Source organism: Diuraphis noxia, unplaced genomic scaffold, assembly GCF_037042655.1.
Source record: "Diuraphis noxia isolate RWA-SAM2 unplaced genomic scaffold, SU_Dnox_SAM2 contig0002, whole genome shotgun sequence".
Lineage (NCBI taxonomy): Eukaryota > Metazoa > Arthropoda > Insecta > Hemiptera > Aphididae > Diuraphis > Diuraphis noxia.
Window position 1 is genome coordinate 39,770,987 of NW_028301712.1, and position 52,337 is coordinate 39,823,323.

The 52,337-nt window shown below is 28.7% G+C and overlaps 1 protein-coding gene across 2 annotated transcripts; it reads left to right on the forward strand.

The window, feature by feature from the left end:
• The first annotated feature begins 9,573 nt into the window (after window positions 1-9,573).
• LOC107164789 (short stature homeobox protein 2-like) lies at window positions 9,574-28,545 on the forward strand. Of its 2 annotated transcripts, none has more exons than XM_089220745.1 (5): window positions 9,574-10,117; window positions 20,850-21,088; window positions 21,381-21,438; window positions 25,686-25,852; window positions 26,040-28,545. In XM_089220745.1, exons 1-5 carry the CDS (start codon window positions 9,793-9,795, stop codon window positions 26,229-26,231), a joined length of 981 nt encoding a protein of 326 aa, XP_089076871.1. In that variant the 5' UTR covers window positions 9,574-9,792; the 3' UTR covers window positions 26,232-28,545. The 2 variants fall into 2 exon arrangements, with proteins under 2 accessions (XP_089076871.1, XP_015368227.1); XM_015512741.2 differs by having other exon boundaries at window positions 9,579-10,117; window positions 25,686-25,846.
• Window positions 28,546-52,337: the final 23,792 nt, after the last annotated feature.

The following is a 52,337-nucleotide window of genomic DNA, read 5'->3' on the forward strand; positions in this document are numbered from 1 at the left end:
TACTCGTCTTCTAAAATTATTTTGGATATTAATTTCACCGACAGCTTAGTTATTTAACTGCAGTTAATTAAATTTAATCTCAGTTTAAAGCCTTATAAATAATAGCCAAACATCCTTGTATATTTAAGCAAACATAATAATAAATATTAAAATCAAAATATTTAAACACATATTTATCATAAGTGTTAATACAATATTACACAACTATGTTTAAATTAAATAAAACTAGTAGGTACTTACTTTTTTTCTTGAAAGATATTAATATTTTTTTTATAATGTGAACATTAAATACATAATTATGTAATGCATGTTTTTTTTAAATGTTAAAAAAATGTCAAAATGGTTAACAGTTAACACGCAGATTTTTGCAGTAAAATTATTAGGTACTCGATAAAGTTATTATATAAATGACATGAAAAACCTTACCAAGCCATCACGAATCTCATTTAATTATTTAATCGATATTATATATTTTATATTAATTATATTATTATATAGGTATGTGATTATATTTTATCAGTTGTTTGAGATATAAAAAGGTATATAAATTGTGATTTGTATTATTGAACCAGATAGACACTTTTATACCAACCACCAACATTTTCTATTTATTTATTATAATTATATATTTATTAAATAATTAGGCCATTCTTGCAATTCCTTCGTATTGTAAGGTTAAATTTTGAATTTAATTAGATAACCTACATGTATGCTGGACAATAGGTATAAATATAGTATAGTATTGTAGCAGATTAACCGCAACCCCAACTCTTTTAGAAAAGGGATTGCAATAATAAATCACCTATGTAATCGAATTATTTCACTTACAGTTCACTGGGCGCACCATAAACATGGTCACTTTCGTACAGATTTATAAATGAAGATAAAATAAAACGATTTTGACCTTTGGGTCATAATTTAAAATTAACCTCTCACATTTTTGACTTTGTTGAAATAAACATCATTTACGTTTATTATCGTAAGTCTAAATCTAGCATTTTAACTTATTAACTGTTTATTTAGGCATCTATGATTATTAATTATTACTATCATTCACGGTTGTTATCTATTAATTCTTACTAATATAAAAAATATGCAAAGAAAAATGTTATTATTTTCAAATTTATTTCTGATTACACAATCCGTAGAATTTAATTTAGATAATACTATAATTCTATAGTATATTGCAGATGTATAAATACAACTTATACGTACCTAATTATTAAGTATGTTAATAATAACTAGTAGTTTTGATCCTATTTAAACAGTAGAACTTGAACGAAAAACATAAAAAAGGGGAACGCTATCAAATCCGATAATTTCATAATACGATATTACGACAAAAATCAGTTTGATTAGAAATATGTTCGATACGAATATGTATATTATAAATCTGCTGATCTCCCAAGATCATCAAATAAAACAAATAAATTATCACACTTATTTTATGGCTGAAATGCTAAATTAGTCATCAGAAAATGACATAATACCATAATATAATTATGGTTACTAATTATTAGTAACTATTTCTGTTGTAAGTTGTTGTAAGTTTTATATTTTTATCATGAAGTCTTAACTTGATGTCTTGAAGATCATATGTGATATGTTAATATCACGAGAGAGTTTTGACACATTACGTATATGTTAAAACTTATTAAATACTGGACAAGGAATGATCCCAGAAAAAAGATATCGAAGTAGAGGTTTCTGATGAATTTAAAAACCTTATGAATTTTAATCAATAAACAAACCCTTTATTTCACTAAGTAATAGGTAAGTATGATATTATAACAACGACATAGACTGTGTTTTTAAAATATTATTTTCTTTTTAAATGTACATTAAAAAAAACTGCATACGTAAAATATAACACATAGAGGAAATTAGGAAAGGGCTCAATCAATATTTTTTGTATCGCATAACCTATACGATTATAATATAGTCATGTCTCCACACGCTTTTATATAATACGCTGCAGTTATAATATATATGAATTTTAACTATATAAGTGATATTGTTTTCAACAGATTTAACGACGTACCCTTCGGGGATCATAACTACCGTCCCGTCGTAACGTCATGCTTAAACGTACATGGAGTATATAGGTATACAATATAATATTATTATATAGAACGGCAAGCTCATGGCCGGGGCGCCAAATGAGCCGTAAAATCTGCTCGTACTTACACATCGTATTATATTATACCGTGTTTGGTGAAGAATAAAGACCAATAGAAATACTTAGGAGTGGAAATTTGTGCGTACCTATTCAATTTACCGGATGATCCATTTAATGAAAGACACTCATTATTTCAAAAACTGTTGATGTATTTGAAAATATATTTATTTTTTATATATATATAATCTACCTACTTATGTGGCTATATATTGTTGAAAAAAATGTTTTCTGAAAAAATATATATTTATCAATTTTTCTATCGCAATAGTTTTTATGATTCTTTCTATTTTTTAATAACAACTTGTATTTATAATAACCTACGCTACAGAAGAATATTTATTTTTTTTACTTTGATACATAAAAATCGAATTTTGGACGGGTAGTTTATGAATTGTAACTGCTAAGTATTTAAAGTTTGCTGAACGAAGTATAAAGGCACAAGCGTACTCCGCAAAATGCCGACCCACTAGTCCACTAGTCATCTAAACATTAAATACTTAATACAAATAATTTGATTATTCAGGGAGTAGTAATGGACTATACTTGTCCGTAATTTGGTAATTAGAAATCGAAATACTCCAAATAATACTCTGCTTCAGAATATGAAATTAAAAATGGTATCCAAAAGTGTAAAAAATGATAAGTAACACTAAAAAAAGTAAAAATAATTTTTTCTAGAAATGTTGCTTTGTAACGACTTAATATTACGTAAAAGAAACATTTTCAAAAACGTTAGTGCTTTCTGAAATAATGAGTGTCTTAGGTTAAATGGATCACCCAGTATATGTATATACAATACAATATATAATTTATATTATACTCACTTAAAACTCCACTGGTACTGTGTAATTCATTAGTTAATTGCCGGCCGCGCGCCCTGTTTAATTAAAATTAACGCTGGTGCTGGTTTATATATACCTACGTTAATATATATATATTATGTATAATAATAATGATAATAATAATATATGCATGCGGGACGATAAAAGACGAAAAAGACGCATCGGAGGAATGGGTAGTAAGAGGGAGTTGGTGAAGAAGTCTTATCTTGGGGTGTCGTATAATTAAAACCGAGCGCAAAAGGGCTACATATCCGCTTTGTGTGAGTGTATGTGTCGGTGTGTGTGTGTGTGTGTGTGTGTGAGAGAGAGAGAGAGAGAGGTAGTGCTCCTGTTGCAGTTTAAGTACAAATCCACACCAACGGGGTACGTGAAGGTACTGTATACACAAACACACACACACACACACACACACACACACACACACACACACACACACACACACACACACACACACACATAATGTATATACTTATATAATGTATACATAACAGTATATTCTCTCTCTTGGCCGCCGCCATCTTTGGCGCGTGCATTGATTAATCAACCCTCGAACGCAAACTGCCGACGGTTTAATTAATTTAATTTTACAGGTACCTATATAATATACATATAAACCTATGGAATAAACCTTTCTTCATCAAAGCATAAACACCTAAATGCGTGTGCGCTGTGCGTACGCGTTATAATATGTGGGAATGTGTGGCAGAGTATTATATTATTGTATACCCTTTATATTATATATTCAGAATTATAGAAGTATCGGTGGTATATACCTAAATACCATATAAATATATTTTGCGGTAAACACACGGGTATGTTATACTTTTGTACGTATCATATATGCATACATTACCTACATTGCGGAGAGTGAAACCAAACAAAAAGTAAAATACTTTTTTGATCATTTATCCGATGATTTTAATGATTTTTTTTTTAACATTATGCAATTTAGTGTACATGGGTATTGAGTATACATTTATTGGTTTCTTTTGGTCTTAATAAATGTAATTTATTGGAAAAAAACTTTTTTGCTCATATTTGGGTATTTCATAATATCATATTATGATTGAGCATCGATTGATATTAATGTTAAATTGCAATTAAAATTTACTACACAAACTGATAACGAAATATAGACATATATAATATATATACCTACCACACATTAAATAAAAGTAAAAACATTAAATAATAATATTTAACATCAATACAATTTTTATAAAATTTGAAAATGACGTTACATACGATAATATCGAAATGGTTATGACTTAATATATTTTTTGGTTTTTAGAAATTAGAACTAGGACTTTTAAAACTATTGAGGTTTTTTCGATGAGCTATTTATAGAAACCATACGACATTTTGATTGAAATCAGTGCCTATATACTACTTAGTATGAACTCTCCGTAATCTATGAACCTCGACGACCACGAAGGTAACCCCAGACGGCATGTCCGGCATGACCACATCAGTGCATCACGATTCATGCACAGGACTGGTTCAAGCGAAAAAAGTGTACTAGAATAATAACAAGACATATATTACAAATATAACTAGATAAAATCACATTTCTCCATCCCTAAAATAACGTTATTATTACTGTTTTGAAAATTCCACCCTCGGCGTGGGCTTATGTTAACTACCCCTTGATCCAAGCCGGGGTATGCAGTAGGCATTTTATTGTTTTAATGAAACTGAAATGAAATTAGGTTTATATATAATTTTAAATTATAATTTATTAGTAGCATGTCAATAGACAAATACGATGAAGATGACGAATTTGTTTGATCATTTTAAACGTTGAAATAATAATAAAATTGCGATATATCTTATAGGCTGTAGTCTATTTGCACCCCAGAGTAGCCCATTTACGCCCCTAGGGTTATAGACATTTGCGCCCAAAATAAAAAACTTAACACCCTGATTTATAGCCCAAATGCGCCCATTTAGCATGCAACGTTGCCGTCAGTTATCGTTTAAAATCAGTTATTGATAATATTTAATATAATATAAATATAATATAATTTAAAATCAGTTATTGATCATTTAAAATAGGTAAATCAGAAAAAAGTTATCATTTTCAAAATAATATAAATCAAAATTAATGATACACATTAGTCAATAATAAGAATGTTAATAATACAAAAATTAATTACCTATAATAATAAATAAATTTTATAATAATAAAACAGTTTTTAATCGAATCACCGAAATTTATAAGAAATTTTTTTAAGTGTTCTACTCTATTTAAATGCTTTCGTTTGTACTCATTACACGTTTCATAAGTAAATTGTATTTGTTCTTTTTCGTTTTTACGTCTCAGTTTTATTTTACCCTTCTTGATTTCATTTATTTTTAAATATGATTCCACTTGTATTAATATTAAATTTTCAATAGCACTAATGGAGGATGAGGTGAATAAAATTGAGAGTTAAAGTGTTTGTGAAATGATTCAGCGCCATTTTGTAGTTCGAGGTGCGTCAGTTGGAGGTTCAGCCCAAATTGATGGTAGAAATGGACATCCTTCAATGATGATATAATTATTCAATATATAATCAAAAAATTCGGATAGATACGCCAAATTAAAATCTGGAGTTAAATTTTGTAAATCAAAAAGCATCTTCCACTCCATTTGACGGTAAAAATGGTAACCCAAAAAATAATGTTAACTATTTAGCGATATTACATGACTGATTCTTGTGAAATTTTTTAAGATCTAATATCTAACAAAGAATTTATCTTTCGGTTCCAAGACTGACCTAAATGGAATCTACAGGCTTTTATTTTGCTGTATGGAAATACATTTATAAATGCTTTATGTGCTGCGATTTCAAAATCTAAACGATTTGATAATGGTGTAAAATTGTTTTGTATTTTATCTGTACATAATTGGAAAATTAAGTTCCACATAGCTCGATAACATTCAAATGATTCAAGTGGTATATAAAATCCATTTGCATATATATGAATGCCATACATTTGATAAAAAAGTGAACGTCTATAAGTAAAAGTACCAACATCAAAAATTTCAAAATTGTTGAACTCACATAAAAATTTCTAAGTCGTTTTGTATGTAATCAAAATAATATTAATCAATAATATATTATTATTATTATTATTATTATTATTATTATTATTTAAACAATAAGTGTTCATTTCGGATTACTCTGAAAGGGTTTCGAAGGTCAAATTTTTGAAACCACTGACTTAGATAATATAAAACTTCAATTTAAAAATAGAATTAAGGCTCAGCCCATCCAAATGAGTTTATCAAATTCCATTTATGTACTCAAAACTTGTTCGTATTTTCATATTTATCATAAATGGGGTATAACTGTTTTAAGGGGGAGTGTTTTTCTCATAAATGGATTAGGTATTTAGATTAGATACCTACTATAGTTTATTAGAGTTAACATTTTTATTTTTAAAATGTGTATTGAACAATAGGTATTTAATAAATAGGTATCGACGAACCTATGTATAGGTAATGTAATACCAAATAATATGTGAACTATGTACGTATTAATGTATTATGTTATACATAATAATAATATAATAATATCATTCTTATAAATATACTTAAGAGTCAATTAAAACTGTTTAAAATTAATTTTCTGTTAATTAACATTTAATATTCATAAATATATCCTTTTACAATTTATTTCATAAACAATGTACTCCACGCATTACAGATGCGTATTAGTGTATAATGTAAGCATACATTATATACATACGTTATATTATGTTACATTACTAATTGAACTAAAATACTTTTTTTTACAAAATTGTGTTGTGAAAATAGGGAAGACCAAACAATTGACAAATTTATCGATAAACCGTTACTTATTCATTAGTGCGTGATATTTTTCGAAGCACGTAAATGCCTTTTTGAAATTACGAACACGCAATTAGCCTATGTGCGGTATGTATATAAATTTAATTATACAAATTTAGCCGTATTTGCAAGTAAATTTAGTTGGCACAGCGTGTCAACAGCTACGCAGTTAATTGGGTCGCAGTTTCGGATGATTCGGCGTTCAAACTGTTTTGTTTATCTTATGATCGTTATCCAAACGAATTCCACTTTTGTATAATATTATTATAATGTCGAAGTTAAAATAATTTAATGAACCTGCTAAATGAATTATGAAAATATAGAAATCAATATAGGTTAACACGATTACACGAAGTATATATTTTGTATTATATACTTACCACCTACCAAATACTTCGTAGTTTGTATATATTAAAATAAAATGTATTAAACAATATACAATATTTAGCTATTACTTATTTAGTAAAACCATTGATTGTAAATACTAGAATAATATATTATACAGTATAAATCAACGGTGTACCATTTCTGTCGTTAAAATCTTAAAATGCAAAGTATTCAAGTCTCAAAACAAACAGTATTATATTACATTACGCATGCTAGCTATTTTCTGCAATACCTATAATATTATTATATATTTATATGTATATTTTTTTTATTCTTATCCAAACATTTTATTATTTTCAATATAATCTGTGAAATAAAAGTATTATAAACTGATAAATTTATATTCATTATACGTATTTCATAATATTTTCAGAAGTCTTATTGGAAATTCTTGGAAAAATAAATGAGTAGTAACATTTTCTTAAGGCTGGAAGAAGAAGAAAAATCCTATTTATTTAAATTACCTAGAAAATTATAAAAAAAAAAAATCGAGATTTATAAAGGTTGATACGTCAGATGCGTGATTTACTTAAAGTATCAATATAAAATAATTTTTATAATAATTGAAGTTTCTATTTATTGTCTTTTATATAATTTATTTCCAAAAGATCTATCTACAGTTATAGGTCTTTATCCAAATTACCATAAATCAGTTGAAAGTCAAATTGAATGAAATAAAAAAAAAAAAACAAGAAAGCCAATCACAGATATAGCCTGGATTTTCGTAAAAAGAACAATTTTCCTAAAGCGATAACTGCATGCAAGTATATACCTAATATAGTTTAAGAAGTATACTTGTAAATTACAATATGAAATACCTAATGCATTTATTTACTTAAAAGATTTATCTAGTCTAGATTAGATATTGATCACTACAGGATTCTTAGGTATAATTATGTAGGTAGTTTTTTTAAGTACTAATATATATATATATATGAATTATCTACCTCGTCCAATGAGTCACTGAAAGTTAAAAAATTTATCTATTGAGTATCCAGTGAAACTAGAGTAAAACTAAATAGCGATGCTTTGTCTAAAAATTCGCTAGCTCAAACTGCAGGTCAATACACACAGGAATGTTTGCACCATACACCTATATTATTGAGAACTTATTATAGTTCATTATCCCGGCGGTGCGAGAAAACAAATCGCGATGATGGTTTGAAAAATGTGAATATTACATTAAAATAATAATAATATGTAAAATACGTTATCTCGTGAAAGAGTATAGTAGGACATGGGTGTGTGTGTGTGAGGGAGAAGGTTATTTGTCGCACAAATTTATTTCAGTCGCAATCGTCGAAATGGCCGTATCGAAATCGAACAATGTTATTTGGTGGACGTACATCAATCACCGCCGCCGTGCTGTACATATCGCACAGCGCTGGCGCGTGAACCTCGCGGGACCTTCCGGATGCGGTCGGTTGCTCGGAAGAGGTCTTGTCGCGCGCACACACCGGATATAAAATAATATATACATATCGTTAGGCCGACGACTTTACGTCTTGTCCGCATCTTGCACTCGCCGGCAAAGCGCATAGTAATATATCGTTGTAAATGTGCGTGTAAGTTACGCATATGTGTGTATATTATATGTGTGTAGGTACGTACAATAAAGCTGTGTAATCGGCGGCGGTGTAAAAGCGTGCGTGTGCGGTGATGTGCATGTGGTGCGCGGTGTAAAAAGAGCGAGAGTGACAAATTCGTTTGGTCCCGACACGGTCGGGCCGGCGCGGCGTCGGTGGTGGCGTTACCGGTATATATACAGTGTGGGCTGAGGCGGCGGCGGTGGGCCCGCGATCATTTGTCGATAATGAATTGGGCCCCTCCGATCCGCATCGCACTTAATAAATAAACCGCCGGAGCGAGCGCCGCCCATACGCCCAATGGCAGTCCGTTAAATCGTACGGCCCCCCGACGGGGGAAAATATCCCGACCACCCCCTGCGCGATCGTCACCCCGGCAACCACGAGTGGTTAGGGGACGGACGTTTGGCGCGTCGCACGCACATTATACAACATATAATATGTATATATACATATATATACACATTAAGCGAACATTTGTATATACTTACAATATACATATATATATATATATATATATATATATATATTTAAATAGGGAATCTCTGTCTCTGTATATGTATTTTCTATTTTATACATATAAATCTATATTATATATATATATATATATATATGTATAGAGGTACATGCCGCGGTGGGAGCGCGCGCGCGCACATACACATTCATGCACACATAAACATTATATTCCGATTGAGTGTCGATAACGGTGATGAGGGTGCACGGGGTGGAAATGGTGCGCGCAATCGCCGTGTAATCGAGTGATAACGCGTTACCACCGCCGCCGTCGTATGGACCAGTTGAAGAGATTCGCGTTGTCGTCGCCCGCTCTATGCTGCTGCACGCCGCGGCCGCGCCGTTACTTGGCTCAGCACAGACCGTATAACATTATAGACCGTTGTCGCCGTCGCGCACTGCATCACAACGCACCGTAGTCGCGGTATCTGTTGCCCGGGGCCACCGCCGATGGACTCGCGAGCGTCTTCGCTGTCGCCGGTGATCGACCCGGACGACTCGAGATCGCCTCCTGGATCGCCTGCACCGATGACGCTCCTGCAGCCGCGCCAAACCGCCGTTGGACTTCACGTTCGTAGCAACCACAACAATAATAACAACAACAACGACGACGACGACATTGAAGACGAAGAAATTGACGACGACGACGACCGCCGATCGTCGGGCGCGACACCGAAATCGCCACATGCACGCACACCGCCCTCGCCGTCGGACCATCACCGGGCGCTGATCGCCGGAATAACTGCCGCCGCAGCTGCAGCTGCAGCCGTTGCAGGTACATCGCGATCGCATTTAATTACAATATGTCAAGCAAAGTATCGGTAATGTTATCGAAATAACAATTGATACGTTTATTGACCTAATTTATCGTTGTGGATTGTGGTGTATTAAAGTTATAATATTTAATTTTTCCACGAAAACTTATTGTGTTATTACTAAGCATTTAGGTACGTGATTTTTGCTCAAAATCTGTCCGCAAGAATTTGATATCTTGTATCATATTATTAGATAATATAGTTGCGATATAATGCTATATATCGTACCAATAGCGATTTAGGTCGTATTGGTAGATTTTCCATTTGATTCCAACTGATAATCGATAACTTACATTGTGAGATAGAATGGGGGGGAGTGAAGTTCGGGAACCAACATTGTTAAAAACCTAAAGAATAGGTACAACTCAAGATCATGTATATAGTCTTTAATATTGAGAAAAAAAAGTAAAGAAAAGATGATAATATTCTTAGAAAAATATGGCTTTAATTTAGGTCTCATGATTACATCCTGTGTAGTGTGTATTCTGAGTATAAACTTTTTATTTTTAACGATGATGAAAGCTCTTGGTGACGCACACCAAGGTATGGGAAACGCGCAGTCTACATATTTTTATAAATCCATGGACATTTTGGTAACTATAAATATATTACTGCAGAACTTAATGTTTGTTTAGGCAAACGGTTTAATACAGTTCCATGTGTTACCTGCTGTAACATACACAAGGCAAATTCTTGTGAACAATAGTTGTTTCCGATCTGTATAAAATATTAACGGATTTGTATTTCGACATACTATGTAGGTACTAAGGTACGTATAGGCATTGTTATTATATATTGATTCAGATACAAAATAAGACGATATAAAAATTTTTAATTTCCTTATGAAGAATGTAGGTACTGATAGCCCAAGTCCCTACGATATATGTATATACATTATATGCTGCATTGCGTATTATACGCGTACAACTTAAATTAAATGAATATCTTATAATGTTTGGAATACCGTTATATATATAAGCTGGTAAATTACTGTTATCATGGCACTGTAAGTTTAATGATGGTTATAACGATTTTCATTATGTGCACTTTACGATGTCATGTCCATAATTCATATTATTATGTCTTAATATATTACCTGGGGAAAATGTTCAAAAGTTTAAACAGGTACGTTTAGTTTGTTTTAAATTAATAATATACTTATATACGTGGAACATCGTGAAAGATATAACAATAAACTAGGTGAAATTTAATAATCCAAAAAGGACCCTATTCTATCTCTTTTTAAGGGATATCAAAATAGGAAATTATATGCAATTCCTGAAAATTATTTGAATACATTTAAATACCTGTGCAGTTAATTATTTACAAGAGGTCCAAAATTAGTAACAGTTTCGGTTGTTACATACATATAATTACCAAATCATAATGATAGTTAATGGCGAAAACAATTTTACGTGGAAATAAAAGAACTGAAAAGGTTGTTACAGCAATAATATTAAGAAATCAAATTTCCATCATAAAAATAACAGAGCGTCTTTTTTCATACATATAGTTTTTCTTTTTTTAATAACACTCTTGTGGGAAAGTTTTTTTTAAATTTGGATTTTTTTTTGTGAAGGTAATATGGAAAAATAGACAAAGTTTTATTATTTTTATCGTTTTTTATCGTTTTTTATCTAGAAATATTGCCCAGGTGATTTTTTCCCGATCAAAACGGGTTTTAAGTCTTAAGAAATAAATTGAATAGAAAAGGACGCCTGGCGTCCTTTTAAGAGATTAAGTTATTTAAATATTTAAATCGTCAGAACTTAATTATTAATACTTATTATATGAGTTTAATGGTAGCTATATTAAATTATTTAATTTCATGGATGGATACCAAATAATTGCAACCCATTTATGATTTATAATAACTAATTTACTAGTCATATCTACATAGTATGAGTTAAGATTTAATACTTTGTAATATACTGATATTATATTTAGGTAGATAAAAATGATACTTACATTAATGTAAATATCGTTGTATTATCGTAAAAATGTATAGCTTATAATGTTCTATAATAAACAGTATAAATGTATTTTAAAGTCGTACAGCAAAAACAAAAATCAAAATTTAAAAGAATAATTTTCTATTGCACTTTATTCAGCTATTCAAATAAACTTTTTTTATACTTTCTGTTAAATATTTCTATTATACACGTATTCAATAGAATGATTGGTTAGAAAAATATGAAAAATTATGTTGTAGACTATACATTTGTACATTTTATGATAACATAATACTGGTATAGTATAATATAAATAATATAATATAGGTACGTATTCAACCCTTGTGATGTCCTGTAAAAGCTATAATAGCAGCCAGAGAGTCATAAAATCTTACGATTTAGGTTCTTAACTGTAAATTATTCAATACTAAGATTAAATAGGTATGATGAACATGATTTATTTTTAATATTCACATTATAATCTTACATTTGACTATTTATACACACAGAATAAATATGTGATGCAATGTTAGTATTTAAATATCTATTCATTTATCATATCATATACCTATATGATATGATAATAATTAATAATGTGATAAATTGTCAATATATTATATTATTGTACAATGATAATATAATGTATATTTGATGTTTCACACCGTATAATTTATAAACGCCTGTCATGGCATAAATAATATAAAATTGGAAATTTGAGTTAACAATTTACATAAATATATGTAATAGGATCTTAATTTATAGTATTATAGAATTTTACTTATTATGCTTTATTCTAATATTTATTATCATTCTATAATCTTATGTATAATATAGGTACCTAAATAATTAATTAAATTGTATTTTATTTTATAAGATGTGTTTTCGTACATCTTTTAACTGTTGTGTATACAATAACATTATTTTTTGTTGCCCTCAGATTTAACCAGGTCATGTTATCTATTTATACTCAATTTTATAACTTATTACAATACATTTTCATTACCTGAAATCATCTACGCGTGGCGTTGAGAAAAATAAGTCTATAGACTATGATAAGGAATAAGGATAATCAATTATTAACATTAATTAAGGATTACATCTACTATAATCATTAATATATTCCAATGAATACTATTTATTCAATTGATTAATACGAAAGGAATGATTTGAATAGTTGATGTTGAAATAAATAATAAATATTTGACTGTACAAAAACTTGGTAGTGGCAGTCTCAGCCTATATTATACTAATAGTATATTTTATGAAATAAGTATATTTTATACCATAATCATAGTAATTTATTTTACTTTTAGTGATAAGGTAGGTTGAATTTATTTTTGCCAAAAACATTGCATTTATTTTATTGATAATCCATAATTATTATAATAATATATATCATTGTTATTAACTTTTTGCTTAATATCGCCTTGCTAAAGAACGGTGTGAATTTTTTCATTGCATTAATATTGTCAATAGCATAAAATAAATCTTTATGCTAGGTATAAAAATTAAAAATGTCATTGCGTGAATAATTACATACGTACAAACATAAAACCATGATAAAATACGTAACTTAAATCATGATTCTTCGTTTGGATATCTAATATTCTTATTGTATCCAGATTTGAGATTAAAATATCTGTAAAAATTTTTTCAATACTGTCGAAACTAGAAAGTTCTGAAATACTTCAAGCAGTGCTGAACAGCTATTTTTTGAGGCAACTGCCTCAGGGAAAATACGGGTGGGTGGGTGGATGGGTTACTATAGGTGCGCAACTGGCCAACTGGGCACTAGTTTGATCATACATTCTAAATATCATATAAAATAATGTATACAATTTTTTATTAAGAGGACGCCACACCCGCATGTGTTTTCTCCGTCATACAAGTGCGTAGCATAGCAAATTTTACGCTCAGCAGATCATGTTTATCTCCGTTAATTTAAAATTTAGAGTGAATTGACCTATTATAAAAATTAAAGGCAAGATTATTACCGAGGGCATCTCATAGGCTTTTTATTATATTTTAATTTTAAACCGAGTTATGAGTATTTTTAGATATCAAAATAATTTTAAATTTTAAAATACTCATTATTCGCTTTAAAATTAAAATATAATAAAAAACCTATGAGATGCCCTCGGTAATAATCTTGCCTTTAATTTTTATAATAGGTCAATTCACTCTAAATTTTAAATTGAAGGAGATAAACGAGATTTGCTAAGCGTAAAATTTGTTAAATACCTACATTTTATTTTTTTAATACCTACATAGGAACTGGCCAGCTGAAGCTTCCTAAATTAATTTAGCCCCATATGGCCTATTACCCCTTCAGCTACTTCAAAGACAATACGTAAATACGTTTCTGAGTACGAATTATTAAAAATGAATAAAATCTATAACCTACAGTCATTAAACATAAAAAGTTAGCAACTTAAAAACACCTTTTAATCTTATAATTATTTATGCGATAGATATTGTATTATAGTTACATTATAATTGTATTACAGAAAATACTGTAATAATTGTGTGTAACATAAATTATATATATATAATATTATGATTAATATTACATAGTTTATATGAACGAATAATGTAGAAGTATAACAACTTTACGTAGATGGTATTAGGTTTATAACGCAAATTATATTATATAACTGCTAAGCTGCAATATCCTGTAAGATCCGTTTGTTCGGTTTTATCTACAGATAATCTGACCAGAATAAATGTGCTATTATTATTTTTATTCCTTAGCGGTAAATATCAACCAAAATGTTGTGTTGGTTCGGTAATAATAATAATAATAATAATAATAAAAAATTTAATAATGGGAATGTATTTTTTATTTTTATACTTTTTTTTTTTTTAAAGGGGGGAGTCGAGTTCAGTCGTACCTATATATAAATAAAAGTTGTTTTGGTCGGTGAGGGTGATTGAGTGCGCTGCGTCCACCGAATTTCATTAGAATTGTATATATATAGTTTACCAGTGAGCGGCAAAAATACCAAATTGGATTTTTTTCCACCCCCTCATCACCGCTGTTGCGTCTTCGCACCGTTTTTATTCGTTTTATTAATCCGAGGTCGGTTACACGGGTGAATTTATTGTTGTTTTTTTCGGCATCACATAATAATACACGCCCAGTAAAACAAACGTGTGCATTGCTGTATATTATATTATATTGTATATACACGGTGGCTCGAAATCATTATTATCGTCCCCGACTCGGGTTAATCGTATTACACAATTTTTATCGTACACAACGTATGTATACATATATATATATATATATATATATATTATATAGTAGTGTAGTGTAATATTTGGCGAGATTAAATTATACTTGACTGCGTACATTAATGAATGTAACTGCTATACGGTGTAGTGAATGTATATATACTAGTATATAAATATATACACAGCGCTCCACTTCACCGTATACTGCACACACAGACCTAACTAAACTTGGAGAATTACTGTTACCAATTATTATTATATCGAACGTCTCTTGGGGGATTGATAATAACATACCTAATGATAACATGATAATACACCAAACACTGCAATAGAAATTATTATTATTATTATTATACAGTGGTGTTGCGGCATTCGTTGACATTAACGATTATTATAATTTATGCACAGCCATCGTATTTTCGTGGATATTTTCACTTCACAATATTTTTATTTTATCGTATTACCATCATGACCGGGCGAGTTAAATATTTCTTTTTCAGCTACTAAATTTAGTTAATACAAAAAAATGGTATTACAGTATGAATAATATAGGTATATGCGTATATAAAGCACAACATTTAAAATCCGAAATTGCTCCACTTTTGGTTTAAACACGCCGAATAGATGAGATGTCGAGTTTTAGACTATAAGTTTAATGATAAATTGATAATAATACTATGATTAAGTACGAGTATATCTACCTAATCCATCCACACGTTTTATTATTTTTTAAAGGTATTAATGACACTGTGATATGTGGAGATATAATTATTAAAAAAACAATTTAAAAAATATTATTAATTATTTACTTTAAGGAGATTCGATGCCGTTATTTTCTGTTCAACACTACTGTAACATACGATTTTAGACGTATTCTTAACCAAAATTACCGATTAATGTAATGAAGTGATAACAATTTTGAAAACATATTTAAATGTACAGTCAAGGCTCAAGACTATTTGAGATCAATGGTACGTTTCTAATATTATTCCCCAAATTCTTAAACATTTTATATTAAAAAAGAGTAATAAAAAAATTGTTATGTTTCAATTTTTGGAGAAGTTAATATCAATAATTATAAATGTGGGGGAGTCGATCTCAAGTAGATCTGATTACAAAATTCAATTATTTTCAGGATACTCTTACTGATTCAATATATCAATTAGCACGTTTGGAAAAAACATGGTTAAAATCCTATGTCACGCTTGTGTTAGACATATTGTCGAAGTGAATGTCATCACATATTCTCATTTAACATACAAACATCTGCATATGAATAAAAACTGCATTGGTGAACACACAAAACTACCATAATTTGTACTTCATACATCTGTACTCTTATTGTAACACAAAATTTCGAGCTCAATGTGTACACGGTAGAGAACAAAATACCTTGCTGGTATATGTCTATATAATTCACTTGCGTAAGAACTACAGAAATTTGAAACACTTAAAACACTCATGGCAAGTGGCAAGAACAGAGAGCAATAGCGAGAAATTCCTGTTTACTCAGGGACTATATCGATCAAACAAATATTAGTTATTTATATTATGCGGCATCCTCCAGTTGTTTAGCGCAACACCAGCAGCTATAAAATCTTAAGACAAAACCAATGCTTTTGCTAACTGAATTTCTGATACGTTTCAATCACAGAATACTATTCTCCTACAGAAAAATATCTACTTAGTAAATAAATTCCTGGATTTACCATAACAAATGCCTATATTATCTTTCAAAGCAATACCTAATCAAACCTATCTACAAATTTATAAGAGTAGAAATACTCATTTAACTTGCAAAATATTAATCATCTTTCTAACATGCATAATTAACTCAATTCTCAGACCATTTTACTTTGTATACTCCAAAAGGATAATTGTACTGTCATATTAATACTTAAACCAACAAAATACACTCATTCGTGATTAATTTGTTAGCCACGAACATAACACTCATAACTCATAAATATAGTAACAGATTATGAAATAAAAATGTAACCTTCTATTTCATTATAAAATCACCGTGTTTCAAACAAATATAGAATATATTTCAGGGAGTTTCTTCTAATTGTAGATGGATCGGATAACTGATATATATTATTATTATTATAGGTGTGAACGATTGGTGCGAGGTGTAAAAAGATAAATATAGTTTATTTATATATATAGGTACCTATATTATACACCTAAGAATGGAGGGTGATTTTTCCTTTTCTCTTCCTTTCTCTTAATTAAAGTAATGAGATTAGACTAATCCGAGACATAACAGTGGCACACTTGCAGGGTGGTGAGCCGGACGATGCTGCGGGGGGAATAAAATGTCTTAAGGCCTCCTCAAGGGCGGGACTTCGTAACTACACCCTAGAGTACTTCACGGCTACAGACTTAAATTAATTGCCTCGTAACTCCAACAAAGCGTCTCATCGTCGTAATTTTATTTCATAATAAAAATCGTAGACTTGTACAAAGGGTTTACTCTGTATATATATATATATATATATAGCAATATAGCTACTTTTCGAACACTTACTTTTTTTAAATTTTTTTTTTTATCTTACTATTTTTTATTTTTATTTATTTCGTCCCAACGATTAACAATAACTATACTTCTCATTTCAATAATGTATGCATATAATTACGACAGTAAATTAAATTTTTTATTTGTGGTTTAATAACCACATAAATTTCAAAATGAAATATGGAATAGTATACTTTTGGTAACTGCAATACATTTTCATTATTTACGTCACGTGCCAATGTGTCACATAATATTTTAAACAAAAATTGAATATTATTGTCGGTAAATAAATATTTATATCATAAACTTTAATATTGTATTTATTCGCTCTACCTTTTAGCACTATATCTTTATCTAGTCATTTTTAAATCAACATCATTAACTTATTATTTTTTTTTTTTTTAAACAACACTTAAATACCTATATTCATTCAAATTTAAGTTGATTATATTAATATTTTTTCTAAACAGTTTTTCCCTAATTATACATACATTACGCGTTAATCTGAATAGAAAAACATTTTTTTTTTTTTTTTGGTAATATCTAAGTTGGTGTAACACTATTGCAAACGTTTTTTGTTCTTGGTACCACGATTGGGAATGATTGCCGTCAGATCAAAGAAATAATATTTTACATCACGGTTTTTTGAGTGACGTTATCGTTAATTTTAATTTTTCATATCGTTGTTTTTTTTTTGAAATAACCTATTAATCATAGGCGTGCGCACGGATCGAGCTAGATGAGCCATGGCCCATCCTGTAAACCGTACTGTGTTTATTACCTGATAAACTTTTATCATGAAACTTTAGTAGTACAATTATAAATTACAATTTTCATTGACAATAATCAATTAAATAAATTGAAAAATTGAATTGATAAAATATTTTTAAGTATCTAAATGATAATTGGTTTGGCCCACCCTTGTCAAAAAAGTCTAAGTAAACCTATGCTGTTAATTATCGAATAATAAATATATTTTACAAATAATTCAATTATTTAAATAGTTGACAAAAAACTTATATTTTAAGTTATAATATATTTAGTGTTTATAAAATTATGTAATTTATGAATAATTTATAGTTATTAACAAATTAATTAAATTATATATTACACGGTACTTACGGTATAATAAAATAAAACTCAATCATGCAAATTTTACTCAAATGATTCACAGTAGTTATTGTACTCCATTAAATGCAGGTACACTTATACTAAATACGATTTGAATGTAATCGATTTGATAGGCGGAACCCCAATTAATTTGTAAGACCCATTTAAGTAGCTGCAAATCACAGTGTAAAAATAGGGAGGAAGAAAATTTAGAAAGAGAGAGAGAGTAAACGAGGAAGATGGAAATGAATAATGAAATGAAGAAAACGATTACGTTAAGCTTTTAATAGCTATGTTGTGCGCTTGTTTAATTTGCCAAATGGTATTAAATGCACATATTCGAATCATTTTTTTTTTTTTTTATCTCAAACCCCTCTAGTACTGGTACTTAAAACTTTAAGCTACGAAAAAAGTCATAATAAAAGCGGTAATCAATTAGTATTATTGGCAAATTAACAGAATAATTGTTAGAATATAAAGTACCTATCTACTGCAAATCGAACACTATACGTAATTATATTATAATCATTATATTTTAGTTATTTTCTAATGTACAAAACAAGAAGTGTAGTTCCATTTTAATGCACATTAATATATAAGTAATGAAACAGCCATTTAAGCAAATGTGTTTAATGGTTTTATTTTTTTGGAAGACATTATCATTTTCATATATTATAGTTATTTGCACATATCAATATATACCATTTGCACACTGTACAAAGTTTACTTACTTTATCCTTAATCTTATACAATTATATGGCTTAGAATTTCTAATTATATATGTCTATATAGTTTATCACATATTTCTATTAATCTATAAGGACTATCGTAAAAAGTACATTTTATTTTACTTTTCACATTTCACAAACAGCATAAAAATATTAAGTTATCAATAACTCAATGTAGTTATTAATTATAGGTACAATATTAAATATATGTGTGTATAGGTACCTACTTAGTACATATTGTCCAATTGTTTGAATGTGTATTACACCTACCTATAATGTACATAATAATGTTTCTCTTGATGAGCATATTCATATATATTTAATTAAATAATGAATACAAAACTTTGAATCTAATTCATCCTTAAAATGGTTACAACAATATTAATTTATTCAGTTAAATAATTTGTCTTACTAAATTATTCTTAACTCACCATTCTGTTATTTATCTTGTAGCGAAATTCCTGCGAATTAAATTTGTTGCAAAACAGTACAATTAAATTTTAACCTTTAAAAATGTATAAGTAATTGAATCAAATAATTCTTTATAACAAGAAACCAGATATATATGCATGTATACGATTAAAATAGGTTTAGCTTGTATAATTTTATAAATTATACAACCAATAAAATAACTGAAATACAAAAAATTAGTACCTAAATGACTTATCTCGAATTAAAAATGTAAACATATTTTGATATAATGATCCTTTTATGTATAATATGACAACTACATAACAGAAAGATAGTTTAAAAATCTTGAAATACATTGATAATATTACTTCAATATTCTAATCACCTTATGTATTATAGGTAGGTAAATACAAAAGCACGTGGCACATTATTTGTTTTATTTATCCGTCATTTAACAGAGTATACGAAAAAATGCATGAATATACTTACATAGTTATATACTACAGCTGTAAAGTATATAAAAATACGTTAACATTGTCTAGATAGAACTTTAAAAAAAGTCAACTTGTAAGGCAAAAAAAAGAAATTAAATATTAAGAATTGTTGTCCTTAATAAACTACAGTTGGTTGTTATTTTGGGTCGACACATAATATAATGTTATCTAAGTATATGACATATAATTTTAATTGTATGTTTTATATGGAGTTTCTTATTTTAAATATTTTGTTAACATTTTAGATTTCAAAGAGCCTAAAGAAGACGGCGTTGAAGACTACCGTCAAACATTCGATGGTTCAAAAAACAATAACAATAAACAATTAAATGGTCCGTCCAATAAGCAGAGACGAAGTAGGACTAACTTCACTCTTGAACAGCTCAACGAACTCGAAAGACTTTTTGATGAAACCCACTACCCCGATGCATTTATGAGAGAAGAGCTTAGTCAGCGTCTTGGTCTCAGTGAGGCCAGAGTACAAGTTAGTTCTATTCTACAAGTTAGACCAAAATAACTGTAAAATATCATAGAAACCATTAAAATACCAACCTATGATATTTTTAAAAGAAATTATTCAAGCAATAGGGCAAGTATAACAATTATTAACAAAAGTTGGATTTCAAACAGCGCTAGTATACATTGATCTTATATTTGAATATAAAACTTTATAGTTTAACTTTCTGATGTTTAATTAAACCATATTAAATCACGGATAATTATACTATTTTATTTTAAAAAAATGTAAATGTAATAAAAATTCAAAAAAATTTTAGGTATGGTTTCAAAACAGACGGGCCAAATGTCGAAAGCACGAAAGTCAAATGCATAAAGGTATGATTTTATTTTTATTTTTAATGCAATATAATTCAATCAAATAATATGTTTGTATATACTATATATGTATATAGTCGTTTATTCAGAATGATGTAACTGTAATCACGAGAACATTTAAGTACTTACCAGAGTTAATACTTAATTCAAACTATATATTTTATATTATATTATACACATTAAAGAAATAGGTACATCAAAAAATGATTATATAGAAATCTTAAAAAACGTATAATTTTAAGAAAATTATTTCCTATATTATTTACTCCTAAATTTAAATAAAAATAAATTTTTATTGTAAAAAAGGGTTGTATTATACAATAATTAAATTTGTTCTCAATGGACTATCTAAATATAACCTGAATATAAATACTTTGTATTGTATTATGCTTTTAAAAAATATACATATTATTATACTATTTGAGAAAAATCTTAAATAATTTTTTAATTAAAAACTGTTCCAAACTATATAGAATTAAGTATGTATACCATCTATAATATACCCTTGATATATAAACTTAATTAATTAATAATTTACAAACAATTATTTCTTTACTTAAAAAGTAATTTATATGGGCTATGAACTAATTTTTTTTTTATATAATATGTGTATCAGAAAGGTAACAAAATAAAATATGTTTAAATTACACAATAAAAGTTTTAAGTATATTTTTTTAAACGAAAAAAAAATGTTTTAGAAAGGTTTCCTGCTACTCTAAAATAAAAGGGAGAAAATCATTATTTTCGAATTATACCTAATAACAATAATCTGTTTTTTTAAATAGTAACGTGTGATACAATATTATAGTGTTACTTTTTTTCATTGGACTACTTTAAGATGGCGATATTGAAATATGAGTACTTAATTTTGAAAACCACCTGTGTAATAATAATATTTTTTTATCACAAAAAAAAATACATTATAATACTGTTCCAATGATAAAATAATTAAATAACTATGTAAAAACGTAGTAATTGTAATTTCATCTTGTTAGCTGTACGTAATATATAAAGCATAAGCTTATTATATTTAAAGAATTATGATGAACTAGCTGGATTTCATTTTTATTCTATTATTAATAATACATATTTTTGGCAATACACTAATACAACGAGAGAAATCAATGCAGTTAAGTAACGTAGCAGTGGTTATTGTAGATAGATGTACATATTTTAATATACACAGTCACTGTGGAATAAAAATCGCACTTGTCATTTAGAAATGAAAAAAAAAGATAATTTCATTTTAATGTCCGACGGGGGATGGTATAATATTCGCCGACCCACGCGCACACTTGCATATAATATATAATAATATAATCGTATACAAATGCGATTAACGTACCGCAACACATTTTATGGTCGGTCATTAATATTAATAATGTAAGTATAATTTTTTTTTCGGGCGCATAAAACAACAACGAACGAATTGTATTAAATCTAAGCGGGGCCAAAGGTTTATCCGATAAACTGGGTGACTATTGTCCCGACGATAATATATACATATATTTAATATTATATAATTATAATATCTACAGGGGCACGCTTAGAACTTGCAAATGTAATATAAATTTAAATGTAATTTACTAATATAATATTGTTATATAGTTTTTGTGAAATCCGTTATCAAATAAAGTTTATTGGATACAAATATTTGTTTAGATCTCGTGCGCGGCATAATAAATGAATACATTTTTTACAGATATTGACTTTTATAAACGTGTTTACAGTTTTTTGAATCAGCGTGTATAATATAGAATATCAATGTTTTATTGTATCATCATGGCCTTCGACGTTAATATCTAAAACCGAAATAAAATAAAATTAAGATTTACAATTACACAATTATTACAAAACAAAGGAAAAAATCTTTATCGTTTTTAGATTTACTATAGTCAGCTGTTTATTTTCAGTATAAATCGCTTGCCATTTTTTTATAAATTAATATTTATTACTTGCACGCTTAATACTTAGTGTTTAGTAGGTAGATACATGTAAAATAAAAATAAACCAAGTTAGTTTAGGTTCATCTGAAATATTGTATTTGTCTGCAGTTTTATTCACTGCGCTTGTAGCGTTGCCGATCCCAATGCGAAAACATGAAAATGACAACCACTCTGCAGTATAATATTGTAAATATAAAAAAAAAATTGATTCTTAATTATGTCATCCTCATTTCTAGTCGTGGTTAATGTAGTGTTAAAGTCATTTACGCGCTGTACGCCTATATACAACTCTGGGCTTACATACTATAAACATGGGAATGTCGCAGATGTTAGATGTATTTTACTTATACCTGTTGTACAACAGAGCAGACGATATTATAGTCCTATAATAAGTCAACTATTACGAGTAGGTAGATTAGATTTTTTAGTTGAAAACCAAATTCAATTGTTTTGTGTTGGTATTTAAAAAAAATGTTCTAGGGATTCTTGCTCTGCACTGTTAACGATGTAACATTATAAACGGCTCTCGCTATCAACAAAATTTTAACTGACATGATTTTTTGTTTGCATGTTTCTTAAGCAAAGAATATGTTTGTTTAATAATACGATTATACTCATATTTTTATGTTAAAAATATAAATAATATAGTAAAAAATATCCAAAATAATGCATTTATCTCAAATGATAATTTATTGAGAAATAGAGGATAAATTATACTCAAAATAATTTTTTGAATTCAGTTATAATTGACTATAATAAAAACACCTTTAATTTATAAAAATAAGGTACACCGAGCTATTATATTAGTACAATCATTTCCTTATGTAATTTTTCACTGCCGTTCATCAACCAAGCGTATCATAATTGCAAATATATTTTTCGATAATACTGGCATTTGAAAATCATTTGTGAATTAACACTGTTCCATTTTAAGTTGTACGAATCGTAAAATACTATGACATAATATAAATATAATCAGTTATCAGTTATCACCCATCATCATTCAGCTGACTAACAAAAGTTAAAAAGTTGTGAAAAATCATCACATTTTTATATCGAACTACAGTTGTACATCGAAACAGTATACGATCAAAACAATAGGTAATAAATATTATATACCCTTACACGGGTCTAGAACATAAGTACACTTTACAGGCATTATTGGACGACTGCAGTGTGGCGTGTGTACGCTATGCATTCACGCATCACGCAACTAGACGGTCAATAATAAATTATTATCAGTGCACCGATTGTGACAATAACAATAATAATAATAATAAGGGCGCGGGCGCGAGCGCATATATACACGCATATGGGATGTTTTGCACGAATCACGGAGGGATTACAAATAATCTGGACCTGTACATAATAACACATATATACAGTCGTCGCTTAATCAAGTTAAGTGTGTGTGCGGCGCAACGAGTGATTGTCACCCGATTGCACCCCAGTGAGCGATTAGGAGAACTGTTCTTCTGCAGCGAACCGTCACTCTCTCTCTCACTCTCTCTTCGTCTGTGCTCCTCGCTAAACGGTATACACACAATAATATATATAAATATTCGCAGGCTCTGGGTTGGGGTGAACCTAACCTGCTCCTCCGGGGAGGGGATTTGTTTGTTTGTTGGTTTTTTTTTCTTTCGCTAATTCGATTTCGATTCCTCCTCGCTGTCCATTCGTATGTGCACTTGCAGCGCTAGCAGCACCGTTATCACGACGACGACGACGACGACGACTGTTCTACATATATTATACGTTGATATAGTGATATATATATATGATATAATATAAATAGCTGAAATAGATAGCTGTAAAAGACATGTTTTTACGCAGGAGACGTTTTGCGGATTCAACATTATATTACTATAATATACATATAATTACACACGTATCATATCGTAAAGTCTGTATACGAACTATTGTCATCTCATCCGTTTTCATATGACGTTTTCATTACTCGTTTGTACATTTATAATTTAACTACTATGCCTATACTTGCAGTACCTACTATCTAATGTATTCTTCTGATAACTTAAATAGTATAAAAGAAAGTACAATTTCTGATACTTGGTGACATTTCATTTGTACATGTCATCAAACAATTTTCAGTCGGTGCCAGTTATATCCATATTACTTTCTACAATATAATTTGTCAAAGACCGACATAGTCTAAGTGTAATAAAAGTATATAATGTAACTGACTATCTATTATGTATTTTATATTATTATATTATATTATAACCCCCAAATTAATATTTAATATTTTCTCAACAAGGAACTCTATGATGTATTTTTATGCAGGTTTAATGATGCACCAGAACGTATCTACCCCTCTAGAGCCGTGTCGAGTAGCCCCGTACGTAAACGTGCCAAGACTACCACAGTTGCAATTCAATTCTTCGGCTGCAGCTGCGGCTGCGTTTTCTGCGTTTGATCCAGCCATCTTGACTGCTGCACAACAGGTAATTGTTAGTGTATTATCGATTACATTTAATATTTAAAACAAATAACTTGTTAAGAAAAATACAAAAATTCAACGTATTGTGTAAAATATGTAAAGGTTCACAGAAATTGTGTGAATCTTGTATACCAAACAGCAAAATATATTGTATTATTTGTATTTTGAAGTCAGAAAGAAATATATATTTATTGCAGTTGCATTATGCAGTGGCCATGGGAAGAGGTGTTCTGTGCCCTGCGCCATATCCTCCGGGTGGTCTGAGTCTAGCTGCTCTTGCAGCATTACATCAAGATAGACTGTTAACCAAAAATTCCAGTATAGCTGATTTGCGGTTGAAAGCTAAAAAACACGCCGAAGCCATTAGTAGAGACCAAGAAATTGTTTAACATTAGGCACGCTTTTTGTTTCGTTATGTATTATTATAATTATTTTTTTTTATATACATTTTATAATACTTTCATGCAACTTCCATACATCGTATCACACCTACGGTGAGAAAGGTGACACAGTTCAAAAAATGCCAATCTCAAATCTGTAAATAATTAAGCTGTTAATAAATACGCATGATATACCCTGCGTGCACGAAAAACGTACCTAATCTTATCGCCTCAAACTTTAAATTTTTCCACCATTGAGTAAAGTTTTTTCAGTTATACTTTTAGACGAATTCACAGTGATCACGGCGAGATCAGTGTCACATAAGTACACTGCGTTGGTCAAGAAAAATTACGCATTTCAAGTGGTGGCCAATGTTATAATTTTTGTTTATAAAGTTACATATAAATATTATTTAGGAATCATAACAACAAACAATGGTCTTAGAAAAGCAAGAAAGTCATACTTACGTACAATAACTACTTTTGACTTTCACGTTTTGTTCTGAAAAGTTCCGTAACATAATATTCAATAAGGTTTGATTTTCAAATTCATAATACTCTTTTAAAATAATAATTCATTGCAATGTTTTACAATTTATTGTCAAAAATACTTATCTAAGACTTACAAGAAGCTTCTGATATTTCAATGTAAGTTGTACATAATGTACCAATACATTTCATTAATTTGATTTTTTGAAAATCCCATTTTTTGAATTGTGTATCTTTCTTGTTGAGATGCGAATTATTCATATGATATTAATATGTTTTAGTTATATAAGCATGAATATATTTAATGGAATATTTAGGTTTAAAACTCCAGTTTGTAATTTAAACTTTTTTTCATATGACTTACTATGAACACCTACATAATATCTAATAGGTACCTATATAATAATAATTATAATATTTTTTGTTCTCGTCGTCCTATGTTATAAAATACAATAATTAAAATATATTATATAATATGTAATAATGAACATTGCACCTATTACCCTACCGATACTTAATGATCATAATATCTTTAATTTACAACCATTTACATGTTTATTATTATTTATAATATTATTATTATTATTATACGCTGTATGGTCAATGTGGCTATATATACTTGCATTGACGTGTTATTACTGTTATATTAAATTGTATACGATAATACATGGTGATTTAATAGTACGTTTAAAATACATTTAACGCTTTCCTATACATTCCGATTTCAAATTATTGTTATAAACGTACAACAATAAAAATATTTTAGACTTCAACTCGTATCTATTGCTGTACCTAGCTAGCATTGCCAAATCGCCACAGATAAATCTTACAAATTCAATTTACAAATTAAACTTATGAAACTATAAGTAATATTTAAAAAAAGTTCAATGTACGTATTATACTCAAGATAGTAAATATAGAGTAACTCAAGTATATAAATGTTAAGTATAAGTCCCATCGGTATAATATTTTTACTCGTTGAATAATGTACAGTGTTTTCTTGTAAAACAAGAAACTTTTATGATTAAGATTTGTATACAAATATATTCTATACTTGTATGAATTGTAGATTAAAAACTTACATTTGTGGCTGTTTTAAGTAGTATTAAAATTATAGTAATAATGTGGAAGATTAATTTAATATATTTATTTTTGTTACTCTTATAATTTGTCTTAAAAATATAACATTTTAATTTTAACTTTAATTTTGTACGCAAAATAAATCCATTTAAACTCGAAGAAATAGTTTCAAAAATACACGTTAAAATATTTTATCATATTATTATAGTTCATGATTATAATTTTTAATGCATGTGACGTGAATAATATTATCTATTGTTGTATGTTCCAATCAAAGTTTTACCAAATATTAATAAATACTAAATAGGTAATTATGTGGCCAACTTGCTTTTCTGTATCATTTGATCGAACGAATGCGTGTTACCTAATAACTTTAATAAAGAAATCGATCAGAGTAATAGAATAGATATGTGTAATATATTATATATGTATATCGTTTATGTACTTGCGCAATAATAATAAGGAGTCGAGTTATCAACGAATCCAACAAATTTAAAATGTGCTAAAAACTAGAAAGAAAATTCCACATATTACCTATTATATCTATGACTAAATGACTTATCATTTCATCTTATATAGTTTTTTTTTTTTTGTAAAATCTCACTATTTTTATTATTAATTATTATGACAATGATTACTATTATATGTAACCATATTTTTATTATTATTATTATTATCATCATTGATTTTATATTATTACAGTTATTACAGTTACTCGTGTTGAGTGTTTTATTATACGTTTTACTCATTTGTAGATGGTTGTGATGTTTTGTTTGTAATTAAAACTATTTTACCAAGTGAAATAACATGACTTACATACAATGCATCCTAATTGATGAGACTGTATGTTATAAAATGTATAGTGCATAATATAAATGTAGAATATATGTCATGTATTACGAATTTATATATATTGTGTCAAACGAAAACGATACTATGTGCTGATGCAGGTAATGGCGCAATAGTGCGGTGTACTCATGGGTTTCATATAGAAGTACCATTGTACCAATACATAATATTATCATGTATTAAAATATAATTTAATATTATTATAATCGTTTGCCCGCCTTCAATTGGTCAAGTGTTTCACGGTATTTTAAAGTATTGATATCTCAAGTGAGTAGTGACTTATACAGTCTTTAATAGGATGTTTCAAACTGCATTTAGCACTGTATGGTGAATTGGTGACTGACAAAAATACATAAAAGTGTCACCTGACAACTGATAACTGGCACCATCATTTACCTACAATGTGACTGTTGGTGACCTTTTTTTGTAAGTTGTTTAGCGATGACATCGAAATTAAGCAATTTCGTTTAAATATGTTCAAGTTAAATTCATTTCTTACAAAATACTTGCAGATTCAGTTTATTAGTTCTATTGACGATATTTTCAACGAAAGAATCTCATCTCTTCAATTTCCTCGGTAGAAAAAGAAGTGATGTAGATGATGAATAGCCGCTTTGATTGGATGGGCGTTACTATATAGGTATGAATGTGTAGAATGACTGATCTGATTCTGTTAAATATAGTCATATATGGATATTCCGTAGGTTTTTTCTTATTTTTGTCGTTGAGTAATTTTTAGGTAATCTTTTGAGATTGCAAACATAAACCCGTCTAGTCCCGATATTAAGAATTATAATTTGGAAATAATATGATTCAAATTAAATATCTTTGCAAATAATATTACTTTATGTACCTATACTACATTATGAATTATGATCAGTTCTATGTCGGATCATAAATACACATCGCTATCATCGTTGTATGATAATCGTAACAGACATGCAATTACTCGGAAAAACAAACCTGTACCGCTTGTAGCTACTACCTATGCAATATACATGATGTTATAAAAATGTATCTAAAATTGAATCATGCTTCGTATATTCATCAATCAAAACGATTTTTATCGTTATCCTCGTCTTCCCCGAAGCTGAACAATGTCATCCTCGTTGTCCCCGAAGCTAAACAATATAAAAGCAAACATTATGTTTCTCTAGCCCGATATGTGCATCTCTCAACAATAGTTTCGCTACCTGACTGATGTATTTAGATCTCTCCTGGTCACAAATTTGCCTCCTAAGTCCTAGTTATCAAAGAGAGACTATAGTCGACCCGAACTCTCCATCGACAAAAAACGGTGGCTTTCAAATGATTTTGAAATGGTTTCCATCTATATATAACGAAGAAATTGATGCGTATAAACGATGCAACAGAACTGACTACCATCATTTATTACATAGGTAATATTATTTGCAAATGTATTTAAATTTAAATTATATAATATTATTTCCAAATTATTGGTGTTATATTATATTTCCATAATATTCGATTGTAGTCGTGTGAACCTATATAATAATGAGTAACTCAAAGCTCAATCTCGAGAAGAAACAAGGAGTTTATTCATATTTCATACTACAGTAGACAGGCAGTTGTGTATGGAGACATCCTGCTGTATATATCCTTCTGGTACGCGTGTGCGTCGTTGGCGTTAAAAAATATATCTTGCGTACGAGCACGATGTACTATATGTACACACGATGTGTGTGTGTGTGTGTATATGCATATTGTATATTCGTGAATGTATGCGCAGACTTAACGGCGTTTTAATTCAATCTGGGAATAGCAATAGTGGATAGCTCGCCCCCCCCCCATCAGTATAAATCGCGTTCTCTGGCCTCTTGCGTGATATATGGCCGGCGTGGGAATCACTGCTGCTGTACGCTGCGCACCGCCGTCTGAATATTCAAAAACACCCCCGCCCAAACGATTTTCCTAAGCGCAGTCTCGACCCAACCCCAAATACGCACCCACCAGTCACGCCGACGGAAATATGCAAAATGGTATTGAAAATTCGGACGTTATAAAACTCATACATACGATGTATACCCCTATATATGTATATATATATACCTACATAAGGACGTGCATGTAATAAATAATAATATATTATAATGTGCGCGTGGATGAAATCATAAAATAATATATAGGTACGCAGTATAATATTATGGACAGTGATAATTCCATGTTAGGTGGTAAATACTTAAAATTAGAATCAATATGCTCTTAATATATTAGGTAGTTATGACGTTTAAATATATGGTTATAACTTATAAATAATCATAATAATATAGTAAAATATGAATAGCTAATTGTTCAATATAAAATTATCAGGTACCTATTTATTTAAGCATCTACTATTTTATTATTTTTTATGTTAGAAAATTTTAAATGCATTATCATAAAAGAACAAAAGAATAAAGAGGGTGAGTGGGTAACGTTGACAACTGTATATTAAGGGTCTAGAGAGGCATTGTAATGGATTCATCAATTATATAAAACGATTGTAAGAAAACAAAATTCGATCCTAGGCCTGTCAGCCTATATATTACTAAAAAGTTAAAAGGTATAATTTAAGTTATTATAATTAAAGTAATTTATTTTACCATACCTATATAGGCATTCATACTATAATTGGTTTAAAAATATTAATTCATTTTTGTAGAAAAAATTGGATTTGAAAATATGAACAAAATATAATAATAAAACATTAATACCTACTCTAATCTCATGTTTCAAATACCCACGAATAATAAAACATTTTTAATTACAAAAAAATGACTAATATTCTTATTCTTGGTTTGTAATATCATACAAATTTAAACTTAAAATAACTATAGAAAAATTATATTTATATATTTTTTAAATTTTTTGTCTACAGAATTAACTACTGTTAAAATAAATCAGAAGTCTTGTAATGAATTTTAAAGCTTTTTGAACAAACAAACAAATTTTATTGAAATTTATAGAAGAAAACTAAAAAAAAAATGTCAAATGCCCATCGGCAACTCCAAACTAGTGTAGGAAATGATAAAACAAATATTTTGTGTAAATTTCAGATACCTACGGTACTAAATATCGGATTCAAACAATAATAGGACTAAATTGATTAAACCATTAATATATTAATTATTTTATATATTATTGATAAATCTATACTACTTACTATAGTTACTTTGATTTTTAGATAACTATGTATTAGGAAATCAGTAACGATTTATGTTGCATAGAATTATAAAAATTAAGCGTTCTCAATCGTAGTATGTAATAGTCAAAAAGGTGCCGATGATAATGACTGTTTTCAATAATTGTATTTCTAGTTACAAATTGACGTAACCATTTGGACGTAATAGTCTAGGACAATAAAACGTAAAAAAATTCTCTTTAAAAAGTTCTTCTAATATTTAAACACCATCTTAATCAATAATAAATAAATAACTTTCAAAAGATAATTAAAACAATACCATGTACTTTATAAATAAATTGTTAAACAAAATTTAAATTGAATTTATAAATTATTACAATGTAATTGTTTATTCACATTTTGATGAACACATTGTAAACACGGACAACTTTTATATAAAAGTTGTATTATAATATATATCTATAATCTATGTATTTATCTGATTGCCTTAATATATAGTATAATCTATGGTGATTGCCAAATTCGTTGTAGAAGATGCAGTCGATTAAAGATTCTAACATTTTAATTAGCTAGCAAAGCATATTTCAACAAAAAACATATCTACTGCATTCCGTATAATTATTTTTTTTCAGAAATCACATTATTTTTAAACTTCAATTCAGTCAACGTCGAAGTGCATACACGTCACGGATTACGCTGAAGCCCGAATTAATCGATATTTAAGGTAAGTTTGTTTTCATACCTTTTCTTTTGCGGCTTAACTTTATAAAAAAAAATGGAGGTACATGGCTGTACACTTTTACAATAGTAATTTTCGTATTGATAAATAATTAATGATCATTATAGAACATTCATATTTTAATTTAATTTTATATTCGATATTTTTAAAATTTTCCTTCGATAATTTAAGCTTAAAAAAAAATATCCAAAACAAATCATAAGGTGCAGCGAAAGATCTGTTAAATTAAAACTAGAATTTGGTTGAAATATTTTGAAAATCGCATTATGTATTAAAATTGAAAATAGACAAATGTTATAATAAAAGAGCCTAAATTACATTTACGAGGTTTTTTACGAGCAACATATTATTATTAACATCTATAGGGAATAGACTAATTAAATTTTAAATTTTCATAAATAAATTAAAATAAAATCATATATTATTTACCTAACCAATATAATTAGTTTACTATATTAATTATTAATTTTGTATTCGGAGAAAATGTTTGACTTTGAATTTTACAAACTATAGCTAACGTCTGGCATGATCAGTAACATATTATGGTCATATAACTTTATGTTAACATTAAAAATTAGTAATTATATTAATTAAAAACAACATTTTTATTTAATAGTTCATAAAGAAATATGTTTTAGTAAAAACATATAAGTTCTTCTGATATTTAAACACCATCTTAATCAATGATAAATAAATAATTTAAAAAAAATAATTACAATAATACCATGTACTTTATAAGTAAATTGTTAAACATAATTTACTATAAATTATGTCGATGTAATTGTGTTATCACATTTTGATGAACAAATTGTAAACACGGACGACTTTTATATAAAAGTTGTATTATAATATATATCTATAATCTATGGATTTATCGGATTGACTTAATATATAGTAAAATCTATGGTGATTTCCAAATTCGTTATAGAAGACGCAGTCGATTAGAGATTCTAACATTTCAATTAGCTATCAAAGCATATATGAACAAAAAACATATTGCATTCCGTATAATTTTTTTTTTTTTCATAAATCACATTATTTTTAGACTTCAATTTAGTCAACGTCGAAGTGCATATACGTCACGGACTACACTGAACCCCGAATTAATCGTATTTAAGGTATGTTTGTTTTCAATTTTTCATACCTATTCTTTTGCGGTTTAACTTTATAAAAAAAATGGAGGTACATGTCTGACGTCTGTACACTTTTACAATAGTTATTTTCGTATTGATAAATAATTAATGATCATTATTTAACTTCATATTTTAATTTAATATTTGATATTTTTAAAACTTTCCTTATATCATATAAGCTTTTTAAAAAAAAAGGTTTCTGAGTCAGATTTTGTTTCTGACACTCAATGTTTATGTGTTACATATTATTTAATAATATTATCATTTAATAAAAAAAAAATAATAAAAATGGTGTACCTAATTTTATAAGCTATTGAAATAAAATAAATACACAATCTAATAAGCGACGATAATTAATTCCTTCTATCATTAAAATAAAAATGAACCGGTAATTACCCGAATTCTAGTAGATAACTATAATGATAATATATTTGCGATAATAATATACAATACATTTAGGGTTATACTTAACAATTTTACAATATTGCTGTACCCCCTAATTTATAAAATCGTCTGAATTATCATTCGGTGATCAATAAATACAAATTAAAGAAAAAGTTCATTTAGTTACCTCTATTATAAGATGTATTGAATTACAATTCACTAATCAATGTTTTTTAATTTTAATTATATTTAATTAATCTGAATATCCGATAACTATGGTTACACTATCACTTTTATTAAATGTACTTACTTAAAGAGTTTATCGTCTTATAACCGCTTAATTTAAATTCATAATCATGTAGGAGCCTACAAATTTCACACAATACAATTACATTAAAAACATAAGCTCAATAATATTGTAAGATCATTTATATGAGAACTAATACTGATAATGTTGATTTGAAAAATAGAAAAAAATCATCGTTTTCTAAAGATATATCACTTAAACACTCTATACTTATAGATTTAATATTATTATTTTACACCAAAAAGATTTTCTATATTAGAATTATTAGTAATCATCTTAATATAGTTTTTTTTTTTTTTTATTATTATATTATAAAATTGTTACTTTGTGCTGCGCAAAAAAAATATCAGAATGATAATATTTATTGTATTTATTGTCAATTGATTGGTTTTATTTTTATAAGCAATTATTATTTATAGCAAAATAGCGCATTTATATAAAATAATATTTAGTATATCACGGGTAGAGTCCGGATGTATATTATCATCGGTTCTGAGTATATGCAGTCTTATGAAAGTAAACAATGTAGGCAAGTACAGTATACAGTAGAGTGTAAACAGTAGTACAGCTGATGGTGCCCGGCATAGTTCAACGGACCTACAACAATTCAAGAATAGGAATACATTGTGCAGTCAAAAATAATCATTAAAAAAAATCCTGCATTCATTGATAAATATATTTTCTTTTGGCCAATGTTCAATCAAAATATCTGCGGTTAACTTCGCTGTTATAACATTTCAAATTACCTTTTTTTCTCATGTCATGTGTTGCTGTTTTGCTACTACTTTAATTTGTTTTAATTCTAATTTAACTCTGTACGCAACCAATACATTTATAACTAAATTAGTTTTCATACTAATGTTTTCAACGATTTAAATACAATTTTCATTTGTAGTAATATGTATCCTATTATATCCTATATAATTTCAAGATTCTGTTGTTCGATAACGTCAATTTTCGATTTTAAATTCAAAACTGCATTTGACAAACGTATATTTTCATATTTGATCATTTCGACCTTAATATTTTTCAACTCTTCCATCATAGGTACTATCAATTTTTTCATTAAATGTATCAAACTGCATGCTCATAAAATCAACAGATTTTATCAGTTTTTCAATATTTTTTTTCCATTGATTTTCGAGATTGTGGTATAATAACATTATTTTTAGAATTTGGCCATTTTTGTACAGCAGTTTGGTAGTTTGAGCAAGTTTATATAGATTTAGTGTTATTTGTTATTTTTTTAAAACTTTGCTGATTGCTCAGAATATCCCACACAGTAAAAGTGGAAAAACTGTCACATATCGAACACTTGACCGTATTCTCATTATTAGGTATATGTTAGTTTTTCAAAACATTTTGCGGAAATGTAATATAATCTAAAACACAAATAACAAACTATCGTAGAAAGACTAGTTGAAAACGTCTTGTACCTGTCTAATATAACTAACTTGTTGTGGCTTTTGAAAAAATATTATAATCGTTTAAAATTAATAAGGTATTGAATAACATATTATTATCTAAAACATAAATTAATGCATAATAACATTAATAACTAGATAGACAAGATAAAAATCAAACATTAAACGGGTTATTTTAGATATAATATTATATCTGTAATGGATAAAAACACATAAGACATAAAATATTATTGAACACTTTACTGTAATTTCAGAAATGGCATTCGTCAGTGAAAATTTGCTAACTAAAAATACAATATCATATTCAGCAATAAGTAGTGTGAAATGTGTTAACGATGCATTATTTTGATGACTAAGTTTTGTAGAAGATTTTGATTCAAATATGAGGTAAGTAGTTTTAGTAGGTTTCATTTTATAATGTTCGTCAATCAGTCTATACATTGCCCCCGTTATTTTTAAATCATTTGCATTGTAATCAGTGGTATAACATTATTCTGGATATCAATTAAGTCATGGTAAAAATTATAAATGTATCTTTATGTTAACTCGCAGTGCTCGGCACTACCTTTGTACTTACTAAAGCACTAACCAAATATTGTATCTATAGTAATATTGATATTTTATAATTCTTAAGAAAAAATAATAATTAAAATACTACTGCATATTGTTATATTTAAATTTAAAGTTATAAATTGTTATGGTTGTTAATGTTATATCACATTTCATTATTGCCATGAAAAAATCCTAAACACAGACCTCTTTGATTTAAAAGTGATATTATGAAAATACATATTTTTGGATTTATACTATTGACGTAATATAATATAATTTATGATTTATGTCAATGATTAAAGTCGTTTAAGAATACGCAGTCGATTAAAGATCCTGAAATTTTGTATTAGCAAAGCAGACATGATTTTAAAATATTATACTGCATTCTATAAGATTTTATTTTCATAAATCATAATATTTTCAGACTTCAATTCAGCATTTGATTCGTTCTTACGTCGGCATCGAAGTGAAACACATATCGCAGATTCTACCGAAGCCTGAAAGATTCGATGTTTGAGGTAAGTTTGTTTTCAAATTCTTTTAGGGCTTAAATATTTTTTTACAATTTAAATACATTTTTATGTCATGAAAAATAATCTACCCAAGATAAAATAATACAAATGTTGCCGGGCGTAGAATAATAATATTATATTACCTATAATTTTATAATTATAACCTAAGTATATGTGTTTATGAAATACACAGAAATTTTGGCTTAATTAATAGGAATACCCGTTATAACTGATAACTCTAAACTGTCTATCAAATTTTTTTAGCAGATATTGATCAGGAATCCGGATAAGGGATTTGTATTTTTCTATTTTTCAGTACTTAGGTTTCATTTTAATATTGTTATTGATCAGAGTACACATTTAGCGCTATTTCTCAATTTATTGTATTTTAATTACTGGTATAATACTATTCTGGCTATCAATAAAGTCATGATAAAAATTGGGAAATTGATCAGGTGAAATATTTTTAAATTTTTTTTTCTTAATACTTTCCTCAATGATATTTAAATATTTTCACCAATTATCAGGTACGATGACCTGTAGTTACTATAGTTGGTTAGGAGAGGGGGAGTAGAGAGGGATAAGGAGAGCGAAATGGGAGTGAGAGAAGGGATAAAAGCAGAAGAGAGAGAGAGAGAGAGAGAGAGAGAGAGAGAGAGAGTGATAGAGAAATAGTGAGAAAAGGATAGGGTGAGAGAGATAGAGTGATAGAAAGGGGGAAAAGGGATTGGGAGAGCAAAATGGTGGTGAGAAGAGGTAAGACAGGAGAGACAGAGAGAGAAACAGAGAGAGAGATAGGGTGATGATGTAATGGTGAGGAGGTTTGGGAGGAAAAGGGTTAGGTTAGGTTTGGTGGTAGAAGGGGGAATAGTTAGGTTGAATAGTTATGTTAACGATTCCGAATACGTAGGAAAGGATCTTGAAATGCAAGGTCACTTGACCCTTTGGCTGATACTAGATTCATAGTTAATAGGTTTACAACCTTCGACTTATTGGATAGAATAAAAAGATTAGGTTGGTTAGGCCAGTTAAAAGAGAATGTCAGCGCAATATTTTCTCTCTGACTTACGTGCAACATTGCAAATTTTTCATTCACAATAATAATAATAATCTCAATAATTTCTAAAATTAGAGCGAAATGAATGTTCAGATAATTTAGATAATTTATTTAGAGCATATCATAGGTTTTTATTATATTTTACTTTTTAAACGAATTATGTGTATTTTAAAATATTCACAACTCACTTAGAAATTGAGCCTATAAGATGCTCTAGATAATAATCATAAGTACCTTTAAATTTTAAAACAGTTTATTTTACTCTAATTTTAGAAATTATGATATAATATTATGATTATAGTGAACGTAAAATCAGGTATGTTGTGCGTGAGTCAGGGAGATAAAAAATAAATGCACTGACATCCTCTTAAGTGCTGCCAAGTTGAAAAAGCTGTTGATTGTTGATTGTTCACATCATAAATTCATAATAGTCATGTAAAAGATACTTTTTAAAGTATTCAAATAGAACAGGGAGTTAAAATATGAGGTAGAGCTGTAGGGGTTACCTGATATAATACGAAAATTGTATAACTTATAAAAGTGACTAAGTAAAAAGTATGATTTAGGTCATTACATATTTTATTAAAATATCCGATCAATCAAATGAATATTTTATTTAAATCTGAAAATAACAACCTTTATTTGTATATACAATGTAGTTTAACATATTATAGCTAATTTTGTCAAAAAAAAAAAAAAAAAAATTAAAACATTAAAATAAACAACATAAAATTTTTATAACTTAAAAAAAAAATTGAATATGTACTTAAAATTCTTTAAATAAGATAAAAAAACGCACATAAACTAAATATTGATGCTATGTAATCATATACATAGATATGTTTATGAAGTATAAATAGGTACTTTAATAATTATGAACAGTATTGTAATATTCAATAAAAAATGTATTTGAGTTTTTAATTGATTATATATGATTCATAATAAAAAAACACATTATTATAAATTCTCATTCTCAAAATATTCATTTGAGGACTTCAGATTTCAAAAGTATTTGAATACTTTTGTTTAAGTACTTTAAAAACTGTGCTTTAACTTTTATTAAAATAATAAATTTGAAAGGAAGCGCGGTTGGAAGTAAAAGTAATAAGTAATAACCTTAGAACGAGGACTTTTACGTACTAAAAAATAAAAATCCATCAAACATATGCAGTTAATTTTAAACTGTACATCTTTTTTTCATTAAAAACTCATTATTCGCAGTATATATTTAATATATATTGTATAATACAAATTGAGAAATATTAGAAACTGATAACTTAAACTCAACACATTGATCAACTATTAACTTAAATGAATGGTAATATTCTGGAATAGGTATATATGGAATAAAGTAGACATAAAATTATGTCAAATAAAGATAAGTAATAGTAATTTGTCCAAATAAAAAAAAAACAACTTTTGAATATGGTTAAGAACTTTAAGAATTACGTAACGAAATTGAAAGCAGCTTCTCTAAATAGTTTTACAAAATTAATCCAATTCTTTAACACTGGAAAGAAATAAGATCTGGTGATCGGTGATTTTTTTGAGAAATACGGATTTATTTCAATAAAAAAAAATAATCTTTTTTGAGTATTAGAATCTATACTTGTTTTAATCGTTTACTTTTTTGACTATTAAAATTTAAGATTTTAAATATTTAAAAAAAAAAATTATAGTAGTCTCGTGGGTGGGTATTTATCACCTATCCAATATTTTAAGTGACAAACGTATTGTAATTATTATCTAAATAAACAAAAAAAACATTCTTGAACTTGATGAAAAATAGACGTACAAATACTAATTACCTCATATAATAGATTATTTGTTCTGGTTTTTGGTTTCTATTGTTCTATATGTTTAAAAAGTAAATTGAGGCCTGGTGTAGTACGGTGGTTGGCCGCAGTCACTTGTTCTGAGGTCAACGCATCGGCTGGCGTCGATAGTTCTCGGATGGGCGACCACCTGAGTTCTTAGTGACGAATCCTCGTCCTATTTACATGTGTTTCAAACCAAACCGTAAAACCAGGCTAGGTATGCAGTTAATGTCTTGAAAAAAAATTACCTCCAGCCTGGTATATGCACATAATAGTCTTACTAACATAAAAAATAACATTTCTATTTAGAATAAAAAATGGGTACACAAAAAGTGTAATTTTGGACTGGTGTAGCGCGGTGGTTGGCCGTAATCTGTAACGTTATCAAGCATCGCCTGGCGTCACTAGCTCTCGGATGGGTGACCACCTGGGTTCTTAGTGACGAATCCTTTCCCCGCATACACACGTGTTCCTAAACAACCAGTAACTACCAAAAATTGCTTATGGCCATATTAGACGATGCTAATAATACAAAAAGTGTATTATGTAACATTAAAAATATCATGAATCCAATTGTAGGTACATTGTTTAAGTCTATATGATATTAAAGTTCATATAGTACAACTTTTCAAGAATAATAATTAGCAATATGTATGTAATTTGAAATATTTTAGATGATTAAATATCATTCTGGACACTTTATCTTTATCACGTATTATATTAATATCTTATAAAATTACACAGACTGCTCCGTAAAGATTACCTATCACTCAGCAAATTGTAATGTCGATATAACTGTTAATAACTCTTTTAATACTTATATTTCTAAGTTGTTTTGCTTTAATGAGGACGTCTCACCTGTCCAAGTATTCAGTTATTCTTACGTACAAGTGCGAAACATAAAAAATATAATAACAATATATTTTTTATGTTTATTATTATTATGATCAATAAGATTATCAGTTTTTAATAATGATAAAAGGTAAATTTTCTTCGACAGGACTTGTAAGTCGGAACCAATACATACATATAAATCATTAATACTTATTAGTCATTACTTATACAATTTACGTCCAATCATACTTTCTAGTTAAGATCACAGAATTTGATTGGATCACATACTATAGGTGTCTAAAACCAGACAGTTCTCCTCATGTATGCACTCATCTCGGTCAGACACAATTATACTATTATTTAAGAGGTATTCCCAAAAGGTCAACAATCATGGGATCGACTTGATAAGCAAACACTTAAATCGGAAACTAACTCAGAATCTTTTTATTCAAAGTGTCCTAGTTAACCATCCGTCTGTCACGCGTTACCCAAATACTATTTATTTTTCTACGATCATTCAGAATGATAATTGCTAAACCCAGTGGCGTAGTCAGCCTTCCCGGGGGAATGTTGAGTGTATAAAACTGCATACACTTTTCTCCTCTCCAAATCCTAACCCTGGCTACGGCACTGCCTTCCCCGCGTGACGAGCAGATGGTTAAATATAAGTAATAAGAAGGTTAGGTTAGGTACCTATAAATAAACTATGGTTAGTTGAAGCTATTGTGATGTTAGTAGACTATCATCACAGGTCGTGACCTTTGCAATGATCTTTTCCTACTAACTATCAAGGTATTCGGCATTGTAAACATAGCAATGAAAGAAAATATTTAAAAATTGACGAGGAAAATATTAATACTAAACTAAATATATTAATAAATAATAAATACTTAATAAAAAATATTTATACTAAAATAATAATATTACTATTAATTTTTAACACGATTTTAAAGCCACTTTAGTAATATATCAGAATTTCATAAAATCCAATTATAAAAAATAATGCGTTATTTGAGTATACTTAATTCGTTCATATTAATATATACAATATCAATTAATATCTAATCCAAAATTGACTGCAGTCTTTTGCTTCCTGTTTTCCTCATTCTTTACCGTACATTAAATACTTTTTTTGCTTCTTGAAATGCATTCGCCTGCGGGCGCCAGGTCCTTCCTTCTCATTTTTTTTCCCTTATTTTACCTTCGTTCATTACAATTTTTATTTTTGCTTCTTGAAATCCATTTGCCTGCGGGCGCCTGGTCTTTCTTTTTCGATTTTTTTTCGTTATTTTACTTACGTTCATTTGAAATTTTTTGCTTCTTTAAATAAGTTTGCCTGCGGGCGCCAGGTCTTTCCTTCTCATTTTTTCCTTATTTTACCTTCGTTCATTAAAATTTTTTTTTTGCTTCTTGAAATCCATTTGCCTGCGGGCGCCAGGTCTTTCCTACTCATTTTTTTTTCCTTATTTTACCTTCGTTCATTAAAATTTTTATTTTTGCTTCTTGAAATCCATTTGCCTGCGGGCACCAGGTCTTTCATTCTCATTTTTTTTCTTATTTTACCTACGTTCATTAAAATTTTTATTTTTGCTTCTTGAAATACGTTTGACTGCGGGTGCCAGGTCTTTCATTCTCATTTTTTTCCCTTATTATTTTACCTACGTTCATTTTTACCGTACATTAAATTTTTTTTTGCTTCTTGAAATACGTTTGCCTGCGGGCGCCAGGTCTTTCATTCTCATTTTTTTCCCTTATTTTACCTTCGTTCATTTTTGCAGTACATTAAAATTTTTATTTTTCCTTCTTGAAATACGTTTGACTGCGGGTGCCAGGTCTTTCATTCTCATTTTTTTCCCTTATTATTTTACCTACGTTCATTTTTACCGTACATTAAATTTTTTTTTGCTTCTTGAAATACGTTTGCCTGCGGGCGCCAGGTCTTTCCTTCTCATTTTTTTTGTCCTTATTTTACCTTCGTTCATTAACATTTTTATTTTTGCTTCTTGAAATACGTTTGACTGCGGGTGCCAGGTCTTTCATTCCCATTTTTTTTCCATATTTTACCTTCGTTCATTAAATTTTTTATTTTTGCTTCTTGAAATCCATTTGCCTGCGGGAGCCTGGTCTTTCCTTTTCAATTTTTTTTCGTTATTTTACTTGTTCATTAAAATTTTTTTTTTGCTTCTTGAAATCCATTTGCCTGCGGGCGCCAGGTCTTTCCTTCTCATTTTTTTTCCTTATTTTACCTTCGTTCATTTATACCGTACATTAAATGTTTTTTGCTTCTTGAAATACGTTTGCCTGAAATCATTATGGGAAAGTTATCCGAAATATTCAGGGAATATTATCCGAAATTTTTAAGGGATTATTATCCGAAATATTAAGGGATTATATATCTGTAATATTTAGGAGAAGATTAGGTTAAGTCCGAAAGGTAATGGGGAGATTTTCCGAAATATTTGGTAAAGGAAAGATCTGGCGCACGCAAGTAAATGAATTTCAGGAAGAAAAAAATAGAATCAATAATAGAAAATCTCCCCATGACCTTTCGGACAATCTTCCCCTAAATATTACAGATATATAATCCCTTAATATTTCGGATAATAATCCCTTAGATATTTCGGATGATATTCCCTCAATATTTCGGACAATCTTTTCTTTAAATATTTCGGATAACAATCCCTTAAAAATTTCGGATAATATTCCCTGAATATTTCGTACAATCTTCCTTTAAATATTTCGGATAATTTTCCCATAAAGATTTCGGCTTATGTCCCCTAATTTTTTCGCATAATATGCACTGTAATATCGGATATAAAAACGTAAAAACCTAGTACAAAAACAGATAAAGTTAAATTGATTTTTACAAAAAAAATGGAAGGGATGGTTTAGCTCCCACAAGCAAATGATGTTCAAGAAACAAATAAAAATTAAGAAAAAATTCAACATATGAAATACACATTGAACACTGCAGTATGTAACCTCACGATAAGCAAAACCAAATAAACAATAAGGTCATGATGGAATTATTATTTGAAATATAATTTGATAAAAATTAAATTTAAAATTAAGAAGAAACTGTACAAAAAGAAAATTAAGTAATAGAGCAAAAAGTTTTTAGAAGAATAAAAGAATAAGAGCAATAGAACAAAAAACAAATGAGCAAAAAAAAGCAAGAGAGCACAAACAGCGATAGAACATAAAAGCAATACAACAAAATTAGCATTACAACAAAAAAACTTTAAGTGTTGGAGCAAAAAGCAATCATACAGAAAAGAAAAAGAGCAAAAAAAAAAATTACCAATGTTTTAATAATGAAAAAAAAAATGAGAAAAAAAGACCTGGCATCCGCAGTCAAACGTATTTCAAGAAGCAAAAAACATTTAATGTACGGTAAAAATGAACGAAGGTAAAATAAGGAAAAAAAATGAGAAGGAAAGACCTGGCGCCCGCAGGCAAATGGATTTCAAGAAGCAAAAAAAAAAATTTTAATGAACAAGTAAAATAACGAAAAAAAATTGAAAAGGAAAGACCAGGCTCCCGCAGGCAAATGGATTTCAAGAAGCAAAAATAAAAATTTTAATGAACGAAGGTAAAATAAGGACAAAAAAAATGAGAAGGAAAGACCTGGCGCCCGCAGGCAAACGTATTTCAAGAAGCAAAAAAAAATTTAATGTACGGTAAAAATGAACGTAGGTAAAATAATAAGGGAAAAAAATGAGAATGAAAGACCTGGCACCCGCAGTCAAACGTATTTCAAGAAGCAAAAATAAAAATTTTAATGTACGTAGGTAAAATAAGGAAAAAAATGAGAATGAAAGACCTGGCGCCCGCAGGCAAATGGATTTCAAGAAGCAAAAATAAAAATTTTAATGAACGAAGGTAAAATAAGGAAAAAAAAATGAGAAGGAAAGACCTGGCGCCCGCAGGCAAATGGATTTCAAGAAGCAAAAAAAAAATTTTAATGAACGAAGGTAAAATAAGGAAAAAATGAGAAGGAAAGACCTGGTGCCCGAAGGCAAACTTATTTAAAGAAGCAAAAAAATTCAAATGAACGTAAGTAAAATAACGAAAAAAATCGAAAAAGAAAGACCAGGCGCCCGCAGGCAAATGGATTTCAAGAAGCAAAAATAAAAATTGTAATGAACGAAGGTAAAATAAGGAAAAAAAATGAGAAGGAAGGACCTGGCGCCTGCAGGCGAATGCATTTCAAGAAGCAAAAAAAGTATTTAATGTACGGTAAAGAATGAGGAAAACAGGAAGCAAAAGACTGCAGTCAATTTTGGATTAGATATTAATTGATAAAATTAGGGGACATAAGCCGAAATCATTATGGGAAAATTATCCCAAATATTTAAGGGAAGATTGTACGAAATATTCAGGGAATATTATCCGAAATTTTTTAAGGGATTGTTATCCGAAATATTTAAAGAAAAAATTGTCCGAAATATTAAGGGAATATCATCCGAAATATTTAAGGAAGATTGTCCGAAATATTAGGGAATATCATCCGAAATATCTAAGGGATTATTATCCGAAATATTAAGGGATTATATATCTGTAATATTTAGGGGAAGATTGTCCGAAAGGTCATGGGGAGATTTTCTATTATTGATTCTATTTTTTTCTTCCTGAAATTCATTTCATTTCAATCATTCAATTCATTTCACTTGCGTGCGCCAGATCTTTCCTTTACCAAATATTTCGGAAAATCTCCCCATGACCTTTCGGACTTAACCTAATCTTCTCCTAAATATTACATATATATAATCCCTTAATATTTCGGATAATAATCCCTTAAAAATTTCGGATAATATTCCCTGAATATTTCGGATAACTTTCCCATAATGATTTCAGGCAAACGTATTTCAAGAAGCAAAAAACATTTAATGTACGGTAAAAATGAACGAAGGTAAAATAAGGAAAAAAAATGAGAAGGAAAGACCTGGCGCCCGCAGACAAATGGATTTCAAGAAGCAAAAAAAAAATTTTAATGAACGAAGGTAAAATAAGGAAAAAATGAGAAGGAAAGACCTGGCGCCCACAGGCAAATGGATTTCAAGAAGCAAAAAAAAAAAATTTAAATGAACAAGTAAAATAACGAAACAAAAATTGAAAAGGAAAGACCAGGCTCCCGCAGGCAAATGGATTTCAAGAAGCAAAAATAAAAATTTTAATGAATGAAGGTAAAATGAGGGAAAAAAATGAGAATGAAAGACCTGGCACCCGCAGTCAAACGTATTTCAAGAAGCAAAAAAAAAATTTTAATGTACTGCAAAAATGAACGAAGGTAAAATAAGGGAAAAAAATGAGAATGAAAGACCTGGCGCCCGCAGGCAAACGTATTTCAAGAAGCAAAAAAAAATTTAATGTACGGTAAAAATGAACGTAGGTAAAATAATAAGGGAAAAAAATGAGAATGAAAGACCTGGCACCCGCAGTCAAACGTATTTCAAGAAGCAAAAATAAAAATTTTAATGAACGTAGGTAAAATAAGGAAAAAATTGAGAATGAAAGACCTGGCGCCCGCAGGCAAATGGATTTCAAGAAGCAAAAATAAAAATTTTAATGAACGAAGGTAAAATAAGGAAAAAAAAATGAGTAGGAAAGACCTGGCGCCCGCAGGCAAATGGATTTCAAGAAGCAAAAAAAAAATTTTAATGAACGAAGGTAAAATAAGGAAAAAATGAGAAGGAAAGACCTGGCGCCCGCAGGCAAACTTATTTAAAGAAGCAAAAAATTTCAAATGAACGTAAGTAAAATAACGAAAAAAAATCGAAAAAGAAAGACCAGGCGCCCGCAGGCAAATGGATTTCAAGAAGCAAAAATAAAAATTGTAATGAACGAAGGTAAAATAAGGAAAAAAAAATGAGAAGGAAGGACCTGGCGCCCGCAGGCGAATGCATTTCAAGAAGCAAAAAAAGTATTTAATGTACGGTAAAGAATGAGGAAAACAGGAAGCAAAAGACTGCAGTCAATTTTGGATTAGATATTAATTGATATTGTATATATTAATATGAACGAATTAAGTATACTCAAATAACGCATTATTTTTTATAATTGGATTTTATGAAATTCTGATATATTACTAAAGTGGCTTTAAAATCGTGTTAAAAATTAATAGTAATATTATTATTTTAGTATAAATATTTTTTATTAAGTATTTATTATTTATTAATATATTTAGTTTAGTATTAATATTTTCCTCGTCAATTTTTAAATATTTTCTTTCATTGCTATGTTTACAATGCCGAATACCTTGATAGTTAGTAGGAAAAGATCATTGCAAAGGTCACGACCTGTGATGATAGTCTACTAACATCACAATAGCTTCAACTAACCATAGTTTATTTATAGGTACCTAACCTAACCTTCTTATTACTTATATTTAACCATCTGCTCGTCACGCGGGGAAGGCAGTGCCGTAGCCAGGGTTAGGATTTGGAGAGGAGAAAAGTGTATGCAGTTTTATACACTCAACATTCCCCCGGGAAGGCTGACTACGCCACTGGGTTTAGCAATTATCATTCTGAATGATCGTAGAAAAATAAATAGTATTTGGGTAACGCGTGACAGACGGATGGTTAACTAGGACACTTTGAATAAAAAGATTCTGAGTTAGTTTCCGATTTAAGTGTTTGCTTATCAAGTCGATCCCATGATTGTTGACCTTTTGGGAATACCTCTTAAATAATAGTATAATTGTGTCTGACCGAGATGAGTGCATACATGAGGAGAACTGTCTGGTTTTAGACACCTATAGTATGTGATCCAATCAAATTCTGTGATCTTAACTAGAAAGTATGATTGGACGTAAATTGTATAAGTAATGACTAATAAGTATTAATGATTTATATGTATGTATTGGTTCCGACTTACAAGTCCTGTCGAAGAAAATTTACCTTTTATCATTATTAAAAACTGATAATCTTATTGATCATAATAATAATAAACATAAAAAATATATTGTTATTATATTTTTTATGTTTCGCACTTGTACGTAAGAATAACTGAATACTTGGACAGGTGAGACGTCCTCATTAAAGCAAAACAACTTAGAAATATAAGTATTAAAAGAGTTATTAACAGTTATATCGACATTACAATTTGCTGAGTGATAGGTAATCTTTACGGAGCAGTCTGTGTAATTTTATAAGATATTAATATAATACGTGATAAAGATAAAGTGTCCAGAATGATATTTAATCATCTAAAATATTTCAAATTACATACATATTGCTAATTATTATTCTTGAAAAGTTGTACTATATGAACTTTAATATCATATAGACTTAAACAATGTACCTACAATTGGATTCATGATATTTTTAATGTTACATAATACACTTTTTGTATTATTAGCATCGTCTAATATGGCCATAAGCAATTTTTGGTAGTTACTGGTTGTTTAGGAACACGTGTGTATGCGGGGAAAGGATTCGTCACTAAGAACCCAGGTGGTCACCCATCCGAGAGCTAGTGACGCCAGGCGATGCTTGATAACGTTACAGATTACGGCCAACCACCGCGCTACACCAGTCCAAAATTACACTTTTTGTGTACCCATTTTTTATTCTAAATAGAAATGTTATTTTTTATGTTAGTAAGACTATTATGTGCATATACCAGGCTGGAGGTAATTTTTTTTCAAGACATTAACTGCATACCTAGCCTGGTTTTACGGTTTGGTTTGAAACACATGTAAATAGGACGAGGATTCGTCACTAAGAACTCAGGTGGTCGCCCATCCGAGAACTATCGACGCCAGCCGATGCGTTGACCTCAGAACAAGTGACTGCGGCCAACCACCGTACTACACCAGGCCTCAATTTACTTTTTAAACATATAGAACAATAGAAACCAAAAACCAGAACAAATAATCTATTATATGAGGTAATTAGTATTTGTACGTCTATTTTTCATCAAGTTCAAGAATGTTTTTTTTGTTTATTTAGATAATAATTACAATACGTTTGTCACTTAAAATATTGGATAGGTGATAAATACCCACCCACGAGACTACTATAATTTTTTTTTTTAAATATTTAAAATCTTAAATTTTAATAGTCAAAAAAGTAAACGATTAAAACAAGTATAGATTCTAATACTCAAAAAAGATTATTTTTTTTTATTGAAATAAATCCGTATTTCTCAAAAAAATCACCGATCACCAGATCTTATTTCTTTCCAGTGTTAAAGAATTGGATTAATTTTGTAAAACTATTTAGAGAAGCTGCTTTCAATTTCGTTACGTAATTCTTAAAGTTCTTAACCATATTCAAAAGTTGTTTTTTTTTTATTTGGACAAATTACTATTACTTATCTTTATTTGACATAATTTTATGTCTACTTTATTCCATATATACCTATTCCAGAATATTACCATTCATTTAAGTTAATAGTTGATCAATGTGTTGAGTTTAAGTTATCAGTTTCTAATATTTCTCAATTTGTATTATACAATATATATTAAATATATACTGCGAATAATGAGTTTTTAATGAAAAAAAGATGTACAGTTTAAAATTAACTGCATATGTTTGATGGATTTTTATTTTTTAGTACGTAAAAGTCCTCGTTCTAAGGTTATTACTTATTACTTTTACTTCCAACCGCGCTTCCTTTCAAATTTATTATTTTAATAAAAGTTAAAGCACAGTTTTTAAAGTACTTAAACAAAAGTATTCAAATACTTTTGAAATCTGAAGTCCTCAAATGAATATTTTGAGAATGAGAATTTATAATAATGTGTTTTTTTATTATGAATCATATATAATCAATTAAAAACTCAAATACATTTTTTATTGAATATTACAATACTGTTCATAATTATTAAAGTACCTATTTATACTTCATAAACATATCTATGTATATGATTACATAGCATCAATATTTAGTTTATGTGCGTTTTTTTATCTTATTTAAAGAATTTTAAGTACATATTCAATTTTTTTTTTAAGTTATAAAAATTTTATGTTGTTTATTTTAATGTTTTAATTTTTTTTTTTTTTTTTTTGACAAAATTAGCTATAATATGTTAAACTACATTGTATATACAAATAAAGGTTGTTATTTTCAGATTTAAATAAAATATTCATTTGATTGATCGGATATTTTAATAAAATATGTAATGACCTAAATCATACTTTTTACTTAGTCACTTTTATAAGTTATACAATTTTCGTATTATATCAGGTAACCCCTACAGCTCTACCTCATATTTTAACTCCCTGTTCTATTTGAATACTTTAAAAAGTATCTTTTACATGACTATTATGAATTTATGATGTGAACAATCAACAATCAACAGCTTTTTCAACTTGGCAGCACTTAAGAGGATGTCAGTGCATTTATTTTTTATCTCCCTGACTCACGCACAACATACCTGATTTTACGTTCACTATAATCATAATATTATATCATAATTTCTAAAATTAGAGTAAAATAAACTGTTTTAAAATTTAAAGGTACTTATGATTATTATCTAGAGCATCTTATAGGCTCAATTTCTAAGTGAGTTGTGAATATTTTAAAATACACATAATTCGTTTAAAAAGTAAAATATAATAAAAACCTATGATATGCTCTAAATAAATTATCTAAATTATCTGAACATTCATTTCGCTCTAATTTTAGAAATTATTGAGATTATTATTATTATTGTGAATGAAAAATTTGCAATGTTGCACGTAAGTCAGAGAGAAAATATTGCGCTGACATTCTCTTTTAACTGGCCTAACCAACCTAATCTTTTTATTCTATCCAATAAGTCGAAGGTTGTAAACCTATTAACTATGAATCTAGTATCAGCCAAAGGGTCAAGTGACCTTGCATTTCAAGATCCTTTCCTACGTATTCGGAATCGTTAACATAACTATTCAACCTAACTATTCCCCCTTCTACCACCAAACCTAACCTAACCCTTTTCCTCCCAAACCTCCTCACCATTACATCATCACCCTATCTCTCTCTCTGTTTCTCTCTCTGTCTCTCCTGTCTTACCTCTTCTCACCACCATTTTGCTCTCCCAATCCCTTTTCCCCCTTTCTATCACTCTATCTCTCTCACCCTATCCTTTTCTCACTATTTCTCTATCACTCTCTCTCTCTCTCTCTCTCTCTCTCTCTCTCTCTCTCTCTTCTGCTTTTATCCCTTCTCTCACTCCCATTTCGCTCTCCTTATCCCTCTCTACCCCCCCTCTCCTAACCAACTATAGTAACTACAGGTCATCGTACCTGATAATTGGTGAAAATATTTAAATATCATTGAGGAAAGTATTAAGAAAAAAAAATTTAAAAATATTTCACCTGATCAATTTCCCAATTTTTATCATGACTTTATTGATAGCCAGAATAGTATTATACCAGTAATTAAAATACAATAAATTGAGAAATAGCGCTAAATGTGTACTCTGATCAATAACAATATTAAAATGAAACCTAAGTACTGAAAAATAGAAAAATACAAATCCCTTATCCGGATTCCTGATCAATATCTGCTAAAAAAATTTGATAGACAGTTTAGAGTTATCAGTTATAACGGGTATTCCTATTAATTAAGCCAAAATTTCTGTGTATTTCATAAACACATATACTTAGGTTATAATTATAAAATTATAGGTAATATAATATTATTATTCTACGCCCGGCAACATTTGTATTATTTTATCTTGGGTAGATTATTTTTCATGACATAAAAATGTATTTAAATTGTAAAAAAATATTTAAGCCCTAAAAGAATTTGAAAACAAACTTACCTCAAACATCGAATCTTTCAGGCTTCGGTAGAATCTGCGATATGTGTTTCACTTCGATGCCGACGTAAGAACGAATCAAATGCTGAATTGAAGTCTGAAAATATTATGATTTATGAAAATAAAATCTTATAGAATGCAGTATAATATTTTAAAATCATGTCTGCTTTGCTAATACAAAATTTCAGGATCTTTAATCGACTGCGTATTCTTAAACGACTTTAATCATTGCCATAAATCATAAATTATATTATATTACGTCAATAGTATAAATCCAAAAATATGTATTTTCATAATATCACTTTTAAATCAAAGAGGTCTGTGTTTAGGATTTTTTCATGGCAATAATGAAATGTGATATAACATTAACAACCATAACAATTTATAACTTTAAATTTAAATATAACAATATGCAGTAGTATTTTAATTATTATTTTTTCTTATGAATTATAAAATATCAATATTACTATAGATACAATATTTGGTTAGTGCTTTAGTAAGTACAAAGGTAGTGCCGAGCACTGCGAGTTAACATAAAGATACATTTATAATTTTTACCATGACTTAATTGATATCCAGAATAATGTTATACCACTGATTACAATGCAAATGATTTAAAAATAACGGGGGCAATGTATAGACTGATTGACGAACATTATAAAATGAAACCTACTAAAACTACTTACCTCATATTTGAATCAAAATCTTCTACAAAACTTAGTCATCAAAATAATGCATCGTTAACACATTTCACACTACTTATTGCTGAATATGATATTGTATTTTTAGTTAGCAAATTTTCACTGACGAATGCCATTTCTGAAATTACAGTAAAGTGTTCAATAATATTTTATGTCTTATGTGTTTTTATCCATTACAGATATAATATTATATCTAAAATAACCCGTTTAATGTTTGATTTTTATCTTGTCTATCTAGTTATTAATGTTATTATGCATTAATTTATGTTTTAGATAATAATATGTTATTCAATACCTTATTAGTTTTAAACGATTATAATATTTTTTCAAAAGCCACAACAA

Excerpts from the sequence above, each read along its gene's own strand:
- LOC107164789 (XM_089220745.1), top strand. The coding sequence starts at position 9,793 with ATGGACTCGCGAGCGTCTTCGCTGTCGCCGGTGATCGACCCGGACGAC. Across the intron at positions 21,089-21,380 it reads TCAGTGAGGCCAGAGTACAA|GTATGGTTTCAAAACAGACG; the intron begins GTTAGTTCTATT and ends AAAAAATTTTAG. Across the intron at positions 25,853-26,039 it reads CTGCTGCACAACAGGTAATT|TTGCATTATGCAGTGGCCAT; the intron begins GTTAGTGTATTA and ends TATTTATTGCAG.